The following is a 66,127-nucleotide window of genomic DNA, read 5'->3' as shown; positions in this document are numbered from 1 at the left end:
TGCAGCTAATCCTGATTTTCCTTCCCTCCCCTTCCCTCCCCCTTTTGCCACTTGCTCTCTTTCTTCTTTGTCTTACCCGGAGGCATCTTAGCCTGCCCACCCCACTCCCCTGCTCTGTAACAGGAGCTCCTCAGCTGCTTTAGTGGGAGATAGAAAGGGCATCCTGAATGTCATCTCCTCCGCCAGCTCGTCCGCTGATGTTTGCTGGAAACATGAGGAGTCTAAGTAATGGCACAACTCTGATACTCAGTGAAGATCTGCTCACCCCCAAATAAAAGTTTGCTGCTTTACGTGTCTCTGCTGCTCTGTTAACTGGGTTGTGCCACTCCTGAGTCCCAATCACTGTCATTTTGCTGAAAGTCACTAAGGAGATGTTGTCCTCGTAAGGCAGACTGTATAATCATCAGCCTTTATGCAGACAAAACAGAACATAATCTTCTCTGTCCATACCATGACTCTGAGCCATACATAGACAAAACCCTAAAGAAATTCAGTGTCTGAAAGGAGAACCAGGATTAGGAGCTGGGAAGGCTACCAGAATAGTGAATAGTTGTCTCCAAACATCAAGTCAGTGCTCACTGGTGGCCACAAAAGGCAGAGTATCAGGAATTATCAGGATCAACAAAACAGAAATCATAGTACCATGCCCACAAACCACCTGCTATCTGCAGTTTTGGCCTGTGTAATTAGGAAGGGTACACAGAAAAAATGACAAAATTGATGGGAGCACTGGAGAGACAAGCTATCCAGACAATGATCTTTCACTCTGGGAAAGGAACAACCAGGTGGGAAGATGATATGCTTACATAATATTATAAACAGTATGGAAAAAGTGAAATTGGATTTTCACCAAGCATCGAATGTACACTCATGCACAAAATACCAGCTGGACCTTTGCTCTAGGCTGAAATGGCTGTCTGCTTATTCTCAAATTTATGAGACTATCTCTGCATGACACTTTTTTTCTGCTCTGGCTTTCTCACAGCTGAGCAAGCCTTACAGATCTTCATTGTTTTTAGCTGGGACATGGACGCACAGCTGCTGTTTCATATTCTCTCAAATGGGCTGAGGTTAAGTTTTGTATAGCAGCTGGAAAAGCAAATTATCTGGGAGTAAAATTCTCTGGAGACCTGGGGAAAGGGAAGGAAGGGAGCAAAACAGAAGCCTACTGTTTAAGAAAAGCCTGCTGTAGTCAGCAGCGTTCAGAAGCAGGGGATAACAATCACAGCAAAATGGTTTTGCCCGTGCCAGAGCTCTGCAAGGCCAGACTGACACCACTGTAAGGCATACTGGAGCAGTGGGTAATGCTAAAGAGTGCTCCCAGAAACCACAGCCACAGCTTTTCCCCATCTATCCCAACAGCTGCAAGCCTGGAAAGTAAGTGATCTTCCAACACTTATCTGTTCAAGCTTGGCCACTTTTACCTCCATCTGCAGGAACAGGCTGGTCCCAATGCCTGTCATCGAAATTGCTAAAACCCCCCTTTCCTCAAGTGCTGTTTATCAGATAACAGGTAGCAATGCAAGGGAGAAGATACCTTGAAACACCATCAGAATGTCTTTAATTAGGAAGCATCCTGGTGCTATAGCACCTATCTGAGGGAGTTTTGTCAAACAAAACAAAGTGAAACCGGTGTTTATTCTGAATGGGTTTGCTGTGCAATCAGTTTCTTTTTTACTAGTGACTGGGTAGGATGTCCTTCCTCTGGAGGTTTTGAGGGAATATATGGTAATTCCTCTGAAAATAAGTAACAGATGCAGCAGATGGACAAAAGTAGTTGAATTTCTCAACACCAGGCCCTATTTGGTCATTATAAATGAGAGGAACCTAACTTCAGAAGCATCTCCAAGCAAAGCTGCTTGTCACCAAGTCTGTCACCTGTGTGACAGTGTTTAGACAGTTGCTAACACATCAAACATTGACGTGTATATAAACACTGAACAGATGTATATAAATTCTATGTTATGGAATATTTACAGTGTTTTATGAGGGTCTGGAGACCAGTCACCCAGCAAGCTGATTAGGTTGAAGCAGGCCTGAGTCATCACCACCAGTAATTACCTAGCACATGCAGAGGTGACTTCATTTCACCTTAGCTCTGATGTGTGCTCAGAGGAGCAACACATCCATGCAGATATTCCCAGTCCCTCTTGTGGCCCTGAGCACCTCCCAGTTCCTGGTCAGGACATCAGGGACCCCGATCACCTGAGGAGGAGCAGCTGAATTGACCCGTCCCCAGGCACAGGAGACACTGCTATCTGAGTAGGAACATGAGCCTGCTCTCCAGGCCATCAACCCACAGGAGGAGGTTTCCTACTAGAGCAGAAGCTGAGCAGCTCTGAGCTCTCCCCAGTCTCCCACAGCTCACTAGCAGATGTGCAAGGGGATCCCTGATAAAGAGGATGTCTGCTGTATTCCGTGAGCATTACAGGCTCCTGGTGGGGGAACAAGTAAATCACTGAGACCTGAGAAGTCCAAAGGCTTCTTAGGCTTCATATAGAGATAGTAGGGATGTGGTTATGCTTCTGTCTCTTATTATTGGCAGTGCACAGAAAATACATTGCTGTTTTCAGTATGGTTTCCCATGTGTGACTTACTTGGTTTTGCTCCAGTCACATGACATCTTTCACCAACTTGAAGTGGTTTGTGCTCTAGAAGACTTCAGCACGTGGGTGGGACATTGTGCAGAGGGTGGGTATCTGGGGAGACTGGGGTGATGAGAAGTGTCTCAGGTCTGAGAGTCTACGTGTTCCTTTGATCTTACCCAGTACAGCCATTCACACAATCACACAGAATCATAGAATGGTTTAGGTTGGAAGGGACATTTAAAGATCACCTAGCCCAACCGCCCTGCCATCGGCAGGGACATCGTACAATCTTATTTCCTTTAATGTTATGTTATGATCAGAAATAACACACAGTGGTGATGTCAGCTGCTGTTCACCATATTGTACACATATTTTCTGACAAATCGTACCTAGTGACTCAGAATGAAAAAGGCTTGTACCAGATCCCTAAATGCCTGTAACAGGGCTGGGGAAATGCTTACCAGCATACAATTACCACCGTGAATATGTCCAGCCTGTGATAACAAGAGGACCTTCCTGTACTCTGCCTGCCCTGCTGCTCCCCACCTGGTGGAACTTCTTTCTGATGTGATGTGATGCACTCTGCTGCCCCAGTGAGCTTCACAGTACTCTGACTCTGCCTGCATGTCATGCTGTTCTTCAAGGAATGAAAGCTACCAAAGCTTCTGCTGCTGAGGATGTTTCCAGATGACATACTTGAGAAGTGGTATTCTGGAATTGGTGTCCTGGAGGGATATGCTTTGTCAAGTTGCATGAAATGAACTGTCTCCAGCAATGCAGTGAGATCAAAGATTCATGTCCAGTGGTCCACTTGAGAAAAGCTGTTTTTCAGGACTTCAGGAAAATTTCTGTTTCTTAGTACGAGACATGAAGCTGCAGATACCTTCTCTGCTTAGCTTTGAGCAATTGTCCTCTTTGGATGGATAGAGGGAACCTCTACATTAAAACCACAGAAATGCTGTTTTGAAGGAACATCTGGAGGTCTTCAGTTCAGTCTCCCACTTCAAGCTGATGTTGGTCAGATTAGTCATGGCTTCGATTAGCCAAGCTTTTTGGACAGAGGCTCCACAACCTCTCTGGGGATCCTGTGTCATTTCTGCATTACCCAATAGTCAAGAATTCTCCTAATGTCTAACTGGAGACTTTCAAGCAACAACTTGTGGTCATTGCCCCTTGTTACATTGTCTGCTACTCACAAAAAAAGTTTGGCACATTGTCTTTGTAACTGCCCCTCATGTACATTAGCCCTGTTTTTCCTCAGACTAAACATGCCCTTAAATTCTCTTCATAGCACAAGTTTTCTAGACCCTTGCCCATCCTACTAGTCTTCTGCTGGACCCTCTCCCATTAGTTCACATCCCTTTTGAACTGGGGAGCCTAAAACCAGACAAACAGTTTCAGATGAGGACTCACCAGTGCCAAGCAAAAGGGAAATAGTTTCCTACAATCAGCTGACCACACTTCTAGCACCACATGGTACTTGGTTCATACTGTTTGCAGTGAGAGCGCTCACATTGATATCCACCACAACCCCAAAGTCCTTCCTCTTGGAGTGCAGTCTGTTCTTGCTAGAGGAGCAAAGGGCCTCATAGCAGTTCCCAGGGTGAAAGATTGGGGATCACCAGACTACAGTAAAAGATTCCTTTTCCTACTGCAAAACCTCCTGCCGTACAGGTACATTCTCATATTTCCAGTTCATGAACTTGATGACCCTGATCACTCATGAGAGGCAGATTCCCACTGGCCAACACACAGCAGTCTGTAGGCGCTTCCACTTCCCCTCTCGCGTCTGGTGTGCTGCCTAGTAAAAACATGCCTTCTCACTCCTTGTGTCTCAGCTAACCACAGAGATCAGGAGAAGAAAATACACATCTTCAGGGCTGGCACAAAGGGAGGCAGCTGCCTGATCTCTGTCTCAAGAAGGATCTATTTTCAGCACAATGGAATCCTTTCTCCTCCATGGGGAATGTGCGCCTTGGCGACACTGCATTGCTGTGCAAGACAGTCTGTACCCAGAGACGGCTTTCAGTCTGCCTCTTCTCTTTTAACTGTGTTGTGGTTTGCTTCTGGTCCTGGTGGAGTCCAGCCCTGTAGAGATGGAAATAGTAAAGACAGAAAATTAATGGCTGGCAGGAAAACTTGCATTCTTCTTTTCGCATTGAGGCACTTGCCCTTCTTTCAACAGATCCCTTCCTGTGCAGATTTCTCCTTGGCTGCACCTGGATACAGGAAACAGGGCAGAGTTTTCCCTGATGTAACTTACTGGGATCTACAGAGTTAAACTACAGAGAAATCTGGATCATCTACTTCAGATTAGAGACTGCTTCTTTGTAAGAAACTTTGTAAGAAACTACTATGCTAGTGTCATGCAAGTGGTACCTGGGTGGGATAGGTGACCTTTATAAATTAAAACAAATCCAAAGCAGATGTTCAGTAGCTTAGAATTCTTTTCAGGGATGCTTATGTCAGCTGACCAAACACTTCATTTTTCTTTTCTTGAGCTTTATGTCATACACTAAAACAATGAATACTGGGTTATTCTCCCAGACTTTTTTGCACTTTCTCCTGCCTTCTCTTCCAGCCTCCACAAACTTAGTCCGGTTGTCAGGGGTATTTCCCCTGTAGACATTCACTGAGAGTTCATATACTACCTGTGTTCACAACACATGCTGTTACAGCTGCCCTTGCTTTAGTTCATCATTTCCTTCAGAAAGATATTTTAAAACATCTGCTGAAAACACTGAATGAGAAGTTCTTGTTTTTCATGGGTTTTTTTAGTTAACGCAAAAGGGGAAAAAGGGAATGGATCGGAATTTAGAGTTTTCAAGTGAAAGTAGTCAATGTTTTAAGATTTTATCTTCTTCTTCTGACTGTCTGAAAGAGTTTCTCTAATACTGGTTCTTCCAGAGGAGTTGCTATAATAGCCTTGATATTCAGTTTGAATGGCACTGGACTGTTTAATGCTGAATTTAGTCCAGGCCCCTTCACCCCTGCTCATCTAAGCCACCAGGATTATTTTTGTATTACAGTTCAACTGACAGAAAAGTAACAGATGACACTTGATGTCATCTATAAATGCTGCTTCATGGTGGAAGTAGTATTATTTAATGTAAAGTATGTAAGTTTTAGATGAACTCAGTGTGCAAATTGTCTTTAGCATGAGGGCCACATCTCCATACACAACATTCTGGAGAATTTAGCTAGATTTCAGTAATCCTTCAGACTCCTGAATTATTAATACCAAGCACCTTTCAGGGATTTCACTCCAAGATACCAAGCAAAGACCACATACCCATAGTCGCATTATGCTAACTTTGGGGTTTATACTGGTACTGAGGTACTAGTACAGAGCTATTAGTGTAGACATAGGTCAATACTTCTGATGGGCACAGAAATTCAAATTAGGGATCCACAGTAGCAATAGTTTCTTCTTCTCTGAATTTAAGCCAGCATATATATTCACACTGTGGATTTGCGTATGATCACAGAAACCTTCAGCCAAAGTAGGACCTCTTCTGACACTTGATGCAGGATTAGGTGGGACAACATGTCCTGCAGCTCCACTACATGCTGGACAATCAGGTGGCATTCTCAGTCTTCCTTCTAGGATGTGACTGTCTGCAGTTTTCTGAATTCTCTTGTGTAAATCCTGTATTATTCCTCTGTATGCAAGGTTGCTTTCCGTCCTAAGGAGGTGACCACAGGCATAGCATGCTGAACTGTCAGCACTCAAGTTCTGCAGTCTCAGACCAAGGAGAATAGATTGGCAGAAAGTTTCTTCCCTGTTGACTCTGGGGGCAGGGAACCTGCTCCCTCCCGTTTCAGTGAAATAGCTCTATAGCTGCCATTTCTTTGTGTCAAGGAATGTGGTGATTCTTTCTGGTGATAGGAAAGCTGCCAGATTCACACGTTCAAGATAATGATGCTAGTTTTTCTGCGGAATGGGGTCACAAGGTCCCACCTCTCAATATTCAGGATGCCTATTTCCATGTGCCTGTTATGGCCCCATATTGAAAACAGCTTCAGTCAGAGTGGGCCAGAACCACTGATAGAACTGGATCCTGCTGGCGGGTAGTCCTACCATCCAGATTCTCCTCCAAAGATCAAGCTTCAGTGAACTGTAGAGTTCAATATTTGAGACAGTGAAGGCCAAGTCCCTGAAGTAGATGGCAAGTGGTTTGGTCTCTAAGCCAGCATAACTCTGTGGACATTATATCGAACCTACAGGCATCTCACCCTGTTTGTATGCAAAGCATGGAGTTTACTGGAGGAATGTAGATGTGCCAGTGGACTTTAGTTGCTTTACTTTAGTGTTGCAAAGAGTCTTTATCTGGAAGTCCACACATGATTTAGTTAACTTAATTAACAATACTGACAAACATGACAGAAAGACTTGAAGTCTTTGTGATTATGCAATTGCTATGGTCCGTTTAACATAAAGTGTTTTCTATGTTAAGGATAGTGTGCAACTGGGTATTGGTTAGGCAAAACCCAGGGGTCAATACTGGGTCCAATAGTGTAAAGGAAGTGTAAAGCCCTGCACCTGGGGAGGAACAACCTCATGTACCACTATATCATCCATCCCTTGATCTTCTTTCATGGTCTTCTAAACCCTGACCTCTGAGCTGCCAAGACCTCTCTGTGCCCTCCTTGGCCAGGCCTGATAGCCACTGGGCTGCTGGACACCAAGTGGCAGCCCACCACCCGGGGACTCAGCTGCAGGAGCCCCTCAGAGCAAAGCCTGCTGCCTCCACGCTGGAGCATTTGTGCTCTGGGTCCCGCTGGAGGGAGGTGCCCTGCCAGCACCCCTTGGTGCCTGCTCCCCAGAGAGGCAGGACTTCAGATGCACCCCTGCGCTCACCATTTCCCACTGCCTGGCTCTGGGCTCCTCCTGGGCAGGGTGTTTCCATCAGCCTCCCCATGTCCTGCACATGTTGCCCAGAGGCAAGCTGTGTGTTTGGTTTCCAAAAAAGTGCAGTGCTGCAGCCCTCCTTGGAATGGGCTTTGTGAGCACAGGACATTGCCTGATGCTGGATATAACATCAGATCCGTGCACCATTTTTCTAACTTTACCCACGTGTTATCCACTGAGCTCTTTTAATAACCAAAATGCCAATGGCCAGGGGAAGAGTGTGTTTAAATCTGACAGGATTTAAAGCAGATCACATGACAGTGCCCTCCTCCTAAAACTAGATCACTCTCTCTCCAGGACTGCCATCAAATCCCCCTTCCCCCCACTCTATCAGAATTTTACAGGCATGCCTGCCACCCCTAACACTCAGGTAAAGGTATCACTGTGCTTTTTGAACTGTGCAAATGTGTAAGTGTGCAAGATATTTGTGATGAAATGGAAATGCTGGACTGAGGATGTATCAGGTGCAGAGCATCTGGGATTGCATGCTGAGGTGATGTGTTTGTGCATATGTCCAATTATTTGTGTAGGTATGGCTGACTAGAGGATTCTTCTATCAGTCGTGGGTAGGAAAAGAAACTGTGGGGGCCATTCCTAGATCAGAGTTATCTTTCCTAGGTTATAGGCATGGGAACATCTGGTTAAGCTAAAAAGTTGCCAGCAAGAGAATGGAACATCTCTTGCTTGTTGGCACTGACCTGCAGATCAGAAGTCTCAGCAGGTACAACCCTTCCCATAGAACAAGGTGGTGCACAGGATCACAACAAAATTTCTTGGAGAATCTACCACTTATTTGCAATCTGAAGTGTGTATGGAGAGACACACGTGCACAAGCCTCTGTGTGTGTGTACGTGCACTCTTCCTGATATCCCTGAAGCTGCCTCACATCTCTGTCAGAGGTGCCAGCTTAAACTCCCAGGTAGAACCCAGCCTCTCACTGCTGGTGTTTGGCTGACCATCCTGCTGTGCCTGTAACCCTCATGAACTCTTATACAGCTGCACTTCTACTTTCAGGATTTTACCATCACAACTGCCAAAAGCTTTTAATAATGCTAATTTATCTTTTAACAACCTGTTTTATCCATTGTACAGCTGGGATTATCTGCAGCACAGACATACCAAGCAATCCACCCTGGGTCATACAGTGAGTCGGTGGGAAAGCCAGCAATAGAATCCATAAGTCCTGCATCCAAGTTCTCTAAGTGCCTTGACTAGTCCAGATTCCCTCCTTAACACCCTTGTGAGATTGTTTATAGGAGATGTATTCATATAGTCAGTAAGACATCAAAATTTTCTAATTATATCTAGTCATGTCAAATGACAATTATGCCCTTAGTTCAGTTTGCCAGACAATGCTTTACCAAAGAAGGTTTGCCAAAAATTTTTTGACCGAAGAAAGAGTAGGCATCTGTAGCATCTGCAGACTAGATGATATAAAATGTCCCTGTGACAAGTCTGCTCTGTCTCCACGGAAAGCTTCAAGGTAAGTGTATGGGGTCCCAGGCTTGCAGGAAGAGGATGGCGCCCTTATGTTCCACAGAATTCCTGCTGCCTGCAATGCTCATTTCCAGGAGGGCACTCAATTTCTCAGCGCAGATTTTGAATCTACTTTCAAGGCACCTGCACATTTTCACTCTGGATTTCTGTGCAACAGCAAGTAAGGAGTTGCCATTTCTGTTTTACAGTACTGACCAGCTGCCAGCCTGCAAGCTACCCATCTGGTGTCACAAGAGGTAAGAACCTGATTTATTAATTCTTAGAGGACAGAGGAAGATCCTTTTGGGTAGGATTTCTGAAAGGGCCACTGTTTCACCCTATGTTCAAACCCAGTGTAATCACAGTAGAAGGTGGTAGGGTGCCCAAGGTTTTCAAGTGACTGTGTTTGAAGTCTCTGACCGTTGATGGCAGGCCAGAAAACCCCTGAGGACATTCTTCAATTCTGCTTAACTGACCTAACAGGGATCAAGGTGTGCTGGCTTCCCATCTTTGCTACGGCAGCAGTAGAACCAGACCAAGATGAGTACAGCAGGAAAAAGTGCAAAATTCTGTATTCTACCTGAGAATGTATGAATTAATAAATCATCTGAGCATATAGAACTTCTAACAACCTTTGTAAAATGACAGAACTCTCTTAGATACCCATTTTCTAACTCTAGACAAAAAAAAATTACCTAATGAATAAAGAGGGAATGAATTTTACTAATGTAGCTACAGAATTTTCAAGTGCAGTTGGCTAAATTAGCTACCTACATGTTTAATAAAGCATCTGAAGAGACACTCTTATTTTTTTAAAGTTTTGAGTACTCACCTGTTCCCAGATTTTTTCGGTATTTATTTCAGATCTTAATACAGGATTGACAATTCCAATATCAATGCTTGAATTTTATTTGACACAAGTCAGAACTTTGAGGATGAAATTTTTTAGATATTGTACTGAAGAATGACAAATGCATGCAACAAATTAAATTATGGCAGAATATTAAAAGCTCACAAAGCCTGCCCTTTTCTTTCAGCTGGCAACTTCATTATCAAAGTTCATTAATTTCCCACTGCCTTTCTGTTACCATTATATTTAACAGGTAAAAGTCCCACAGGTTCAATGTTTTCCAAGACTGTAAGTTGCCTAAACTACAGTTTTTCAAAAATGTTACTTCATTGTTCATCATTTTAACAAAATGCCCTAAATGTATTTCTATCACTAATAGTTATGTCTTGGTGAATCTTGCTCAACGAATTCACTCTTACATTACAGACACGGTATTCTTAAAGCACCAAACCCACAGTTCTGAAAGGTCATTAAAAGTTGCTCTCTTAAATGTCTGAAGACCTAGACTACATCAATGAAAACCTATTATTTTCTAAGTTGACCTAAAAATTAAGTCTCTAGTTAACTCGTATTAGATGTTCTAAATACTCAGAGCATGAAGAGAAACCAAGGCACAGGATATAAAATTTTTTCCAGTCTTACAGAATAGACATAAATAGACATAAATGCCATATTGTTCCTCCCCATTAGAGTACTCTGCTGACGTACCTTCAGTAAAGTGTAGACATGGCCTCTGGAGACTCTGAGATGGCTGTTTTTGGGGAGGCAGCCCCTTATCTCCGAAAGTCAGAGAAGGAGAGAATTGCAGCCCAGAACAAGCCTTTTGACGCCAAGACAGCCGTCTTTGTGGCCCATCCTAAGGAATCCTTTGTGAAAGGGACAATCCAGAGCAGGGAGACAGGGAAGGTCACTGTCAAGACTGAAGGTGGAGAGGTGAGTGAAAAGCAAGGCTGAAGGACACCATTTGATTCCCACTCTCAGCTCTTAGCTGACATACATGGATCTTTTGTTTCTTTGGCAGACCCTGACCGTGAAGGATGATCAAATCTTCTCCATGAACCCTCCCAAGTATGATAAAATTGAGGACATGGCCATGATGACCCACCTCCACGAACCCGCTGTGCTGTACAACCTCAAAGAGCGTTACGCAGCCTGGATGATCTACGTAAGTACCAGCAGCAGTCTTCCTCCGGGCAGCGAGGAGGAACTGCTCTGCCAGGGTAAGCGGAAGCCAACGTGCTGTCTCCCTTCCTCACAGACCTACTCGGGTCTCTTCTGCGTCACTGTCAACCCCTACAAGTGGCTGCCGGTGTACAACCCGGAGGTGGTGTTGGCCTACCGAGGCAAGAAGCGCCAGGAGGCCCCTCCACACATCTTCTCCATCTCTGACAATGCCTATCAGTTCATGCTGACTGGTGAGTGCTTGACCTCCCTCATAGCAATCTAAACCAAAACGCCCCACTGATCTCACTGGAACATTTGACAAGCCAGCTAAAAACACCACAGAGACTGAAAACTTGATCGAGTTATGCAGGAATAAATTTCAAGTGAAACTGACCCAGAAGCATGCACAGACTCAGGACTGTGCATTATTTGCACTTTATTGTACAAAAATCTACACTCTACCACTGCAGAAATAGTACTTGACTTAGTTTGCTACTTTTTTTCACTGATAGGGAAGTAAAAGTTATTATTCCATGTAATCCACTATTTTGGACACAGGTAGGCCATTTGATTAGAACTCGAGGAGTACTGTGTGAAGGAAAAGTGGATGCATAGCTTACCTGAGGATCACATGCCTCTGTCAGCTCCATGCATCCATTTGGGATTATGGTTACTACTGTTAGGACCTGGAAGGGAACTGGGTACTCTTTCTGAAGAAACCCCAGCTTCCATTTACAGAATTACTTCTCATTCAGCTGAGTGTTACCCAGGTCAACTGCTAACACTATCTTTCATGCTGCCTCTCTCACAGATCGTGAGAACCAGTCGATCCTGATCACGTATGTACACCCCTTCTCGGGTCCCTGTGGGGCTGCCCGGTGCTGGGGGACCTCCCGCCTGACCACACGCTCTCTGCTTCTCTCTTTGGTTTCACAGCGGAGAATCCGGAGCAGGGAAGACTGTGAACACAAAGCGTGTCATCCAGTACTTTGCAACAATTGCAGCGAGTGGGGAGAAGAAGAAGGAGGAGCAGTCAGGCAAAATGCAGGTAAATTAATAGGTGCTGGTTTGAGTCAAAGCTTTCCTCTGATCCTGACATGATTTTTGGAGAGGATAACCAGCAATAATTATCATTCTGCAGGGAACGCTTGAGGATCAAATCATCAGCGCTAACCCACTGCTGGAGGCCTTTGGAAACGCCAAGACCGTGAGGAATGACAACTCCTCACGCTTTGTAAGTTGTTGCTTTGGACAAAAATGCCTCCTCATTACAACAGCAGTGATGGGCTAGTGGTGTTCTCACATAAGGAGATGGCAATGAAATGTACCGAGGCTGAAATGCTTCTTTTTCCCCTTAACAGGGCAAATTCATCAGAATCCACTTTGGGGCCACAGGCAAACTGGCTTCTGCCGACATCGAAACTTGTAAGACACTCTCCTGGCCTGATCCCATTCTTTCCTAAATTCCCAGCTCCACGTGCGTTCCCGTGCCTAACTCTTTCTACCTTCCTTGACAGATCTGCTGGAGAAGTCCAGAGTCACTTTCCAGCTCAAGGCAGAAAGAAGTTACCACATATTTTATCAGATCACCTCCAATAAGAAGCCAGAGCTAATTGGTAGGAGGCATGACAGTTTTTTGAAGGAAGATCACTGACCGACATTTAACTACATTACGAAAACAATGAAATTTAACCCATGAACCCATTTATTTTCAGAAATGCTCCTCATTACCACCAACCCATATGACTACCCTTTTGTGAGTCAAGGTGAGATCAGTGTTCCCAGCATTGATGACAAGGAGGAGCTGATGGCTACAGATGTAAGTAACTTACAAGACAGGTCAACAGGCACAAGTCATACATCACGTAACATTCAGATATTTCACTTTGCCGATTGTATTACCAGAGTGCCATTGACATCCTGGGCTTCACTGCTGATGAAAAGACCGCCATCTACAAGCTGACAGGGGCTGTCATGCACTACGGGAACCTGAAGTTCAAGCAGAAACCAAGAGAGGAGCAGGCAGAGCCAGATGGCACAGAAGGTATTCTCAAACTCAATAATTAACCCTTCTGTAGACCACTATGTATGTGGAAGACAGCAAAAGTTCTTCTTTGTTAGACTTTAGGATCCCAAGGAAAACGGTAAGCCAGAAAAATATGTCCCGTGTCTTCTTCTCAGTACATCAAGTATTTTACATCAGGATTTTTGTATCTTATGTTATGAACAACTGATAGTTTAAACTGTCCTTTATACACTTCCAGGAAGTCAGGAGCAGTAGATGTCCTTCCTTTAACATTATTATTCATATTTTTGTTGTAATATGGCTTGCAATTGTGAAACAGCTAAGTGGTTCAGCTCTAACAGGATGGGTGACCATTTTCCCATTCACCCTCATTTGTCAGATGCTCAGGGAGCTCTGTTGTGAGAGGTGTATTTGATTCCTCTCTTTTGTTGGTGCAGGACCAACAATTCATGTTTCCAGCTCTCTGAGCAATGGCTGCTCTTGCTAAAGGACAAGGCAGAACGTGGGAGGTGCCATAGGTAAAAGGATGAATCCCAGTGTGTTTTACTGAACATCAGAAACCAAAGCTCAGAAAGGGTTGTAGACTCTGGATCTGAAAGAGAACAGAGATATCCTCTTTGTGTTCCACCCTAAATATTGGGTGGTTTTGATTACCTGAATGTAGAACAGTACCTAGCTGTTGTCACTGCAGCTCCTCAGCTACGCATGTACTACAAATATTCAGACTGACAAGCTGAAGCTTTCAGTTTTGTGCCAGGAGATTTCTGAAACCATCATTACTTTCTACATGCTTCAGTGAAGATTTTAAAACATAAATTCTTTTAGAAAACCTCAATATGCATAATGATAACTTTGATGTTACCAAGATTTCTCCTATGAGAGTCTGCTGAAAGATTTCAAAGAACAGAAATCTGAACCATGCAGCCTTTAGAGAATACTCCAGGATTCAAAGTCTATGTGACACTAAATTCTTCCTTTGTCCTATTTCTTTTTAGTTGCTGACAAGGCTGCTTACCTTATGGGCCTGAATTCAGCTGACATGCTCAAGGCACTGTGCTACCCCCGAGTCAAGGTTGGGAATGAATTTGTGACCAAGGGTCAAACTGCACAGCAGGTAACAAACATGTGGTAACCTGGAACCATGTTTTGTATTAAGATCCTTTTGATTCTCCTATGCTGTGTATGGTAACTCCAGGCATTTATTTTTCTTATAGGTGCACAATGCTGTAGGTGCTCTTGCCAAGGCTGTCTATGAGAGGATGTTCCTGTGGATGGTTATTCGCATCAACCAACAGCTGGACACGAAGCAGCCCAGACAGTACTTCATTGGTGTCCTGGACATTGCTGGCTTTGAGATCTTTGATGTAAGTAACAAAGATCTGGTAAGAGCTATTTAGAGGAGACAACTGGATGTTATGATCACTCTGAGATGTTTTTAAAGAAGATGTCATATCATCACATAATTATTTGCAGCTATCTGCATTTTTTTTTGTCATAAAGAAAAGAAATGACCTTTCAAAGGACTTGTCTTATTTCAAGATGTGTAAACTCAAAAGTACAGTATGGTCCGATCAGAAAAAATCATTGGTTTAAATGATCGAGCACAAGACAGTATAAAAACATGTATATCATGACAGGCCTAAGCGTGTTTTTTTTCTCCATGTAATTTGGTCTCAGATTAAACATGAAATATAATTTATCTTCACATTTTTATCAATTAAAAAAAATTCCTTGTGGACAATTAATTTAATGCATTTCTCTGTTTCGTTACATAACCATAGAGCAGACCGAAGAAATGCGTAGACTTGACAATGAAGCCAAGATAATGGCATTCCATATTTTTAAAGGATGAGGTTTTGCAATTATTGCTGCATCTTGCAAAGATGGGTCTGTCTTATTTTATTTCTAGTTTAACAGTTTTGAGCAGCTGTGCATCAACTTCACCAATGAGAAACTGCAACAGTTCTTCAACCACCACATGTTCGTGCTGGAGCAGGAGGAGTACAAGAAGGAGGGAATTGAATGGACCTTCATTGACTTTGGGATGGACCTGGCTGCCTGCATTGAGCTCATTGAGAAGGTATCCTTCCTGTTCAAATGCATTAGATGTGTGGTAATTCTATAATTACCTGGTCTTATTTTTCAAAGGGATCTTCTATGTTCATGTCCAAATATTCAGCTTTTGTTATTCAAAATACCTTGTTCTGTAGTTAATTTTTTCTGTCAAGTGAGACAAGGAAATTTCACACAGCTTTGTGGCAGCAAGTCTGTACTGATGTTTCAAGTACCAAATGATTGTTAAACTCCCAATAAGACTGTTCTTCCAAAACAGTTTCCAGGTCAGTGTGTCCTCCTCACCTTTCAACTCTAACAGCTTGTACAGTAGAATAGCTATATCTTTGTAAAATTAACATAGAAGATGTATATAACTGTCAGCACACAGTTGCTCTTACATGTGCATCCTGTGACTGACAATGAGAAGGCAGTTGCACTGCACATGAGATGAAAAGTTCAGTGGCTGGCAGGATGATAAGTAGTCAGAATCACAGAATCACAGAACTGCTGAGGTTTGAGAGCAGTTCTGGAGATCGCTTAGTCCAACCCGCCTAGGTCAAGGCAGAATCAGCTAGAGCAGATTGCTCAGGACCAAGTCCAGTTGGAATTTGAATATCTCCAAGGGCGGAGACTTCACAGATACTCTGAGGAACTTGTTCCAACTTTTGGCCACCGTCAGAATAAATAAGTTTTTTTCTTCTAAATGGAATTCTTCTAAACAGAATGGAATTTTGTGTATTTCAATTCATGCTTGTTCTATCTTGTCCTGTCACTGGACACCACTGAGAAGCCTCTAGCTCTGTCTTCTTTATCTCCTCCTGTTAGATATTTTTACACATTGATGAGCTCCTCCAGAGTCTTCTCTTCCCAGCTGAGCAGTCCCATCTCTCTCAGCTTCTCCTTGTATGTCAGTTGTCCCAATCATTTAAATATCTTTGTGGACTGTCACCTTGGTCACTCTACTATGTTCATGTTTCTCTTGTACTGGGGAGTCAAGAACTGGACACAGCACTCCAGATGTTTCTCAGCAGAGATGAGTAGAGGGGAAGGATCACCTCCCCTGAGGTGCTGGCAACACTCTTAATGCAGCCCAGAATGACTTGGCTACCTTTGCTGCAAGGGTGTATGACTCATCAATTTGTCCAAGATATCTGTGTGTGATTTGAGTTCCTCTGGATAAGAAAGTAGTGCTCTGATTTTATAAAGCACGTTCGCAACAGAAACTAAATTAATTTCTATTAATCTTTATGATTCATTTGGTGTTAAAAAATGCAAGTATCAACATGTTTCATCTCACTTTCTAGCAGAAAATTTAATTGAATAATAATATTTTCTGATATGTATCTCAGTCTGTGTTCCACTATTGTGCCTAGGTGAAGGTCATTATTGCCTTGAAAACTAAATTACAGTCTGCTGCATTTTTTCCAGCCCATGGGCATCTTCTCCATCCTGGAAGAGGAGTGCATGTTCCCCAAGGCAACTGACACCTCTTTCAAGAACAAGCTCTATGACCAGCATCTGGGCAAGTCTGCAAACTTCCAGAAGCCCAAGCCTACCAAAGGAAAGACTGAGGCCCACTTCTCCCTGATACACTATGCTGGCACAGTGGACTACAACATCTCTGGCTGGCTTGAGAAGAACAAGGACCCCCTGAATGAAACTGTCATTGGGTTGTACCAGAAATCATCGGTGAAGACATTGGCCTTACTCTTTGCCAACTACGGCGGAGCAGAAGCAGGTTGGTTCTATGAATCCCGGATTTTCACTGATGTATGCTTAGAAAAAGGAATTGTAAAAGGCAAAAACAAAAGTATAAAACCTGTTTTATTTCTTTTTAATTTTGCAGAGGCTAGTACTGGCAAGAAAGGTGGCAAGAAGAAGGGTTCTTCCTTCCAGACTGTCTCAGCTCTTTTCCGGGTACAGTAGAGAGTTCACTATTTCTCCGAAGAGGAGGAGTACATCCACCATTTAAAATGGCTGGTCTTTTTTTGACTTAGCTGTGTTAAAAGACCTTGAAGTTCTTGGGCCATATTTTGCTAGGAATAAATCCACTGTAATCTATTTATGCTGCATTCCACTGATTGCACAACTTTTAGTTTTGTCCACTTGTCCCAGGATGACATTTCCAGATGGAAGAATGTCATACAAAAAACTTCTAAAATATACCTAAAATATATCAGATTTTCTTCAGATGTCCACCTCTGGCTTTGGAACCTTTTATTGCCCTTTAACAGCAATCTGTCCACTGGTCTGCAGGATGACCTGTTTGTTCCATTCATAACTCTAGTTTTTCTCCATGATTCAGGGATCAACCTCTTATAGTTGAAATAATACCACTCCTTGGGTTATAGATTTTTAAGATGTCAGATATTTGACAATTCTTTGTCATAACCAGGTCTTGCTGCTTCAGCTGCTCCATATACTACTGCCAGGTGAAATACTTAGTCTCTCCTGAGGTTATTTGTTAACATATTCATCCTTTATTTAGGACTCCCTTCTTGATATAGCCTAATTGCTTCTACAGATCTGCTGTCATATGATTCTTGATCACTTGACAGCCTCTAGCCAGTGCTCTGAAACAGGACATGGGCATGTGTGTATAAGCCCCAAGAAAAATAATCATAGCAGTAGTGCCTTGGCCTTGCAAGTGGGAAATTATTGCTAGCATGCATCATTCAGAAATAATGCAATAAGCCTATATTTAAAGATCATAAGAGTTTAAGAAGTAATATTATAGGAGAAATATTATTTGTTGCATTTGGGTTGCATTTCTGTTGTTTTCAAACTTTCTTCCTCTATCCCTCTTGTTTAGACACGTTAGTGTTTAGACATGTTTTAGCTTATGTTAATGTTAATGTTCTGGCTGCTTAACTTACATACTCTGAGATGTCCTCTGGAGGTACTTGCTTCCCTCCACTAATTATAGGTGATAATTATCTATATATAAGTATACCGATATTAATTACAAAGCAAGGCTGGGATTCATCTCACCTTTTCTTGTTTTACCTTACAAGACAAACCTGAAATCTAGACATGTAAAACTCAGCTTGTCATTTTTGTTCCTTTTACTTCCAGTGGGGAAAACAAGAGGGTTCTGTGTAGTGTGCTCCATGTGATGCATCGTAAACACATTCTGTAGTATGCTTCAAACTGCCTCATAGAAATACCAGTTTATCTCTCTGGGTACATCCAATGGAAGATGGATATAATTTCTAATGAAAGCATTCCACTAGAGTTGGTGAAATGTATTAATATTGTATGTTTAAGAGTACAAAATTTCCTACAGATTAATCAGAAGAACTATATAACTAAGTAATAACAGCAAAGATCTGTGGAAAGTTAGAAAAACTGGTGCAGGGGGCTTCAGTTCAGGATTCTGCAAGCTAATTTTTCTCTGATATCTCGTTATCTCATTTCAGAGGGCTTGACGCTTATAGTGGAAATTACATTTGTTAATAAAAACTTTTGTTAATGACTCTCCCAGGAGAATTTAAACAAGCTGATGACCAATCTGCGAAGCACCCACCCCCATTTTGTACGCTGCATCATCCCAAATGAAACAAAAACACCTGGTAAGAATCTCATGTATAGAAGGTTTTCAGTATGGTGCAACACTTCCCCTCTATTACAGAATATAGCATATATTTGTGTTCTGAATTGTTAGGTGCCATGGAGCATGAACTGGTGCTTCACCAGCTGCGGTGCAATGGTGTGCTGGAAGGGATCAGAATTTGCAGGAAAGGATTTCCCAACAGAGTCCTGTATGCAGATTTTAAACAGAGGTCAGACTTCTTTCCCTTATTGTATCATTTTGTCCACCTTCAGTAGCTTGTGAAATTTAAGTTTCACCTCTGGAGACTAAGGCCTTCTCTAAAGTTTATGTTTAGCACTGCTGTTATGTTCTCAACAGTTCTTTCTTGCAGTGTACCAGACAACTGGTCTCAACAACAGATGTCTTTATATTACTAGAATTAGAGAATCATTTAGGTTGGAAAAGACCCTTAAGATCATTGAGTCCAATGCAAGTCCTTCCATTTTCTCCCCCAGATACAAAGTATTAAATGCAAGTGCTATCCCAGAGGGACAGTTCATTGACAGCAAGAAGGCTTGTGAGAAACTTCTTGGATCAATTGATATAGACCATACTCAATACAAATTTGGTCACACCAAGGTACGAGAACTGTTTGCTTCAAGTACTATGCGGTTTTGGTTCGCATGATTTCAGAATGCTACTTAGATTCTTCAGAGAGTATATGAAATGATCAAATAGTGTATTTAAAAGAAATCATCTAAGTACATATTGACTCAACACTTGAATAAAATGGAAGTTCATTGCCATAGGATGATTTAATTAAGGGTTAATTAAGGATTCATAATTTAACACAAAGTTGTAGAATAAAAGAATCAAGGATTAATAAAAACAAAGGCAAAATGTCTGGCTACTATAGTTCCTCAACTGCAAGTGACTGGTAGCTTGGAGATATAAAAGAGGGTCTATCACTACATACATTCTTTGTGCTTTTGCTCTTTCTCTTAACTTCCCATATTATCTGCCAAGGGGGACAGGGTACCAGGGTACACTGAACAACAAACACATACACTGTGCCTATTTTCATATTCTTACCTAAGGTGTTCTTCAAAGCTGGGCTGGTAGGCCTCTTGGAAGAGATGAGGGATGAGAAACTGGCACAGCTCATCACTCGCACCCAGGCCAGGTGCAGGGGCTTCCTGATGAGAGTGGAGTACCAGAGAATGGTGCAGAGGAGGTAGACATTTCTTCAAATTAAGTTCACTGTATTTGGCTTATTGTGTTATTGTGATCTAAATATTTAATATTAATTCAACTTACCTTTCAGAGAGTCTGTTTACTGCATCCAGTACAACATTCGTGCATTCATGAACGTCAAGCACTGGCCCTGGATGAAGCTGTTCTTCAAGATCAAGCCCTTGCTGAAGAGTGCAGAATCTGAGAAGGAGATGGCCAACATGAAACAAGAGTTTGAGAAAACCAAGGAAGAGCTTGCAAAGTCTGAGGCAAAGAGGAAAGAGCTGGAGGAGAAAATGGTGAAACTGGTGCAGGAGAAGAATGACCTGCAGCTCCAAGTGCAGGCTGTGAGTACCATCAGTGTGCTTCATCCTAACTGTGACTATCAATCAGGCTGATATTTATGATTACATTTTGAAAAGACACATAGAAGCTACAATTAGATTCAATTCAATTGTATTTCATTAAGTGATGCTCTTAAAAATATAAGTAGCTTCAGTAAGGACCATCAGGAGGCTGTAGTCAAGACATTGCATGTGTGAGACTTTTCTGTGGAGCATGCTGAGGTCTCTAGCATTTACATTCAGTTAAAATGCATAGAGCAATCAAGAAACTTTACTTTTATTAGTATAATATTTGTTCTTCTATTAATTTTTTCCTACCTCCCCAAAACTGAGTATGCCTATACACACATGATTAGGAATTCTTAGAATAAGTTAAGAGGACATTTATTTCCTCCCTTTATTCTCCAATTAAACAAGATAACTTGTTTCTTTCTGATATAGGTGGTGGCTTGGCTGTTACAAATGTTGTAATACTGAACTAACTGAGAGGAAACAGAATTTAATATTCTCACCCTCCTAAATCACTCAGAATCATTACGTAAAATTTATGGTACATCTGCAGTGTTGTAATGTTATGGTTTCTAAATTAAATAATTCACAGAGTAAAAAAGACTGTATCCTCAAAGTAATACTATGCAGTGTATGTGACATACAGGAAAATTTACATGCCTCCCTTTTTAAAGACTCTTGACCTGAAAAAAGATGAAAAAATCGACTCAGTGCTAAAATGATAATTTTTCTTTCGTATTATTTCTGCTAGATTGAAACTTGAGAAAAAATATAACAAATAACACAGGACATCTCTTGCAATACAAAGCCTAGAGACAAATTGTCCAGCAACTCCTTTTCTTTTTAGCTGATGAGAATCTCACAGAGAAAAGCCAAAGCTGATAGATGCTGAGTATTTTGGGGTCATAATGATGAAAATCTAAATCAGAAACAGTTGTGCCAGAAAGACAGTAGCGTGAAAAAAGAGAACTACAGGAACAATGTGAGCATAACTGTGACTTTGGTATTTATATGTATCTTGGCATATGGTTATCAGTCAGGACTTCATAAATGTGGAAGATATTCCTATGATTAAAACAAAATTTATGTACTTTGTTCTGTTGTTTGATTTTATGGGATAATATTGGATTCTATATCTTGCACAAATATGTAAATACTTGGGCATTCAGGTAGATTGAAAATAATTTTATTTGGTTTTATCTCTCAAAACTGGATGTTTCAAACCCAACAATGTAAAATCAATTCTGTGATATATTTAAGTCTCTTGGAATAGAAACCAAATTGTAACTACAAAATTGCTATCCAGGACTAAATTAGGAAGGCAAGCATGTCGATATTGCCTCAAAAAACATATCTGTAAAAACAGTATTTTCCCACCAGGAAGCTGACGCTTTGGCTGATGCTGAGGAAAGATGTGACCAGCTCATCAAAACCAAAATCCAGCTGGAAGCCAAAGTTAAAGAGGTGACTGAACGGGCTGAGGATGAGGAGGAAATTAATGCCGAGCTGACAGCCAAGAAGAGGAAACTGGAAGATGAATGCTCAGAGCTGAAGAAAGATATTGATGACCTTGAGTTAACACTGGCCAAGGTTGAGAAGGAAAAGCATGCCACAGAAAACAAGGTACGAGGCAGAAGAAGTCATTCTCACTCCAGAAAAGACTTCTGCTTTGTCCCAAATATACAGTATAAAGTTTTAAAAACCAATTTTTAATCTGCACTTGCTATGTTCTTCTTAAAGGTGAAAAACCTCACAGAGGAGATGGCAGCCCTGGATGAGACCATTGTGAAGCTGACAAAAGAGAAGAAAGCCCTCCAAGAGGCCCATCAGCAGACACTGGATGACCTGCAGGCAGAAGAGGACAAAGTCAACACGCTGACCAAAGCTAAGACCAAGCTGGAGCAGCAAGTAGATGATGTAAGCACAGAGGCACACAGCAAGAGCAGGACAGGTATAGAGTTAAACCTGAATGGTGGAGCATTGGTGGTCTTGTTCTTTTTAGCTGGAAGGGTCCTTGGAGCAAGAGAAGAAACTGCGCATGGACCTTGAGAGAGCTAAGAGGAAACTTGAAGGAGACCTGAAGCTGGCCCATGACACCATAATGGACTTGGAAAATGATAAGCAGCAGCTGGATGAGAAACTGAAGAAGTAAGTGTGGCTGTGGGGCCCCTGAGTGCTGGGCTGGTGCACTTGTCTTTTTCTCTTTGAGCTCTGACACGGTTTGCTTTGCCCAAAGGAAAGACTTTGAAATCAGCCAGATCCAGAGCAAAATCGAGGATGAGCAACTTCTGGGCATGCAATTACAGAAGAAGATCAAGGAGCTGCAGGCAAGCCTCTGTCCCTTGCCCTCTCTCAGCCAGTGTCAGGTCAGGAAGGAGGAGGGCATGGGTGTGAAGGGTCTCTAATGTTCCCCAGGCTCGTATTGAGGAACTGGAGGAGGAAATTGAGGCAGAGCGAACCTCTCGGGCAAAAGCAGAGAAGCATCGGGCTGACCTCTCGAGGGAGCTAGAGGAGATCAGCGAGCGCCTGGAAGAAGCAGGAGGGGCTACAGCAGCTCAGATCGAGATGAACAAGAAGCGTGAGGCAGAATTTCAGAAGATGCGGCGTGACCTCGAAGAGGCCACGCTGCAGCACGAAGCCACGGCTGCCACCCTGCGGAAGAAGCACGCGGACAGCACAGCTGAGCTTGGGGAGCAGATCGACAACCTGCAACGAGTGAAGCAGAAGCTGGAGAAGGAGAAGAGTGAGCTGAAGATGGAGATTGACGACTTGGCCAGTAACATGGAGTCTGTCTCCAAAGCCAAGGTACGGGATTGCAGTGGAACATGCCCACAGGGCCAAAATATGGCACATAGGCTACATCTGCCAGCCACATTTTCATCACAAAGTCTGTGCTGTGAGAATAAGGCAGAGTCCAGGTGTTCATTTCCTTTCCTTGCTTGTACTGGCTCTGTAGGCAAATCTGGAGAAGATGTGCCGCACTCTGGAAGATCAGCTGAGTGAGATTAAAACTAAGGAGGAACAGAATCAGCGCATGATCAATGACCTCAATGCTCAAAGAGCTCGTCTGCAGACAGAAGCAGGTGAGATTTCTTCATTCCTGAGGAAGATCTGATGCCATGAGGATAACACAGTGTGAAAAGTTGCAACTGGCATAACCTCTACAGGCTACTCATGATTGCATGTGTTTACAGGCAAAAATTGTTATAATATTAATAATCTAGTTACTTTTTTCACTTTGCCCTTCCCAGGTGAATATTCACGCCAGGTGGATGAAAAAGATGCTCTGATTTCTCAGCTGTCCAGGGGCAAGCAAGGATTTACCCAACAAATTGAGGAACTCAAGAGACATTTAGAGGAAGAAATAAAGGTCTGGAATGACTCTACTCCAACATTCCTTCCCCAAACACATGTAGCACTGGAGTGAATACCAATAATGCACATGGCCCCTGATCGTAAGCCAGAGAGGAAAGGAAGTGTAATGATTTTGATTCTGGAGGAAGTCATCCACAAGGCTTTCATGACATTCTGACCATACTCTCTAAGACAGGATTGAGACACTTATTACAGAGACAGCAGGTTACTTTCCCCAGAGCACCTGTCACTAACACATCCTGATCCTCCAGAACACGTTGATGTTCATCATTCCCCAGCTTTGCATTTGCCTAATTAGAGTTTGATTCTAATTTCCCTGTCAGCTTCACTGTCAAGACGCATCTCAAGGCAAGTATTCAGGTTACCAATCCCAATGTCCCCACAGGCCAAGAACGCCCTGGCCCACGCCTTGCAGTCAGCTCGGCACGACTGTGACTTGCTCCGGGAACAATATGAGGAGGAGCAGGAAGCCAAGGGGGAGCTGCAGCGCGCCCTGTCCAAGGCCAACAGCGAAGTGGCCCAGTGGAGAACCAAATACGAGACGGATGCTATTCAGCGAACGGAGGAGCTGGAGGAGGCCAAGTATGTGGGACGTGGGATGTCGAATGGCTGGAGAAGGCTGAGCCTGTCAAGGGAAATTGGAGGGATATAGTGTCTTTGTGGTAGAGGGAAGAGAGGGAGAGAGAGGAAAAGTTTGCTGTGGAAAACGTGTAGATTAGAAGGAAAACGTAGCCTTTAGGGCTAGAAACGCTAAGACAGGGTGAATACACAGCAGGTGCTAGGACAAGGAGGTGATAGCCCCTTCAGGCTGCATGTAATCTTGGAACAGAAAAACCACTGTGAAAATCACTATGCTTGAAACCCCCAAAGTGGCCAACTGCTTTCTTGCGAAAATTGTCTCCCCTCTAAGTTCTAACCTGGAGCTGCACTTATCTCCTCCCAGGAAGAAGCTGGCACAGCGCCTGCAGGATGCAGAGGAACACGTTGAGGCTGTGAATGCCAAATGTGCCTCCCTGGAAAAGACAAAGCAGAGGCTGCAGAATGAAGTGGAGGACCTGATGATTGACGTGGAGCGATCTAATGCTGCCTGTGCAGCTCTGGATAAGAAGCAGAAGAACTTTGACAAGGTCTTTTGGGCTCCAGCACCGGGGCTCCTGGGCAGAGCATGTCCTCCTGATTGCCACCTCCATACTGACGCCCCGTTTCTCTTCAGATCCTGGCAGAATGGAAGCAGAAGTATGAGGAAACGCAGGCTGAGCTGGAAGCCTCCCAGAAGGAGTCTCGCTCTCTCAGCACGGAGCTGTTTAAGATGAAGAATGCCTATGAGGAGTCCTTGGACCACCTGGAAACGCTGAAGCGTGAGAACAAGAACTTGCAGCGTAAGTCCCTGGCCCTCTGCTCCTGGCAGGGCTTTCTCCCTGTCCACCACTACCGCCTGCAGGTCTGCAAAGATACTTGTCACCGTGGTGTGGCAGGGCCCTTCCCCTTCAGATCTGTGCCTGACCATGCCACTTTTCACCCTTCCTTGCAGAGGAGATTTCCGACCTCACGGAGCAGATTGCAGAGGGAGGAAAGGTGATTCATGAGCTGGAGAAGGTCAAGAAGCAGATTGAGCAGGAGAAATCTGAAATCCAGGCTGCTCTAGAGGAAGCTGAGGTACACGCCTACAATCACTGGTGTCTGCACTAAAAATACGAGCAATGGGGAAATATGGTGGAAAAATCCTTGGTCCCACTCCGTTCTGGCTGGGGAGCGCAGCCAGCTGAGATTTCCTGAAATACTATGTAATCAGCTAGAAAGCAAGCAGTAGCTTTATCGATGTTACAAATGTTTGTGTCCACATGTCCAGGCCTCCCTAGAACATGAAGAGGGGAAGATCCTGCGCCTCCAGCTTGAGCTCAACCAGGTGAAATCTGAGATTGACAGGAAGATTGCAGAGAAAGATGAGGAGATTGACCAGCTGAAGAGAAACCACCTCCGAATCGTGGAGTCCTTGCAGAGCAGCCTGGACGCTGAGATCAGGAGCAGGAACGAAGCCCTGCGGCTGAAGAAGAAGATGGAGGGAGACCTGAATGAAATGGAGATCCAGCTGAGCCATGCCAACCGCGTGGCTGCAGAGGCACAAAAGAACCTGAGAAACACGCAGGCAGTGCTCAAGGTCCGTTCAGCAAAGCTACAGAAAGAGAAGTGACATCACTAACGTTTTTGGCACCCAAGCGCACGCTGTCATAGCACCTTGCAATATCTCTTGTCTCTTTTACAGGATACCCAGATACACTTGGACGATGCTCTCAGGACACAGGAGGACCTGAAGGAGCAGGTGGCCATGGTGGAGCGCAGAGCAAACCTGCTGCAGGCTGAAATTGAGGAGCTACGGGCAGCCCTGGAGCAGACGGAGCGGTCGAGGAAAGTGGCTGAGCAGGAGCTCCTGGATGCCACTGAACGTGTGCAGCTCCTCCATACCCAGGTCAGGGCGTGGTGCAAAAGCAGTTGTGTTGACACTTGGCAGCCACAGAGGGCTGCTATATACCACAGGATAGAGCAGGAGAGTGGGCTAGAGAGGACTGTCTACTGCTGCCCACAAGGGAAGGCACACTTTGCAGCCCATCACCTGAGCCCACCACTGACATTTTGTAAACAACCATTTTAAAAAGAATCCCAGAGTTTGAATTGCAAGCTTGGAGAGCAAAGCCTTGGCTCAAGCTGTAGGTTTGGTTTTGCAGGCCTCAGAATACAAGTCTTGCTATCTCTCTTTGCACAGAACACCAGCTTGATCAACATGAAGAAGAAACTGGAAACAGACATCGCCCAAATTCAGGGTGAAATGGAGGATACGATCCAGGAAGCCCGCAATGCTGAAGAGAAGGCCAAGAAGGCCATCACAGATGTGAGCTGGGGGTTCCTTTCACTGCTAATGGTGGATGTGTTCTCCCCCAGAACGTCTCCAGCCCCAAAATGGCTTTCACCCTTTGCTCTCATCAGGCAGCCATGATGGCAGAAGAGCTGAAGAAGGAGCAGGACACCAGTGCCCACCTGGAGAGGATGAAGAAGAACCTGGACCAGACGGTGAAGGACCTGCAGCACCGTCTGGATGAGGCCGAGCAGTTGGCACTGAAGGGAGGCAAGAAGCAAATCCAGAAGCTGGAGGCCAGAGTGCGTAGGGCTTTTAGTTGTGTGTGAGTGAACGTATCACGTAAGTAACCACCAGGGAAGCTCCAAAGCCGGGCTTCTCATTGCAGGTGCGGGAGCTGGAAGGGGAGGTTGATGCCGAGCAGAAGCGCAGCGCTGAAGCTGTGAAGGGCATGCGCAAGTACGAGAGGAGGGTGAAGGAGCTGACCTACCAGGTAAGGCAGGAGGCCTCCTTGGGCTGATACGCCCTCTCACAGGAAGTAAACAGTTTTGCACTTGGTTGTCAAGGGGAATTGCTAACTCGCATGGTGGGGAAACCAATTAATTCTCCTGTTTGCCAACTGCTTTAGTCTGAGGAAGACCGGAAGAATATTCTCAGGCTGCAGGATCTGGTGGACAAGCTGCAAATGAAGGTGAAATCCTACAAGAGACAATCCGAAGAGGCTGTAAGTATCACTCTGAGTGCTTGGCAAGAAACACTTTCCGAGTGGGTAGCATGGTCATTGAGGAAATGACTACAGGAAACTTGGAAAGTTCCAGTGGACAATAACGGAGGGCTTAAAGTTCTCCGAAATGCTTATAAATTAGCCTAGCCTTTGAGAATGCAATCAGTGAGGGAATAAGAAGGCTAATGAGGAGGGCAAGTGCACGGAACATTTTTTTTGCATTAGGACAAGAAAGCAGTCTGCAAGAAGGAGTTGTTATTAACAGTACTGATAGTACAATATATTAAGAAGTTCTGAAAAGAACACATTTTCAGAATTGTGAAATTCATGTAACTATCTTTATGAAAGATGCCTGTGACCCTTGCAATCGGGAGAAGCTTGGTAGTTATGTGGAAGCAAATGGCCTGCCAAATCTCCAGAATTCTGTGCCTAGGAACACAGGAAATGTTGCGTAAGAAATCCTTCTGATTGAGCATATGCTCATCTCCTACAGGGAACTCCACATTTTGTATGCGGCCAGGGAAATTTCAGTGGATGGAGAAGGTGTTGGAAGTACCCTCTCAAGCCACATTGTGCAATGCATTTAGAATTGTGCAAGGAGCCTTTGCCTTTTTCTGGGCATGCAGCAATCAGGGATGAACCGAGGGAAGTCCTGCAGCCCCTGAATGTCTGTGCATGGCTTCTCTGCTCCTGCAAACAGTCCAGTACAGACAAGGGCTTTTGGACTCGGATAAGGAGATTTGTGAGAGGGACACGGAGGAGATCTCATGGACTCACTGGGTCCCGTACAAATTCCTAACCCCATCTCAGGATCTGCAGATGCAGTTGAACATTTAATTCCAGAGCTAAAAAAATCTGATTTCCAGCTGCCCAGTTTGTTTCCTTTCCACATTCCAGAGCACAGTTATGTTCAAACCCTGTTGTGCTCTGTCTACAATGAATCTTCTAAAAAGGAGAGGATGCGGAGGTCTGTGTGAGGCTTATGTGTAAGGAGAGGTTGCTGGGGGATGGAGGTTTGAGCCTCACCTGTCATTACCACGGTGCAGGGAGAGTGAAACCCCTGGCCTGGGCTCCTCACCACCGACTCCCTCTCCCCTCACAGGAGGAACTGTCCAATGTCAACCTCTCCAAATTCCGCAAGATCCAGCACGAGCTGGAGGAAGCCGAGGAGCGGGCTGACATTGCAGAGTCACAGGTCAACAAGCTCCGAGCAAAGAGCCGGGAGTTTCATAGGAAGATAGAAGAGGAGGAGTGATGATGTCATGATGCAACAAAGTGACGTGAAGGATGCACAAAATGTGAACCTGTCAGTCGCTTTCTTCTGTAATGAGTCTTTGTACCCACCTCAATGTCTAGAGAATAAAGACCGTAGATTCCTCTGCATACACACTATGAGCAGTGCCTTCTTTGGTTTTTTTCTAATCAAGCTTGGGATAATTTGTTGCAGAACAAGTTTTCTTACTTTTCCTAGCTGGGGGAAGGGAGAAGCTTATGCAAACCCTGGATTGAGGACCCGCCAACTTGGAGGCTGGCCATTCCTGTGGAGGCTACTGATAGTCCAGCCGGTGCTCACTTCCGTCTCCAGCAGCTCCTTGCCCTGCTCCTGCCCTCACATTCTTTTAATGCTTCTCTCATTGTCCTTTCAGCACAGCTTGCTTCCCATGTGAGAAGCAAGAGAGGGCGATCCCTTTCCTTTTTTCCTTCCCCTGCTTTTGTCTGTGATCCTGGCAGTCACAAACCCTAAACATCAGTCTCTGAGTAAGTTGCCAGAAGTCACAGCTACACTGCACCGTGAAGGACCGGCAGTTCCTTGGCAGAGACGATTTTTGGCACACAGAGCACCGTTACGACACATTGATAGTGCCCTTAAGTTGTGCCATCTTTCTTCCCCTAGATTCCCTCAGCTGCTGCCACCACCTGCTCCTAGTCTCTCTGCAGTGGAGAAAACATGGAGCCCTGTCTGGGGCCCCTCAGGGCCCATTTCTCACACACTGCATGGCACCAACTCACCTCAAAGGTCAGCCTTGTCACCTCTCACACAACAGGTTCCACGTGGCATTGCCTCAGGCAAGAGGATGGAAGAAAACTGATGGATGTACCCCTCCATTCCTTCCCCACATACCTGTACTTCACTTTTGGCCTACCTACAGGCTAAACAGACCATATAGTTTTGGAGAGGAGGGAAGGGGATGAGGGAAGAAGGGAAGGGGGAAATTGCCAAACACTTTTTCCTTCATTCAGACCCTGATCTGAACAGCACAGGCACAGTGGTCACGTACATCCGTGAAGTCTCATGTGCTCTATCAGCCGTCCCAGCTGGATTATTCTGATGCATTACTCTTTACCTCTAGTTTGGGTGAAAGACAGACGGACAGTGCCAAGGTATGTTAAAGACAAGCCCACAGATGTCTGCCTAAGCTGATGTTCTCATAGGACTGACAGCTTTCGGCTTCTAAGTAACTTCTGTGCCTTCTTTTCAGGGAGACCACACAGCCTTGGAGGATTTTCTCAGAAACCTCAAGGACTGCAGGGCTGTGTATACCATGAATCAAGAACAGGTTAGTGGTAACTGAGGGCTAATAAGTTAATCTGGAAATCCTTCTGTCAATATCAACTTACAGAGTTGCACCCACTGTTGCAGCTCTGCCCCTGTCTGCAGTGTTCACAGCCAGTCACCCCAGCTAACTGCAGGCTGCAGGAGCCCTTGATGCAGACCAAGGTGGAGTGAATGAGAATCACATCAGCAGCAACTGAGGAGTGAAGTGCAGCTGGCACTAAAAAGAAACAAGAAGTAGACTCAGGAGCAGAGGCCAGGGCACGTTTTGATGTTGAAAGCTTGGGACAGTCCACAGCTGCTTCCAGCTCTGCCACTGTACAAGCGCCAGTACTCAAAAGCAGAGGCGGGTCCTCCATGGGGCACTGAGCCTAGCAGGGCGGCAAGGATGGGACTGGGGCTGGTGTTGCACAACTTTTCCCCATGCCTGCCAGGCAGACTCCCGACCTTGTTCATCCAGCCTCATCCCCTGCAGTCTTTCTCCTTGCCTGACAGCGTGCATTGGTCTGCCACCACAGCCAGGGTCTCTTGTGGTGAGCCTTGCCTGCCCAAAGCCACCTCTGAGCTGACTGCTCCTCTTGGGTGGCTTGAGAGTCTCAGGCCACACCTGCAGGCATCCCCAAGGCTTCAGGTGGGGCTGGGTAGAGTCTAGGTAACACACAACATCCATGAGTATGCCTGATAGCTGTAATGGCTTGTACAAGCACGAACTCCTGATGTTCCCTGATATCCTCCTTTACAGACCCTGCACCATCCTTTGCCTCATATTGCCTCCACCGTGGAAGCTTGAGGATGTGTCACCAGAATGAAGGGATGCAGCCAGCAAAGCCAGGCATAGGGAAGAGAGAGAAGAAGACAGGCGTGAAGAGGAGCGAGCAGGCTGATGGCTCTGGCCACACTGGTAAGTGTGACACCTGGAGATAGTTTCTTTGCTGACTGTACTAAAGAACTGTCACAAAGGGCATCAGTGGGAAAGGACAGGCAAGTCACTGAAGAAGCAGCTCATGCGTATAAGTGTGTCTGTTGTGACCTGCTGTAGCCTTCTTTAGACTGTTTTGCAGCCGATTGTTTCTTCCTCTAGTCTCCTGTGTGTTTCACTTGCACGCAGTTACATACCCTCTGGTATCGCTCTAGCTGGCATGGATATAGTTGAAAATAAAGCAGGCAGCCGCATGCCCTAAGCTCAGGGACAGGTGCACACCCTCAGGCAGCACTTGCCATGAGCAGGGCTGGGCAGTGCTGATGGGACTGAGGCCTGGCCTCACGTCCCCAGCAAACTCACAGCTCCCTCCTGGCCCCTGCCTCCTGGGCTCTGCGGTCCCAGCAAATCACCCATCAGCCTTCACAGGAGTCAAGAGGAGGAGACAAGGCCACAGAGAACTCTGGAGGTTGCCCATGCCAGGAGGATCAGCCTGTCACTTGTCTCCCTTCGTCCTCAGTGTCAAAAGCTCAAAACAGCCTCGCTCTTGCAAGGCTCCTGCGCAGGGTCATGCCTGTTTGTGTAGATGATACGCTTCCACTAATAGCACTCGAAGACATTCCTCAGCGGGTAGGTTGCCTTCTATATCTCAGCGCAACGTGCTGCCATGCAGGAGCTGGACAACTGTGTTGTGTCCTAAGACGGCAGATGCTATTCTTACCCCAGAGAGACTTGCTGCGGCACAGCTCCTTTCTCAGCTGAAATGTTAAAAATCAGAGTCAGGCCCGAGTGTGTTCTCCCTGGAAAGAGTATAAATCAAGAGCGGCCCCTTTGAAGTGCGTGCGATGACGCTGTGCCAGCCCAGCGCCTGGGTGCTCGCCATGCCCTCCTGGGACGTGCTGTCCCAGGGGAACACAGCAGCTGCCCAGGTACTTCCAGCGGTCAGCTGGGGCTCAGTTTGGGGTGGGTGGGGGCATCACTTATCTTGTAAACCAACAAATGAAAACGGCGAGCTGGGCTGTAGCTCTGAAAGTGCAGGATTTTACAGCTGCCTCCCTTTGAGTCCTGTCTGGGTGAGGATGCAGGCAGAGGCAGGGCTTGCTCCAAGGTCCAGCAGCATTGCAGAAGGCCATGGCCCTTTGCCCAGGCTATGCTTTCACAGCACTCACTGAGAGAAGGTAGGCGGGCTGCGCACCAGAGATCCCTCAAGGGCCACTGGACTATCAGCGCTGCAGGGGAACCCCGGGCCGGGCTGGTGGCTAGCCTGTGATAGTTATGGAGGCCCAGCTCTGCCTGCAGCCTGGCTCCACTCGCCCATTGGAGAGTTCAGTAACGCCGGCATCACTGCCTGGTACGGTCACCACAGGCCATCAGGCAGAGGAAACCAAGGCCCAGAGGCATCAGCTGGGATGGTGACTCTGCTTTTTGCCTCACCATTTGGGCTGTGGTTCGGAGGACGCAGGCCCCATCAGCTTTATTCTCAGCTTGGGTCTTGTCACCTGACACTAAAGGGACGGAGAAGTTCTTTAAGGGATGCTTGGCAGAAAGGCGATGGCATTATTACCGGGGGTCGGGAGCTGGGCTGTCAGTCACAGGGCTCCATCAGGCTCCTGTCAGTCCCAGGGAGCTCAGCCAGGCAGCAGCCGCCCGGGCGCGCTGCTCCAGGCACCCACTGCCAGGGGGTGGCAGCATGGAGCCATCAAGGTGGACCCTGCTCTGGGTGGCAGCAACTAGGTCTCACTTAAAAATGGGCGCTTTTAAAGCTGCTGAAACTTCCTGGCCCACGTGTTATGATCGAATCACACCAGAAAGGTTAAAATCCAACCAGGTGGATCAGCCAGTTTCATGTGTGCACCGCTGGGACAGAATCAAGACAGGTGGAATGGGCCGAAGAAGGCCTGGAAATGTTGGGGTCAGCAATGCTGAAAGAAAAGACCTTGAGCTGACAGAAGCGGCCACTGATACTGTGTCTTTTGGGAAGTGGGTCATCCAAGCACTTTGGCAGCAGGATCAGACTTAAAAGGATCTCTGGAAAATTGGAGAAAATCTCTCTAATTTTCAGAAGGAAAGTTAATGAAGAGAAATGAAGTTCTTCATGGGGATGAAATCAGAGAAATGCATGCGGTTTATCATCTGAGCCAGGTAGACAAGGAATCAGGGGCACATGTTTATATACATTCAACAATTCCAGACAATTGCAAAAATGTTATATCCAATTATTGCAAATATTAGTATAAGTACTCTTACAGTAGTGCAGGATATGAATGCTTGCTTTCCTAAGCAATGGGTTATCTTAGTGGTAGTCTACAGTATTTTGATTAGAGCATATTTTGTAGACCTCTTCTGAAAAAAAGAAAAATCTGTCTGTGGAGTAAGGAGGAGAGGAGCTAGAATGACAACTATAAAGAGCATGACTTAGAAAAAGGTATAGATAGACCTTCATTTTTTAAGTCAAGAGACAAGAAAAGTAAGAACTGGGTGTGTGAGCATGAAAATAATTTTGTCAAATGAAAAGGTTTTTCAATGAGAGACAGAGAGGGTTATGTCATCAGGACTATAATTTGAAGCAAAAAAGGATTTGGAGTAAATATTAAGGGAACATTTGAATGAGAAAAACTGTGTGGAAGAACAGAGTATCTATAATATTGCATGATGTCTAGCCTATCCTTTAGGGATATGTTTTAGACAAACATCTCCCAAGGACTGTCTAGATATGGATGGTGTCATATACACTTTTATAGAAAAATAGCAAGTGTATCAATAGCTTTCTTGCAACTGAAACTGTGATGATCGTCATGTCTATTTTTATGTTTATATTTCACAGTCAGCTACTGATCCTGCCTGAAAAAGGTGCTATAATTTTTGAGAAGGTGTATATATCCCACTTTGCCTCATAATACCCAGCAAAACTGTGTAGACGTGTTAATAGCTGAAATACGATTTTTATCTCTTAAAAGCTTCTTTTCCAGTTGGAAAGAGTTCCCATTTTAGGGTTCTGCTTGTTTGCTTCCTTGATCAACAAGGTTAGTTTGGGGAGTACATTCTAAGGTATATAAAACCAGTGATTTTTCAAAATTGATAAATAAATAATTTGGCTTGAATTTAAGAAACACTGTAAACACTCTTTAAAGATGAGAACTCTTGTGATTTTTATGGACCTATTATAAGATGTTTTTTTCAGGATTCTTTAACTTGCAAAAAAAATCTCTCTGATGGTGCAATATGAACTATAGCAATGTGCTAGCCTAAACAAGATACATCACATATAGCTAGAACATACAGGAAAAAAATGGCATTCTCAGGTTTTCTTTCATGCTGAACTAATAGTACTATTCACTTGAGGAGGCCTTAAATTATGATAAATTACCAGGATCCAAATAGCATACCAAGGGGAGGGAAACCAGAGACTCCTTCCTCTTGGATATTTATTACCATAGCTGCAGAATGATAGCCTTTTGAATTGACACGCTGCTTGTGGGACTGGATTGCCTGTCAGCGGACCAGTGTTAACTAATCGTGGGGAAAACGCTGCTCCAAAGTGGCCATAAAGGACTATCTAGGAGAGAAAGTTTGAAATAGATACAGTGCATATGTTCCAACAGAACTTCTGCCCCACTGCAGAGAATCTCAGATCTGTGAACTCCTGGACTAGAGGGACATCTGTATCTCCTGACCTAACTATTCCAGTTATAGAATTTTTTGATAGTATTCTGTATTAAGAGAAGAAACTTCTTGACAAAGAGTTTGAGGAAATAAAATTCATTTCAGCAGCTGCATTCTCCATTAATTTACCAATGAATCTGCCATACAACCAGGAAAAGGGCCTACAAAGAAGTCCTTTCTTTCTCCCATTTCTACATTCATTAGTTCTCTTGAATTCAGAGTTTCAACACAGTTAGGACTGGGGACAACATACGTACATTGGGGCACTAAGGTGTGAAATCCAGGCTTAGCAAATATATGAGTGCAGTCAAGAGACAGCTCTGCTCTGAGACCTTGCACCCTGCAAGATACTGTCCACCTGGAGGCACTTCTCAGGGAGCAGCAGACAGTTTGAGGGACCTGAGGGACTAATTTGGAAGGAAGGCAACATACACTTGTGTTGCTTGGAAAAGAAGTGATGGAGTGAATTTGGCACTGCATCTTGACCTGCAACAGATTTGGGATACATTTTTGCAGGCCACAGTCCTGACTGAGATGTAAAACAATGTGCCCTCCTCCTTTGGACTTTTCATTCACTTCTCTTTTGGGAGATCCTTTCAGATCTTTCCAAGTACTTTGTGACAAGCCATATAGAGAGAAAGGTCTGTCCCTGGTAAATTCTAGTGGGGTGAGTAGGGAATGTCCTCAGAACAGGGGAAGTAAGCACTGTTAGAACCCCCATCTGCTAATCTCCCACATGGGCCACCAGCACCCTGACACCCTGGCTGCTGACTGTCTGGTGGCAGTCACTGTCATTGTCTTCTGCTGGAGCTGTTCTGCTTTACACAACTGATTTGCCCTTCAGGAGGAGCAGGGACTTGTATCCTTCCCTCAGCATCTCAGATGGAAATTAAAGAAACATTTAGGCTGACCACCACGGAAATCTATCTGCTAACATTACATAGGAAGCTGTGGTGGAGTCTCTGAAGTGACAGGAGCCTTAATGTTTGGGAAAACACTTCCCTTGAAAATACTACAAGAAAAATATCCTGGTGTAGTATTAATACATCCTGTAGATTAACTGTAGCATAGTTTACCTTGGCACCTGGGAGATGCTCTCTGCAGTTTGATCACTATTTTTACTTCTTCAAATATGTGATTTCATATGAAAATGTGGATCAAGTGTGAAGCAAATACAAAGAAGATACATATTTGTAACACTCAAAGATAATAACAAAGTGAATTGAACTACATACATGGATGTTTGTGTTCTGTGAGTTAGCCGCAGTAGAGGATCACAGTAACATGCCATACATTCAGAGAACAGCTCATGGGTTCAAAAAGTGTTTGGGCAAATTCATCAGTTAAAAATCCACCATGAGCTGTTAAATATCCAGACATCATGTCCTGCTCAGGTCTTCCATAAATACAAATTACTGGGAATCAGGAGAGTTTTAGAGAAGTGCCCCTCTATGTTGCCTTAGGCAAGATGCCGCTCCTTCTTGGGCATCACTTCCAAAGACAGAAAGCTGGGCTACATGGACCTTTGATCTCACCAGTACAGCTTATTTTAGGTTATGTTATAATTGCCTCAGGGGTTAATACCCTGCTCCTTCCTTACTTTCTTTTCCTTCCCCTTCCTTCTTCCTGCTACTTGTTCTTTCAGTTACCTTCCTACCCAGCGGTCTCCCATCTTTCCCACCCCACTCACCTGCTCTGTAACAGGAGCCCCTCAGCCGCTTCAGTGACTGATAGAAAGGGCATCCTGAATGTCATCTCCTTGGCCAGAATCTACTGCCCAGATCTCTTCCACTGATGTTAGCTGTGGAGACAGGAGGAGCGTGAGTAATGGTGCACCTGTGGTGCACATTTGAAAGCTGCCCATCCTCTAATGCCAGATTGTGTGTTTTATTTGCCTCTCATGTTCAGTTAACTCATTCTGAGGACTTCCAAGAATATCACTCTGTGGGAAGTTGCTTAGCAACAAATTTGTCATCAAAGTTCCCCCTAGGACAGATGCATTCACTTTCCTTGATGTGTAGTGAAGGTAAATCACAACTGCATTAAGATCTGCAGAAATTAGTTTCTGAATAGAGCAGAAGGGACAGGGGATAGCAAGGCCATTATAGCCCCTTCATGGCCAGCCTATGACATCAGCTTGTCTTCACAAGTGTTCGCATGTAAACCCAGAAATTTTTGCTTACATTTGCCATGGTAAAGAAGGATGGCCCACACTGCTTTTCAACCATTAGTCTCATTAGTTATAATCCTCAGCAGTTCTTCCTGGGAAATAATTTATTTCTTCCAGCAATGCTCTCAGCCCATTCCTTCAGCCACATTTATTAGAAATGTTAGTTTAGTGGCACATTTCCTAACAAGATGGCACATCAAAAATATGGACAGAGCACATTTTGCAAATAACATTGAAAACATGCACCTTAGGAGAGCTACACTGAATTGATAAATAACCTTTTAATATGGAAAATGTACTCTTACCATCTCCAGGGTTCAGTATCCAGCCACATCCTAGCAGAAGTGTAGGGATGAGAAGTTTTGCTACAGAGCAGTGTTCTGACATTTCTGTTTGTCCTGTGCTAACGTTCCTGTGTGCTCTCATTTTACACAGAGGGCAGCAGAAATGCTGCTACAGCAGAAGCTGAGCATTCTCTGTCAGACTGTGCACCACAGGCTAAAGAGCAAACTGATCTGACTAAGCAGGCCCTACCATAATAACAGCATGGTAAACAACAGCACTTGCAAGCTGAAAATCCTGCAAGGAGCAATCTGAGTTCTTTTTTTTTTTTTTTTTTTTTTTTTTTAAATCATGAGCAAGTCAGGGAACTTCAGACTCCATCCTGTATCCTTGTTCTTTCTAGAAGAGTCATAAGTGTAGCTCTATTCCACATGGTTTTTGTATCTCCAGGGAAAGGGTCTGTTACTCCCCCAACCTCTGCTGTTTTGAGGTGATGGTAGTTTATTTCACTTGGAAAGTGCTATATGGTAATACCCTGATTCCAGAGTAGAAATGATGCCATTTATTTTAGGGGGATATTCTTCCACTCTGTATGAGTTACAGAATCTGGCAAGAAAAAACATTAGATCAGAAAGTGGTCTTTAGTGCTAGGTCTCACATTGCCATACATGTTTTTAAGGTAGGATCAAGGCACTGAACAAAGTATTTTTTTTCTAGAATATATGGACACTGATACTAAATACTCATTTCCCAGTGGAAGTGAATTTAGGCAATCCATGCTGTAACAACATCATTTTTGAAAGATTCTTGCAAATACTAACTGATACCTAAGAGGAGGGCTTAGGCAATGGCTGTCATTCATTATTCCAGGCATAAGGCCAAACAGTTTAGCAGACACAGGGGAAATGAAAGAGATGAAGGCTGTGTCTCAGCATCATAAAAAGAAAGAGCCTGCAGAAATAAAAGCAGGAAAAGAAATCATAACACTTGCTCCTCAAGCTGAATAATTTCTTCCCTCCTGCCTCTACTCTCAGAAATGACAAGCTGTTGGGAGATCTCTGCAGAAACACCTAGTGGCCTCACCAGCAATCAACTAGGGCAAGTTCAAAATCAGCTTTCTGTCTGCAATACCTTACAAGTATCTGCATCGTACTCTAGTCTCCAGTCTGGGTTTCAGTTTGCGTTTTTTTCTCAGGATCTGGTCTATGCTGATGTATGAACATGGATTGAATTAGACCTTTTTGTCCTGAGCAACAGTTCACCTGAAAACGACAAGCACTGTTACATGCATCCAGATATTCTTTGGTAATCTCTGCAGAACAGACACTTTTCACATAACTCAGATTGCACAGTGCTCCCTATGGCTTCTGTAGAACACAAATAATCCAATCGATCTCACCAGTTGGGTCTCTCACCCTGCCTGATAAGTGAGAGTTGATTGCTCATCTCACTGTAAGCTACAATGTAGACAATATGGAAAAAGTCATGGATTTTGAATATTTAACTTCTCAGCTAAAATTCTCAGGATGATGAAGGGAATCTTCAATATGCTGCTGGAAGTACAGTTTAGCAGAAAAAGCTGTTAAAGATGATCAAAGATCTCATAGACTACTAGAGAACTATAAATGGCCTAACCCAAACGTAACAGAGCAGCCTAAGGAAAAAAAGCATACTCTCACAAATGTATCCCAGCAAAGCACCTTCTCAACCTACTGTCGCTGTTAATAATGTGTACTGCATGTGTTTGTAGACAACTGGTGACACAGCAAGGGGAATTAACTCATGAAAGAGTGAGTGTGCCTGCCTGCACGGTAGCCAAACTTCAAGGCAGGGCTGTGGACAGTGCATCCACCCAGAACACTTCCTTACCTATTAGTAAAGGACCAAGATCTAGGAGACAAGGAAAGGATGCTGGGTATGCGCATTCCTCCCATGCAGAGGAGGATGAAGAACACAGACCTCTCACTTCATAGTCAAATGCTCTATCCATGGGGCTGCTCAGCAGAAGGTAGCTAATGGTGGGACTGGCTTTGTTTTGGAGACGAGGTAACTAGGGCTTCTGTGCTTGACTCTGAACTCACTGTTCCTTGTGCTGGGTCTCACCCTTTCCACTTTGCAGTCATTCTCAGAATGACTCAGAATGCAGGAGAATGATGCCAAAAAGCTAATCCCAAATTCCAGAATCCTATATATCTTGTGAGGCAGACAATCTACTCTTTAGTTGGTACTGGGGCATTCAAAATCTTCTCTGACAACCCAAATTACCAGTCCATGTGTGGATTTCAGAATCCTTGGGTTTCCTCACAGCTCAGATGCTGCAGAAGAGGGAGACTGCAATTCTTACAAAAATTACTTGACAGATGCTCAATCTGCACATGTTAATGGAGTGAGAATGTATTGTCAGCTGCCCACTTGCCCCACTCCTTCATGGTGTAAAGTTCCTAATAACACAATCAATTTCCTGGAACAGTTCTCCTTGAAATGTCCTTGGCAAGGTAGCACAGGGGCTGCAAGATACTGAGGACAATGACAGCCCAAAGGATGTAGGAACATCTGGATGATAGCCTGTGAGATACTGGAGGACTGTTGGGTGGTTCTTTGTCTGTGGCAGTTACTTTGATTCTGTGGATCTCTTCAACCTTCCTTCCTGGATCTGATCCTAATGATGAGATATAGTGAAAGATGCTGAGGGAGCTGGTGGACTCCTATCCCTTGGAAGTGCAGATACTTGGCTGAGAAAAGCACTCATCCAGCTGTGTGGGACTGGGACAGGCTGGGTGTAGCGCTGCAGGTGTCAGCTCAATGGGCTGTAGCTATACAGACCTTGCATGTCTTTACCTTCATAAAGGCAGTACTCAGCCAAGCTGGAGCCATACCTGGACAGTCTCCCATGGTGCAGAAGGCAGACACCTGCACTTCCAAAAGGGACTTGTGGCTGTTGGCAGTTGTGGTTCTCTTGCGATAGGTGTGGCTTCTCATGTGGAGAATCATAGGGAAAACATTGATCCACAAGAGCAGATTTCCTATCCGAGTGGAAGCTGAGCAGCTCTCAGCTCTCTCCAGCCTCCTAGGGCTGTCTAATGGGGGGCAGACAACGAAGGGATCTCTTTTTAAATGGACATTATGGGCCTCACATAGGAGGCTCACAGATGAATTTCATGCTGTGCACCAGAAACAGTCCAGGTGATCTTACCTGGTCACAGCTGCAGGCTGCTGCCCTAGGCAGTCTTTGGCTCTCCTGTTTCTTCTGCATCAAGCTCATACAGGACAAGAGGAAAACTTGCCAAGCCTTCTGCCAGGGTAGCTGCCGATGACATGACATTGAAGGGACAGGGTGAGAGCAGTGCCATCTTGAAATCTCCTGCTAATTGCTTATGTGAACAAATTCTCTCCACTTTTGAAGGGGGTGAAAGTTTAATACCCTTGGTGCCAACCTTCAGGAAAAGTCACATTAAAGAGCGGGCAAGCTCAGTGCAAAGGATGAAACTGCTTACCTTTTGGAACGCACCCTCCATTTGCGTGGGGAGATGCCATGGATCAGAACATTCTGTTTTAATATCCACCAACTGGATGCACACCTGACTCGAACACACCACCTTTAACATCTGTGAAATCCATGGTGCAGCTGCTCTAGGATAACTGCATGGTTAATGAGAGTAATAAAGGTACCCAATGATACTGTGAAAGCATGAACTGTCTGATGGTGACCTTGATGCTGTTCTCCTTCAAAGACTTAGATGAGAGCTCACCAACTCAGCTGCCTTTCTGTACTGGAATTCACTGCTGCCAAGGTTAAATTTTACACCATACATACTGACTCCCAAGAAGATTCCTTCTTGAACTTTGCAGGTTAATTCCCACATGGTCCAACGGAGTTTGCTTTAGTTGTTTCTCTCTGGGCAGAAAAGAAGACCAATGGGCCTGAAATGGAGGCCAGAGGCTTTCAGCCATGCTTCTTTTCCTGTTATTGCAACTGACCAGGAGATTCTGGTCCACTTGGTTCAGGGTGGAAGGAGTAGAGGACCTAAGCAGGAGGCCTGAAGGTGTTTTCATGACAATTACATGGAGATACTGGTCCTGGAATTTCTTTCTAACTGGACAGGTTACAAGGCTGCTGCTGCTGCTCTAAGAAACAGAGTGGAGCGTGAGGTTTACATTGGGCCACAAACTCAAGAGCCTTTGACAGTGCTCCACTTTCATATTTCACCTGTGTTTATGAGTGTCCCTCTTTCTCTCCTCTCATGCTCACTGAACGCAAGGGAAGGGAAATCACGTTGTATGGACTTACAGAAAGTGGGATGGGATCTGTTTTCAGCATGGCTGGATGTCATCACTCCAGAACTTTGCCCACACTGTATGTCTGTGCAGGACCATCTCTATCCAGGGATTTATCTCATTCTGCCTCTTCTGTGCTGTGGCTTGCTTCTATTTCCAGTGGACTCCAGGCCCTGTAGGGATGAAAAGAGAAGTGACAGAAAGTCAATGGCTGGCAAGATCCTTTTCCCTCTTTGTTTTGCATCAGGACATTGCTGCATCATTCTGCAGATCCCTCTTCCCAAGGACAGGTGTCATCTTGGCTGTCCCATGCTTGGACAGAGGAAATTGGCCAGCTTTCTGTGGCCTAACTCACTGAGAACTCTGGAGCTAAATCTTTATGGAGTCTGGATCTGATAATTCAAATTACAGACTACTCTTATGCAAAAATCTGGACTGCCCAATAGACCATGTCGCAGAAAGGTGTCACTTGGGTGGAATTGATAATCTCTATGAACTAAACCAAATCCAAAACAGATGGTGTGTATCCCAGAGCTTTTTACAAGATAACTGAGTGTCTATATGACCAGGATTTTTAAATCTGTGGAATAAAATTCTTCAAGTTAGTTTGTCTGCAAATATGAATTAATATGATCTTTATCTTCCAAAAAAAAATCTGGAGGAAAGCATAAAAGTTTAGGTCTTGTTTTCTCCTGAAAGTTCCCCTGAACTTCCCATGTTGTCCTCCCAGTCTTTTTCTATTTTCTCAGTTTCGTTCTTTGTGAACAACATGCACAAAGATGCCAGTGCTGCAGTTTACAGTTTTCCCTCCCTACCACTGTTTAATGTAACCTATTAAAAACTTCAGGGGAGAAGCTATGGTTTTATACTGTATTTAGTTGGTGTGAAAGGGAAAGTAGGCCTTTGCTAAACAGCAGAGACCCAGGCCAAGGGTTGATGTAGCCAGACAATTCTGGTGGTCACAAGCACTGAGGACTGGCTGCAAGGCATTCTGTACTATTCTGCCTGATACCAGAGATTGCAGTCAGGAACAGATAGATTTAGCATTACAGATACAGTCTGGGTAGTTAAATCTACATGCTTTATCTGGCCTTCGAAGAAGCAAGCAGGTTTGTGAAGTAAGATCCCTTTACAAATACACACAAAAGACTGTCACTTCCTGTGTCCATTAATTTGGTTCTGTATTATAATTTCTATTGATTTGTCCAGTATAGCCATCAGCCTTATCGCGCTGTAGTTGCCTTGATTGCCCCGTAATGCCGTGGGACTATATTAGTCACCTGACAGTCCTGTGATATCCAAATGGATTTTTAAGTAGGACCTTCCACACCCTGTTTGGAAGCTTAGCAACTTCATCTATGAGTTCCTCTAGATTTTTGAAGATCTGTATTTGAGGACTAAGGAGACAGGTCTTTGCAATGAGTCTACTAACCTGATAACAAGGGTGTGAAATCAGCTTCATCATGGAAGAGGACTTTAGCCTAGAAGTGAGAGAGGAAATGCTGCAAATGTAGGAATTTTGTAAGGGAGAGGGGAACATAGTCAGAATCATGGAGATATGGTGCAATAGTGTGCACTACTGGAAAGTGGTCATGAAAGGATACGGACTGTTTAGGAAGAATAGACAGGGGAGATAAGGAGGATTTATGCTTTATGTTAACATGCTCCTTGATTGTGCAAAGCTCCAGTGTGTAACAGTAGGAATCCCATCAGACACAGGAGGAAAATGAGGGATGTTGTGATGGGGTCCATTATAGACACCTGACCAAGACAAAGTGGTGAAGAAGGATTTCTACAACTAGTAGAAAGGCAGAAGTCTCCTCTGCCTTAGGGAAGATTTCAGCCATGTGGTCATCTGCTGGGAGGGCAACAGCACTGCACAAGCAATGTCAGAAGTTCTTAGACTGTGCTAATGACAATATCCTAATGTAAATACAGGACAGACAATGCCCGAGTACTGGAAGCAGGGATGAATTAGTGATAAATATGATCCAAGATGGCAGCTCAGGCTGCAGCAACCACATGATGACTGAATGAAGGATCTAGTGGAAAGCTGGGGAGGTAAGCAACAGAATTAACACTCTAGACTTCGTAAGACAGAATTCATTTTATTCAGGAAACTGCTAGTTGGAACACACTTGGCAGCAGCTGTGAAAGAGAAGACTGACCAGGACAGATGGTTACAGTTTAAAGGAAAATTATTGAGACCTCATGAACAAACTACCTTGTTCTGCAGGAAGACTGGGAATTTCATCTTAGCTAAGCAGCAAACATCTTGATGAACTAAAACACAAAAGTATGTAAGAGGTGGAGGCAAAGACTGGCAACAAAATAGGAATGCAGAACATTGCTTGGGCACTTAGGGACATTAAGGACAACAGTTCTGCATGTATGATGCAGAAGGGAATTCAGAGAAAATATGTGCCTACCACTGAATGCGGGAGACCACCTAGTGAGAGATGATACAGAAAGCACTTCAGTATGCAGAACCTTTTCTGCATCGGTGTTCATAAGCACATTGTCCCCAAGCATCTGCATATTCCAATGAAGTTTGAGAAGGAAACAGATAACCAGCAGTGGGGAAGTCCTAACCTACTACTTACTGAAGCTGGAATTACTAAGAGAAGCTTGATGTATTCATATCAAGGGGCTGTGCGTGAGTCATCAAAGGATGTGGATGTAATTGCAAGGCCTATGTTTACAATTGGTGAAAAATGATGACACACAGGGAAGGTCCCATATGACTGGAAAAAGGCTAATGTAATGCCCATCTTTAAAAAAAGAGAGGAAGAAAGATCAGTGAAACTGTAAGCTGCTCAGTTTCACTTTAGTTATTTGAAAGATCACAGAATATGTCCTCTTGGCATTTATTGCTAAGGATGTGAAGGACAAGAAGATAACTGAGAGCAGCCAACATATATTTACCAGGGAAAGTAATCGTGCTTGACCAACTTGATTGGCTTCTATGGTGAAATGACTGTTGTCTTTTATCAGTTCTTTTCTGATAATTATCATGATCTGAATTCCCTGAACAGTATGAACATGGAAAAGTATTAACACAGGAATTCAGTGCTGGACATGGCAAGAGCTGGAAGAAATTCAGCTTCACAGTTTCCACCTGTCTTGAGGGCAATCTGTTTGGTATGAGCCTACTGTTCAACCAAAAGGGAAGACAAGGCCATTGTCAGTATATGTTCCCAATAACCCAATGTTTCATCTTTCTCCAAGGATCTGTGAGTGACAACTGAACATACAGGGAAATTTGGCAGGCTTATATTCCTATATGAAGAATTATTTTGTGAAGGTTGTGTGATTAAATAAGATATTAAATGCTCTACACATTACTATATTGCAGTAGACAAGAATTCAAAACCTCTGTTAATGGGCAGCTCTTCTTCCTAATCCATGCGAAAAGATTAGCCTTTTGAGATACTCAACTGTCCACGTAACTTGTGTAGTGAGCTCAGGGATGAGGTCTGGGTTTTGATTCCAGTCTGGAGCCAAAAATGTGGGTGCTGCAGTGCCAGAGCACTCTTGCAAGGGGCTGCTACAGCTCAGGACATCATCTGATGCTGTATATTACACTGGACTCCAGACACTGTTTTTCTAACCTATTCCCTGTGTTATTCACTGAAATATTTTAGTGATTGAAATGTCAATGACTAGGAAAATAATGGGTTTAGATCTGGAGGATCTGAAGAAGTTTAAGTGATTATACATGTCCTAAACTAGATCAGTTAGTCTCTTGGACTACTAGCAAATCTCCTTTTCCCATACCATCAGCATTACACAGTACTGCCTGCTATCTCTAATGCTCTGGTACAGGCAGTACTGTGTTGTTAGATTTTTCTGCAACTGTGAATGTGTAAATATGCATATTTTTATGGAACAGCAGTGCTAGACTGAGGATTTATCAGAATGCATAGTATCTGGAACTATATGTTAAGGTGATACACATGACTGTGTGTACCAGCATGGCAGGGTAAGGCATGTTGTTTTGGGGAGTTGTAGGTAGGGAGGGGCTATGGGAGCCTCTGGAACTTCAGATTTGGCAGGGGGAACTGGTTATTTATGCAGAAAATAATAGGAGCAAGCATACATCAAATGCAAGTAAAAAGTGTAAGAGAGTGAAGAGTGAAACAGCAGAGTTTCTTGGGGAACCACTTTTTAAATGAAATATACACAAAACCATGTATTGTCTATGCATGTACAAGTATATATTTTAATTTGATACCTCAAAAGGCAGCTCAGGAATCCATTCAAGAGTTCTATTTCAATGTAGTCTCCCATTACTTGGGCTCAGGCTTCCAACTCACTGTACTTCAAACTCACTATTGAGACTGAGCTACAGAGAAACGTCAGCTGTAATATATTTTGACTTTCTGCTTCTTAGAAAATACAGCTAAAGTGTCTCCTAACAACAATTATTTGCTGGTTTTTAACATACTTTTCCTGTTCCTATCAATGCACATGTTTCATCATAGATATTATCATCCCCATTACATGACTGAAAAGTTGTGGTATAAACATACCAGGGAAACTACCATGAGTCAAACAGCAAATCACCGAGAAAGTCAGCAATAGGAACCATAAGTCCCTGCATCCAAGTTCTCTAAGTGCCTTGAGTAGTCTAGATTCTCTCCTTAACACTCTTGACAAATTATTTATAGATGTATTCACATAGTCAGTAAGATATAAAAATGTTCTAATTATATCATTCAAATCAAATGACAATTATGCCCTTAGTTTGCCAGACAATGCTTTGCCAAAGAAGGTTTGCCAGAAATGTTTTGACCGAAGAAAGGGGGAGCATCTGCAGCATCCGCGGACGAGACGCTATAAAATCTCCCAGCAACAAGTCTGGCCTGTCTCCACTGAAGGCTTCAAGGTAAGTGCATGCACTTTGTGAGCTTGAAGAAAGAAGACAATGTCCTTGCAATATCCCATTTCATTTCTCCTGCCTCTGGCAACCATTTCCACAAGGGAGTGCCCATGTGAAAAAAAAATTTTCCAATATAATTTCAATGCATGTCTGAATCTGCAATCTATAATTTGTCTCTGGAATTCCATGCATCAGTAAGAAACAACTGCCGTTCCTATTTTACAGGGTTGGCTAATTTCCAGGATACAAGCCTTTCTCCAAGGGTAACACCCTGAATAATGCACTCCTAGACAACAGTCTAACACAGGACTTTTAAACAGCTGCATGAGTTCTTTTTGTATATTGTCTTATATTTCTACCAACTTTTGCTTAAGCTAGACTGTTGAAAATAGGGAAGATCTAAAGATTGAAGTAATTTGTCATCTTTAGAACACAAGGTAATACTTTTAACAAGAAAGTACTCACTTGAAGAGTCATCACTCATAATTAATGACCGGAACAGAGAGTGATTTACTCTGGCTGTAGATTCTTTTATGTGAAGACCTCAAATCTGGTCAGAATTCATCAAGGTGAGTTACTGTAGTCAATATTCAGAAGATGTTCTGTTTACTGTTACAAGGCCTACATGTTTTAGAAGACTAAGTCTCTCTCTTGAGTGGGACTAGGGTACATTTAAGTTCAAATCAAAGTGTATTTCAGTGGTTACTTCCAAGAGATATTCTGGGAGATTAGCTAGCTATTTATTAGCTAAAGAGCAAGGAGTTTTCTCACTGATACAGATTATATTATTCTTCTCAGTGATCCATAATCTTTTTTTCCCCACTAGACACCTCTGCTGTCGTGCTTTCAATAAAGTGCAGACATGGCCTCTTCAGACTCTGAGATGGCTGTTTTTGGGGAGGCGGCCCCTTACCTCCGAAAGTCAGAAAAGGAGAGAATCGAGGCCCAGAACAAGCCTTTTGATGCCAAGTCATCGGTCTTTGTGACCCATCCTAAGGAATCCTTTGTGAAAGGGACAGTCCAGAGCAGGGAGTCAGGGAAGGTCACTGTCAAGACTGAAGGTGGAGAGGTGAGTGAAAAGCAAGGCTGAAGGACACCATTTGATTCCCACTCTCAGCTCTTAGCTGACATACATGGATCTTTTGTTTCTTTGGCAGACCCTGACCGTGAAGGATGATCAAATCTTCTCCATGAACCCTCCCAAGTATGATAAAATTGAGGACATGGCCATGATGACCCACCTCCACGAACCCGCTGTGCTGTACAACCTCAAAGAGCGTTACGCAGCCTGGATGATCTACGTAAGTACCAGCAGCAGTCTTCCTCTGGGCAGCGAGGAGGAACTGCTCTGCCAGGGTAAGTGGAAGCCAACGTGCTGTCTCCCTTCCTCGCAGACCTACTCGGGTCTCTTCTGCGTCACTGTCAACCCCTACAAGTGGCTGCCGGTGTACAACCCGGAGGTGGTGTTGGCCTACCGAGGCAAGAAGCGCCAGGAGGCCCCTCCACACATCTTCTCCATCTCTGACAATGCCTATCAGTTCATGCTGACTGGTGAGCGCTTGATTTCCTTTGAATTGCTTTTGCAATGAACTATCTGTAGAGGGAAATATAGGGTATTCTCTGCAAATATAGTGCAACACTTAAAATAGTGTGTGTGTGAAATTAATGGAAGATTAATGCACTTAACTGTAATGGTTGGTGTGAGCTGAGTGTCTGTGTTCCCACTAGAATTAATAAAGACCTGGACCTAATGAAAATAATCTAGAAGGAGTGATTTCACTGGAAATAAGACACCTGTTTTCTGGTGTAGGCTTTACTGACTGTAATGGGATCTTACATATATGCATAGATTTATGTATCCTAATCACTAAATTAGTCTCAGCCAGAGAGTACAACGATATGACCCAAACCCTATAAATGATGTGTATACAGGCAATTCAAATTTGCAAACATCAGTGTTAATAAGCAAAACAGACTATCTCTTCATTGAACAGGTACATAAGCTTCACTTGATTATTATACAAATGGTATTCATGATGGAGAAGATGACAGGTTAGACTAAAGTACATATAGCCTTTAATGACCTGTGTAACTCCTACACTGATCTATGCAACTGTAAATCAATTGCACCTTATAGTGAAAAGTAAACCTCAGAAAAACAATGTCAAGAAAAAAACCAAAGCTTTTAACATTTAAATTGACTGGCTTTTAATTTTTTTTTCTGCTTTCTCTTCTTCCTTCCACCTGTTATTTTCCCCTCCCTATGTGTGCATTGAAATCAAAGATGTGCAGGATTCTAGATCTTCTTTTCCTGTTCTTTTGTAACAAACTGGGAAATAGATCCAGAATAGAAAAATGAAAAATTAACCTTGTCCATGTATGATTTCAGTAATATATAATTTCTGTATGTATAGGGGTTTTAAAAAAAGATGAAAAATACTGAAAGATGTTGGTCAGATATTTCTGTTATTCATGATGCCTCCAAATTTTCGTACGATTACTCAGGAAAATTTTAGCTTCAAAAGAATTTAAATATTGTCAAAGCCCAATCTCAATATTTTTGTAACATGTACTTACCTACTTAATAAGATGAGAAGACAATATCTTGAAAAGCCTAAGACTACGAAAGCTGCTCTGAACTGGTATCTTTACTGATCCAGTTGATAATACCTGAAGGACTTCTAGGAGCATCAAAAGTACCCACCCTGATTCCCAGGGATTTTCAACGTTTTCTGTCCTTGCATTCTCTGGAAGCTTCAGTTTATATCTTTCTCCTAGTTTTTGAGTTCTTTGTTATTCATGAGCACTAGGAAAAGCTTTCTTATCTCTGTCTTTTCACAGATCGTGAGAACCAGTCGATCCTGATCACGTATGTACACCCCTTCTCGGGTCCCTGTGGGGCTGCCCGGTGCTGGGGGACCTCCCGCCTGACCACACGCTCTCTGCTTCTCTCTTTGGTTTCACAGCGGAGAATCCGGAGCAGGGAAGACTGTGAACACAAAGCGTGTCATCCAGTACTTTGCAACAATTGCAGCGAGTGGGGAGAAGAAGAAGGAGGAGCAGACGTCAGGCAAAATGCAGGTGAGTGAGGAAGAACAGACTGAATTCTCAACATGTAATTGCCATGTCAACTAAACACTGTAACTGAATAATTATAATTCTGCAGGGAACGCTTGAGGATCAAATCATCAGCGCTAACCCACTGCTGGAGGCCTTTGGAAACGCCAAGACTGTGAGGAATGACAACTCCTCACGCTTTGTAAGTTGTTGCTTTGGACAAAAATGCCTCCTCATTACAACAGCAGTGATGGGCTAGTGGTGTTCTCACATAAGGAGATGGCAATGAAATGTACCGAGGCTGAAATGCTTCTTTTTCCCCTTAACAGGGCAAATTCATCAGAATCCACTTTGGGGCCACAGGCAAACTGGCTTCTGCCGACATTGAAACTTGTAAGACACTCTCCTGGCCTGATCGCAGTCCTTCTAACCCTTCCCAGTTCTTGTGCTAACTCTGTCCTACCGTCCTTTCCAGATCTGCTGGAGAAGTCCAGAGTCACTTTCCAACTTAAGGCAGAAAGAAGCTACCACATATTTTATCAGATCATGTCCAACAAGAAGCCGGAGCTAATTGGTAAGATCACTGTTTTGAAGGAAGATCACAGAGCAATAGCTTATTGTGTCATCTGAAAAGCGAAAGTAAGCTTGTTTTTCTCCTTTTATTGTTTTCAGACATGCTCCTCATTACCACCAACCCTTATGATTACCATTATGTGAGTCAAGGTGAGATCAGTGTTCCCAGCATTGATGACAAGGAGGAGCTGATGGCTACAGATGTAAGTAACTTACAAGACAGGTCAACAGGCACAAGTCATACATCACGTAACATTCAGATATTTCACTTTGCTGATTGTATTACCAGAGTGCCATTGACATCCTGGGCTTCACTGCTGATGAAAAGACCGCCATCTACAAGCTGACAGGGGCTGTCATGCACTACGGGAACCTGAAGTTCAAGCAAAAACAACGAGAAGAGCAGGCAGAGCCAGATGGCACAGAAGGTATCAGCAAATTCAGCAAGCTTTCCAAGAGGGATTGTCACCAAAAGGACTTAGATATATTTTAGGCTTTAAATATGTAAAATTGTAAACTAAATTGTTCGATGGATAGGTGACATCTGAGTCATATATCTCATCTGTAATTTTATTCTGTGACTACTTAATAAATAAGAGATCTGGTGTACACTCTCAGGAAGCCAGGAGGCATGGATATCAATTCCTGTAACATTATTAGTCATATTTTAGTTGGAATACACCTTTCAATCTCTGCTGTACTGTGGGGTAGTGAAGTGGTTTAGCCCTAACAGGATGGGAGACTGTGCTCCTATTCACCCTCACCTATTGAGGGGAATTCTGATGTGAGATGTCTATTTGATTAGTCTCTGTCATATCAGGGAGTACAATCCATGCCTCCAGCTCTCTGAGTGAAGAATCCTCTTACTATACAACTAGAAAGAAAGTGTGAAGTCACATAGTCATGCCTGAAAAAGGTTGAAAGCAATGAATTTTCTTGAATGACATTTGTAGAAACTCAGAAAGTGTTGTAGACCCTGAATCTTGAAGACAACAGAGAAATTAGCTTTGTAGCTTTGACTCAGATATTTTAGTGCAACTCTCTAACAGCAAACACTGCTGTTAGTTTTGAGATAGTCTCTCAAGAACCACATTTTAGGAATTGTCCAATATTTATTTCTCTCTCACTCTTTTCTGGTGTTTAGTGGCTGACAAGGCTGCCTACTTGATGGGTCTGAACTCAGCAGACCTGCTCAAGGCATTGTGCTATCCCCGAGTCAAGGTGGGAAATGAATATGTGACCAAGGGTCAAACTGTGCAGCAGGTAGGAAAAATGTGGTAACCTGGAACATGCTTTGATGGTTCCTGTTGATTCTTCTCTGCTGTGTATAGTAACATCCAAACTTTTCTCCTTGCTTTAGGTGAACAATGCAGTGGGTGCTCTGGCAAAGGCTGTCTATGAGAAGATGTTCCTGTGGATGGTTATTCGCATCAACCAACAGCTGGATACCAAACAACCCAGACAGTACTTCATTGGTGTCCTGGACATTGCTGGCTTTGAGATCTTTGATGTAAGGAATAAAGTTTTCCTAGCATTTTCATAGAACAATAATTAAGAGTAAAGGGAATTCTGAGGCACATTTTTAATAGAAGTTAGTATCTTCCTACACTTATTTGCAGGGCTTTCTGAATCATCATTTTTAATCCTGAAAAAAAAAAGAAAACTAACCTCCTAATTACACTGAATTTGAAACCTCTCTTTTCTAAATGCAAAGCCTATCTTAGAGACATAACACAGGAAAACTACATAGGAAGAAGCCTTGTATTTAAAATATCACCCATGATGAATTAGGATTACACAAGATAAAACCTTGCTATTATTGCTGAACCTTGAAAACATTGCATTTCTTCTTATGTCTGGCAGTTCAACAGCTTTGAGCAGCTGTGTATCAACTTCACCAATGAGAAACTGCAACAGTTCTTCAACCACCACATGTTCGTGCTGGAGCAGGAGGAGTACAAGAAGGAGGGAATTGAATGGACCTTCATTGACTTTGGGATGGACCTGGCTGCCTGCATTGAGCTCATTGAGAAGGTATCCTTCCTGTTTAAGACTATTATATGTTGGATCTTCCATATTTGCCAAGACACATACTTAAGAAGCATGTGAGAATATTCTGGCTTTTTCAAATATATACCCCATGAAAGTGGCAACAGGGTGGAAGTGTTCTTGGAGATCATAGTCAGATATCAGGACTTTTGGTGAGACTATTCATTTCTGTAGTATAAAATGAAGTTATATAAAAGTCTTTCATGTTCTGTAAGTACCTATGAGTAAAAAAGTTTTATGGAGAGGATAGTATTTCACAATGTCATATTTGTAATTTTTTCATCAGCAAAGGCATCTACATAAGCTCAAATGAAGCAGCAACACTGGAAAAATTTGAGCCTTAGTTAATTTTCTCTGACTTATTGTTTTGAAATGCATGAGAACAACTTTCTCTTCTGTCTCTGGCAACTTTCCAACCAAGGGATGTCTGCATTCTAATCTGTTTCTACCTCTTGTCTGTTGCAATGTCTTCCAGCCCATGGGCATCTTCTCCATCCTGGAAGAGGAGTGCATGTTCCCCAAGGCAACCGACACCTCTTTCAAGAACAAGCTCTATGACCAGCATCTGGGCAAGTCTGCAAACTTCCAGAAGCCCAAGCCTGCCAAAGGCAAGGCTGAGGCCCACTTCTCCCTGGTGCACTATGCTGGCACAGTGGACTACAACATCTCTGGCTGGCTTGAGAAGAACAAGGACCCCCTGAATGAAACTGTCATTGGGTTGTACCAGAAATCATCAGTGAAGACACTGGCCTTACTCTTTGCCACCTACGGTGGAGCAGATGCAGGTCAGCTCTGTGAAAACTGTATTTTCAGTGTGGGACAATGCTGACCCAGAATTAAAGCAGTAAACAGTAAACATCTAAAGTTGTTTTGTGTTCTGTCGTTTCCAATATGCAACATCCATATTTCAACACTTTTTTCTTTTCTTCCATTTACAGAGGCTGGTGGTGGTGGCAAAAAGGGTGGCAAGAAGAAGGGTTCTTCTTTCCAGACTGTCTCAGCTCTTTTCCGAGTACAGTATCGCATTTGTTATTTCTTTGTAATGTGAAGAAAGGGAGCTAAGAATATGAAATTGAAAGGGCTATTTTGCATTGTTAGAATAGTGGTAAAATTATTTGGAAATTCCACATCAGGTTTTCCAGGATCTATTTCAATATTGCTAATATGTTGGGTTCAAAAATACGCATTCAGTCTTTAAAGATCATGAAGATCTTTTTTTTTTTTTTGAGATGATATTATTCAGATCTTTATATTTTTATGTCTTTGGGTCAGACTAGAACTATAATTTTAGCATTCCTATGTTTCTCTGAGGTTGATATTTTGGGGAATTTAGAGTCTCCTTATAAACATTCTCCAAAGAGATATTTATCTTATTTGAAAAAACCCCAAATTTTCTAAACTTAAGTAGATTGACTTTAGAAGGCAGAACATGAGAAATCCAGAAGTTAATTACTTTGTGTGAGAGTGTGAAATCCTATATTAGTTTTCACTGGATCAATATCAACATGATAGTATTTCAGTCTGTAAAAATGGTGTTCAATATCTTCAAATAGAAGAAATATTTGGTTTCCGTGTCTTTACCTAAGTGTTCTGAAACCCAGCTAATTTTGAGAAGTCGTAAAGTCATTACCATGGGCTTGATTCATCTAACACTGGACATAGGAAACTCACATTACTGACTGGTCCCTCTAGGAGAACTTAAACAAGCTGATGACCAATCTACGGAGCACTCACCCCCATTTTGTCCGTTGCATCATCCCAAATGAAACAAAAACACCTGGTAAGATGCTCAAGCAGACAGAGAACTTGCTCTGATACAATCGTTCCCCTCTGCACTGGAAGCTGTAGTATGCATTTCTGCTCTGAATTGCTAGGTGCCATGGAACATGAACTGGTACTTCACCAGCTGCGGTGTAATGGAGTGCTGGAAGGCATCAGAATTTGCAGGAAAGGTTTCCCCAGCAGAGTTCTCTACGCTGACTTCAAGCAGAGGTAAGAGCACTGCACTCGTCAGCATCATTACAAACAATATTGGTTCATTCAGGCTGGACTCTGTTGTCAAAAATAGCTGTATGTGAGCTGACGGGGTTCAGTAGCTAGTGTGTGTTGGCTGGGACAAAAATAGCCTTATCTTCCTCTTTCTCTTTTCCCAGATACAAGGTGCTTAATGCCAGTGCTATCCCAGAGGGACAGTTCATTGATAGCAAGAAGGCTTCTGAGAAGCTTCTTGGGTCAATCGATGTGGACCACACCCAGTACAAATTTGGCCACACCAAGGTACAAACCCTCCTTGGCTCACTCACTGCAGGTCAGTGCTTTGTTCTAGGTGACAGTGATGTGCTGCAACATTCCCTTTCTCAAGGTATTCTTCAAAGCTGGGCTGCTGGGACTCCTGGAGGAGATGAGGGATGAGAAGCTGGCACAGCTCATCACTCGCACCCAGGCCAGATGCAGGGGCTTCCTGATGAGAGTCGAATACCAGAGAATGGTGCAGAGGAGGTAGACGTTCCTCATCTTCAGTTAAAGTCACTGTACTTGGGAGAAAGTGTTGGCACCCATCATACTGAAAATATTCAATGTACTTTTTAATTATGCTTCAGGGAGTCCATCTTCTGCATCCAGTACAACATTCGTGCATTCATGAACGTCAAGCACTGGCCCTGGATGAAGCTGTTCTTCAAGATCAAGCCCTTGCTGAAGAGTGCAGAATCTGAGAAGGAGATGGCCAACATGAAGGAAGAGTTTGAGAAAACCAAGGAAGAGCTTGCAAAGTCTGAGGCAAAGAGGAAGGAGCTGGAGGAGAAAATGGTGAAACTGGTGCAGGAGAAAAATGACCTGCAGCTCCAAGTGCAGGCTGTGAGTAATCACCATTAATTTATCATTCAGAAAAAGAGTCTATACATTTAGACTGGTTTTTACAAAGCAGAAGGTCAGACTATAGAAGACAAAAAGTCAGTTATTTGGTGAATTGTCCATCATATGTATGTGAAGTTGAGGAAACAAAAGTCTGTCAGTGACATGGTGAGCACACTGACAGCCAGTGCAAAGAAGCAGGGAGCTCCAAGTGAGAGTCATTACTCTTGCCTTCAGAGGAAGGAAACAGATATAGCTAGCCAACATGAGATACTCAGAGCAAAGTTTTGCCTGAACCCCTAACTCCCTCTGAGCAGGTCAGTCCTGCAGGGTGTATGTTCATCTCACCAGGATGTAGAACAATTAATTAATTTTGGACCGTAAATGCAAGCCAGAGTTGAAAGTGGTACTTGAGAACTCAGGTACCGGAAAATCCATCCACCCTTTGCTTAATAACTAGTGGTTAATCATTCACTCAGTAACTGGGAAATACAGCTTCAAATTTCTCCTTAGTCTAAGAATATATAGACACAGAGTTCCTGTTTCTGAGGAAAAGTCACACCATCTGGTGGTGGGGTTTCTTCCCTCAGTTGTTAATTACACAAAAGAACTCTGTATGCTTTAGGTTTAACTGGTATGAATCAAGGTCAAAACCAAAATTTATAATGAAGCAGAAGTTTTGGGGTTTTTTTAACATTGTAGGTTTTTACATCTCTAATCTGGATTTTCTATGGTAGTTCCACTATAAACAACATCCTGTGGTGGTAAAATTATTAATATTTACATTTGAGAGGTCTGGCTAAGAAGTTATCTTTATTAAAAGAACATTTCTTTCCACGAAAAGCCATCTTTCTGTAATGTGTTGGGGTTCCCAGTCTGGGGGGCATAATTTAGAACAGGTCAGATGGAAGTTTTATTAACTGTAAACACAGTGAGAGAACATTCAGACAACATTTCCCTCTCTGCACCCCTGTTCTATGCCAACTGATTGCAGAGACCCAACCCATATACTGTATCAGAAAAAAAGAAAGTGGTGAGGAAAACCAATCATTTCAGTGTTAACAGAGCTGGGTATCCATCCTTGGGAGGGGTGTTCTACTTGAGTAACTTAACTGCAACAATTCTAAGGAATAAAACACTATATAACATGACAATATGGAGAGACTGGGTCTTGGTGGAGCTTATAAGAGTGGCAAACCTGGTATTATCTCAACTCTGAAGTGGGGAGTTGGAAGCAATCATGGACTGTTTGTTGGCTTTATGCTGAAAGGAATATACTTTTAGTAAAGATAACTTCATAACCAGATTAATCTTAAATGTTAATCATGAAGCTTTACCAATGCTATGAACCTTGTAGACACCCAACAGTTCACAAAATAAAATATTGCTTAAAAATAGACACAAAAAAATTTCATATTCTAAAAGTCACCTTACAAAGTCATCTTAATCTACTCATTAAATTACTCATTCAATTACTTAAATTACCACGGTACTTAATTATCCAGTTATTTGAACATTCCCATAGCAAATGGGATCCGTGTGTTGCCTGTTTTCCCTGCTATATGGAGTAAAATAAATATCCTACTGGACTTATAAGATATTTGGCTTTCAAGTTCATTTGGGACAAAGGAAATTCATTATACCAAAATCCTACCAAAGGGTAAGATGATGTGGTAATCAGCTGAAACCAGCATATGCCACTCCAGATACAGTATGGAAGGATGACACACAGGTAGCTGATTTACAAGGCTAACACCCCAATTACACAAGCAGCAGTCATAATACATTTAGAGAGAGACTAATCCTTTTTCTATTAGATTATAGTTGAGATTACCAGACCCTTTACTCCCAACATAGGTTAATAAGGATTCAGTTACAAAAGGAAAGATATTAAATACTGTATATGTGAAGAGGAATTTCTCCGAGCCCTTCCTCTACTAGGTAAATGAGAAATTTTCACACCTACCATATCTGTGAGAAATTTTTAGGAGAAAGAAAAAAAGTTTAGGAATCAATATTGTTTCCAACTGAGAGCTGTATAATGCATCCCAGAAGAAAATATAGAGCAAGATTAAAGCTGCTTAAGGAGAGACCAACTTCTGGCCGCATTTTAATGCACGCTTACATAGAAAAGTTCAGAAAAGAAAACCAAGAAAATCTGTGTGTCCCCACCAGGAAGCAGATAGCTTGGCTGATGCTGAGGAAAGATGTGACCAGCTCATCAAAACCAAAATCCAGCTGGAAGCCAAAGTTAAAGAGGTGACTGAACGGGCTGAGGATGAGGAGGAAATTAATGCCGAGCTGACAGCCAAGAAGAGGAAACTGGAAGATGAATGCTCAGAGCTGAAGAAAGATATTGATGACCTTGAGTTAACACTGGCCAAGGTTGAGAAGGAAAAGCATGCCACAGAAAACAAGGTACGAGGCAGAAGAAGTCATTCTCACTCCAGAAAAGACTTCTGCTTTGTCCCAAATATACAGTATAAAGTTTTAAAAACCAATTTTTAATCTGCACTTGCTATGTTCTTCTTAAAGGTGAAAAACCTCACAGAGGAGATGGCAGCCCTGGATGAGACCATTGTGAAGCTGACAAAAGAGAAGAAAGCCCTCCAAGAGGCCCATCAGCAGACACTGGATGACCTGCAGGCAGAAGAGGACAAAGTCAACACGCTGACCAAAGCTAAGACCAAGCTGGAGCAGCAAGTAGATGATGTAAGCACAGAGGCACACAGCAAGAGCAGGACAGGTATAGAGTTAAACCTGAATGGTGGAGCATTGGTGGTCTTGTTCTTTTTAGCTGGAAGGGTCCTTGGAGCAAGAGAAGAAACTGCGCATGGACCTTGAGAGAGCTAAGAGGAAACTTGAAGGAGACCTGAAGCTGGCCCATGACACCATAATGGACTTGGAAAATGATAAGCAGCAGCTGGATGAGAAACTGAAGAAGTAAGTGTGGCGGTGGGGCCCCTGAGTGCTGGGCTGGTGCACTTGTCTTTTCTCTTTGAGCTCTGACACGGTTTGCTTTGCCCAAAGGAAAGACTTTGAAATCAGCCAGATCCAGAGCAAAATCGAGGATGAGCAACTTCTGGGCATGCAATTACAGAAGAAGATCAAGGAGCTGCAGGCAAGCCTCTGTCCCTTGCCCTCTCTCAGCCAGTGTCAGGTCAGGAAGGAGGAGGGCATGGATGTGAAGGATCTCTAATGTTCCCCAGGCTCGTATTGAGGAACTGGAGGAGGAGATTGAGGCAGAGCGAACCTCTCGGGCAAAAGCAGAGAAGCATCGGGCTGACCTCTCGAGGGAGCTAGAGGAGATCAGCGAGCGCCTGGAAGAAGCAGGAGGGGCTACAGCAGCTCAGATCGAGATGAACAAGAAGCGTGAGGCAGAATTTCAGAAGATGCGGCGTGACCTCGAAGAGGCCACGCTGCAGCACGAAGCCACGGCTGCCACCCTGCGGAAGAAGCACGCGGACAGCACAGCTGAGCTTGGGGAGCAGATCGACAACCTGCAACGAGTGAAGCAGAAGCTGGAGAAGGAGAAGAGTGAGCTGAAGATGGAGATTGATGACTTGGCCAGTAACATGGAGTCTGTCTCCAAAGCCAAGGTACGGGATTGCAGTGGACCATGCCCACAGGGCCAAAATATGGCACATAGGCTACATCTGCCAGCCACATTTTCATCACAAAGTCTGTGCTGTGAGAATAAGGCAGAGTCCAGGTGTTCATTTCCTTTCCTTGCTTGTATTGGCTCTGTAGGCAAATCTGGAGAAGATGTGCCGCACTCTGGAAGATCAGCTGAGTGAGATTAAAACTAAGGAGGAGCAGAATCAGCGCATGATCAATGACCTCAACACTCAAAGAGCTCGTCTGCAGACAGAAGCAGGTAACACACCTCCACTCCCCTCTGAAATGAGAGAACCTGTAAGTGATGATGACAATAAAAAGAGTGAAGTTTTACTCAATTTGGTCTATAATCTATAAACTGATATACAGTGTTTTAATGACACATTAGTTTAATTTTGCTTTTTAAATTACAGTCTATCTGTAAAATTTCTTAGGTGAATATTCACGCCAGGTGGAAGAAAAAGATGCTCTGATATCTCAGCTATCCAGAGGTAAACAGGCATTTACTCAGCAGATTGAGGAACTAAAGAGACATTTAGAGGAAGAAATAAAGGTAAAGCTACTTTCTGTAGGGGGTTTGACTTTGTATTCAGATTCCGCTTTCTTTCATGATATTTCCTACTCTCACATAGTATCAGAATACATTAGCCATGTCATTTTAATTTGGGAGCTCTCAAACTAGATACACAATTTTGCCACCTTCCTCTCTAGCGTGGGAAGAAAAATTGAGGAGGGCATCATTTCCTACCTGGTCTTTATTTGAATTAATGATGGTATGTAAAAAAAGGTTGAGTTATATCTATTAAAAATGTGTTTCTTATTTTTTTTTCATAATGAAAGCTGAAATTTTAGAATATATTTAAAAGGATTCAACAATTCCCAGATTTATAGCTGTCATTTAAAAAATGTAACATTCTAGATTCTCATGAATGAAATGATAGGAAGTTTCTCAGAACTTGGAACATGGAATAAATGTACTTTCTTCCTTAGGTTGACTTTAAATGTCAAATTGAAAGAATTTTCAACAACATTCCCTAAATTAACATTCTATTGTCTCACAGGCAAGTCATTGTCCCAATCCTATTTCCTCCCCAGGCCAAGAGTGCCCTGGCCCACGCCTTGCAGTCAGCTCGGCACGACTGTGACTTGCTCCGGGAACAATATGAGGAGGAGCAGGAAGCCAAGGGGGAGCTGCAGCGCGCCCTGTCCAAGGCCAACAGCGAAGTGGCCCAGTGGAGAACCAAATACGAGACGGATGCTATTCAGCGCACGGAGGAGCTGGAGGAGGCCAAGTACGTGATAATAGGATGTGAAGAAACCAAGGGGGCCTGAAAATTCAAAGGCAATATTGGAAGAGAGACACCAAGATATTCTGAGGAATAAGTTCGGGATTTGCTTTGGGGAAAAGTAACAGAAAGTGACGATCTTTATCAAATAGAAGGTTTAGTGGTTTTAATAATGACAAAGGCTAATAACAGCATTAATGAAGCCCTTCAGTGTTTGTGTCTGCAGACTGCAAAATGCTTAAGCATGCTCTTATAAAAAACACATCGGAAATGTGTCCTAATGTGAGGTTTGCTTATCTCCTCCCAGGAAGAAGCTGGCACAGCGCCTGCAGGATGCAGAGGAACACGTTGAGGCTGTGAATGCCAAATGTGCCTCCCTGGAAAAGACAAAGCAGAGGCTGCAGAATGAAGTGGAGGACCTGATGATTGACGTGGAGCGATCTAATGCTGCCTGTGCAGCTCTGGATAAGAAGCAGAAGAACTTTGACAAGGTCTTTTGGGCTCCAGCACCGGGGCTCCTGGGCAGAGCATGTCCTCCTGATTGCCACCTCCATACTGACGCCCCGTTTCTCTTCAGATCCTGGCAGAATGGAAGCAGAAGTATGAGGAAACGCAGGCTGAGCTGGAAGCCTCCCAGAAGGAGTCTCGCTCTCTCAGCACGGAGCTGTTTAAGATGAAGAATGCCTATGAGGAGTCCTTGGACCACCTGGAAACGCTGAAGCGTGAGAACAAGAACTTGCAGCGTAAGTCCCTGGCCCTCTGCTCCTGGCAGGGCTTTCTCCCTGTCCACCACTACCGCCTGCAGGTCTGCAAAGATACTTGTCACCGTGGTGTGGCAGGGCCCTTCCCCTTCAGATCTGTGCCTGACCATGCCACTTTTCACCCTTCCTTGCAGAGGAGATTTCCGACCTCACGGAGCAGATTGCAGAGGGAGGAAAGGTGATTCATGAGCTGGAGAAGGTCAAGAAGCAGATTGAGCAGGAGAAATCTGAAATCCAGGCTGCTCTAGAGGAAGCTGAGGTACACGCCTACAATCACTGGTGTCTGCACTAAAAATACGAGCAATGGGGAAATATGGTGGAAAAATCCTTGGTCCCACTCCGTTCTGGCTGGGGAGCGCAGCCAGCTGAGATTTCCTGAAATACTATGTAATCAGCTAGAAAGCAAGCAGTAGCTTTATCGATGTTACAAATGTTTGTGTCCACATGTCCAGGCCTCCCTAGAACATGAAGAGGGGAAGATCCTGCGCCTCCAGCTTGAGCTCAACCAGGTGAAATCTGAGATTGACAGGAAGATTGCAGAGAAAGATGAGGAGATTGACCAGCTGAAGAGAAACCACCTCCGAATCGTGGAGTCCTTGCAGAGCAGCCTGGACGCTGAGATCAGGAGCAGGAACGAAGCCCTGCGGCTGAAGAAGAAGATGGAGGGAGACCTGAATGAAATGGAGATCCAGCTGAGCCATGCCAACCGCGTGGCTGCAGAGGCACAAAAGAACCTGAGAAACACGCAGGCAGTGCTCAAGGTCCGTTCAGCAAAGCTACAGAAAGAGAAGTGACATCACTAACGTTTTTGGCACCCAAGCGCACGCTGTCATAGCACCTTGCAATATCTCTTGTCTCTTTTACAGGATACCCAGATACACTTGGACGATGCTCTCAGGACACAGGAGGACCTGAAGGAGCAGGTGGCCATGGTGGAGCGCAGAGCAAACCTGCTGCAGGCTGAAATTGAGGAGCTACGGGCAGCCCTGGAGCAGACGGAGCGGTCGAGGAAAGTGGCTGAGCAGGAGCTCCTGGATGCCACTGAACGTGTGCAGCTCCTCCATACCCAGGTCAGGGCGTGGTGCAAAAGCAGTTGTGTTGACACTTGGCAGCCACAGAGGGCTGCTATATACCACAGGATAGAGCAGGAGAGTGGGCTAGAGAGGACTGTCTACTGCTGCCCACAAGGGAAGGCACACTTTGCAGCCCATCACCTGAGCCCACCACTGACATTTTGTAAACAACCATTTTAAAAAGAATCCCAGAGTTTGAATTGCAAGCTTGGAGAGTAAAGCCTTGGCTCAAGCTGTAGGTTTGGTTTTGCAGGCCTCAGAATACAAGTCTTGCTATCTCTCTTTGCACAGAACACCAGCTTGATCAACACGAAGAAGAAGCTGGAAACAGACATCGCCCAAATTCAGGGTGAAATGGAGGATACGATCCAGGAAGCCCGCAATGCTGAAGAGAAGGCCAAGAAGGCCATCACAGATGTGAGCTGGGGGTTCCTTTCACTGCTTAAGATTACTGCCTTCTCCCCAGAATGTCTCCAGCCCCAAAATGGCTTTCACCCTTTGCTCTCATCAGGCAGCCATGATGGCAGAAGAGCTGAAGAAGGAGCAGGACACCAGTGCCCACCTGGAGAGGATGAAGAAGAACCTGGACCAGACGGTGAAGGACCTGCAGCACCGTCTGGATGAGGCCGAGCAGTTGGCACTGAAGGGAGGCAAGAAGCAAATCCAGAAGCTGGAGGCCAGAGTGCGTAGGGCTTTTAGTTGTGTGTGAGTGAACGTGTCACGTAAGTAACCACCAGGGAAGCTCCAAAGCCGGGCTTCTCATTGCAGGTGCGGGAGCTGGAAGGGGAGGTTGATGCCGAGCAGAAGCGCAGCAGTGAAGCCGTGAAGGGCATGCGCAAGTACGAGAGGAGAGTGAAGGAGCTGACCTACCAGGTAAGGCAGGAGGCCTCCTTGGGCTGATACGCCCTCTCACAAGAAGTAAACAGTTTTGCACTTGGTTGTCAAGGGGAATTGCTAACTCGCATGGTGGGGAAACCAATTAATTCTCCTGTTTGCCAACTGCTTTAGTCTGAGGAAGACCGGAAGAATATTCTCAGGCTGCAGGATCTGGTGGACAAGCTGCAAATGAAGGTGAAATCCTACAAGAGACAATCCGAAGAGGCTGTAAGTATCACTCTGAGTGCTTGGCAAGAAACACTTTCCGAGTGGGTAGCGTGGTCATTGAGGAAATGACTACAGGAAACTTGGAAAGTTCCAGTGGACAATAACGGAGGGCTTAAAGTTCTCCGAAATGCTTATAAATTAGCCTAGCCTTTGAGAATGCAATCAGTGAGGGAATAAGAAGGCTAATGAGGAGGGCAAGTGCACGGAACATTTTTTTTGCATTAGGACAAGAAAGCAGTCTGCAAGAAGGAGTTGTTATTAACAGTACTGATAGTACAATATATTAAGAAGTTCTGAAAAGAACACATTTTCAGAATTGTGAAATTCATGTAACTATCTTTATGAAAGATGCCTGTGACCCTTGCAATCGGGAGAAGCTTGGTAGTTATGTGGAAGCAAATGGCCTGCCAAATCTCCAGAATTCTGTGCCTAGGAACACAGGAAATGTTGCGTAAGAAATCCTTCTGATTGAGCATATGCTCATCTCCTACAGGGAACTCCACATTTTGTATGCGGCCAGGGAAATTTCAGTGGATGGAGAAGGTGTTGGAAGTACCCTCTCAAGCCACATTGTGCAATGCATTTAGAATTGTGCAAGGAGCCTTTGCCTTTTTCTGGGCATGCAGCAATCAGGGATGAACCGAGGGAAGTCCTGCAGCCCCTGAATGTCTGTGCATGGCTTCTCTGCTCCTGCAAACAGTCCAGTACAGACAAGGGCTTTTGGACTCGGATAAGGAGATTTGTGAGAGGGACACGGAGGAGATCTCATGGACTCACTGGGTCCCGTACAAATTCCTAACCCCATCTCAGGATCTGCAGATGCAGTTGAACATTTAATTCCAGAGCTAACAAAATCTGATTTCCAGCTGCCCAGTTTGTTTCCTTTCCACATTCCAGAGCACAGTTATGTTCAAACCCTGTTGTGCTCTGTCTACAATGAATCTTCTAAAAAGGAGAGGATGCGGAGGTCTGTGTGAGGCTTATGTGTAAGGAGAGGTTGCTGGGGGATGGAGGTTTGAGCCTCACCTGTCATTACCACGGTGCAGGGAGAGTGAAACCCCTGGCCTGGGCTCCTCACCACCGACTCCCTCTCCCCTCACAGGAGGAACTGTCCAATGTCAACCTCTCCAAATTCCGCAAGATCCAGCACGAGCTGGAGGAAGCCGAGGAGCGGGCTGACATTGCAGAGTCACAGGTCAACAAGCTCCGAGCAAAGAGCCGGGAGTTTCATAGGAAGATAGAAGAGGAGGAGTGATGATGTCATGATGCAACAAAGTGACGTGAAGGATGCACAAAATGTGAACCTGTCAGTCGCTTTCTTCTGTAATGAGTCTTTGTACCCACCTCAATGTCTAGAGAATAAAGACCGTAGATTCCTCTGCATACACACTATGAGCAGTGCCTTCTTTGGTTTTTTTCTAATCAAGCTTGGGATAATTTGTTGCAGAACAAGTTTTCTTACTTTTCCTAGCTGGGGGAAGGGAGAAGCTTATGCAAACCCTGGATTGAGGACCCGCCAACTTGGAGGCTGGCCATTCCTGTGGAGGCTACTGATAGTCCAGCCGGTGCTCACTTCCGTCTCCAGCAGCTCCTTGCCCTGCTCCTGCCCTCACATTCTTTTAATGCTTCTCTCATTGTCCTTTCAGCACAGCTTGCTTCCCATGTGAGAAGCAAGAGAGGGCGATCCCTTTCCTTTTTTCCTTCCCCTGCTTTTGTCTGTGATCCTGGCAGTCACAAACCCTAAACATCAGTCTCTGAGTAAGTTGCCAGAAGTCACAGCTACACTGCACCGTGAAGGACCGGCAGTTCCTTGGCAGAGACGATTTTTGGCACACAGAGCACCGTTACGACACATTGATAGTGCCCTTAAGTTGTGCCATCTTTCTTCCCCTAGATTCCCTCAGCTGCTGCCACCACCTGCTCCTAGTCTCTCTGCAGTGGAGAAAACATGGAGCCCTGTCTGGGGCCCCTCAGGGCCCATTTCTCACACACTGCATGGCACCAACTCACCTCAAAGGTCAGCCTTGTCACCTCTCACACAACAGGTTCCACGTGGCATTGCCTCAGGCAAGAGGATGGAAGAAAACTGATGGATGTACCCCTCCATTCCTTCCCCACATACCTGTACTTCACTTTTGGCCTACCTACAGGCTAAACAGACCATATAGTTTTGGAGAGGAGGGAAGGGGATGAGGGAAGAAGGGAAGGGAGAAATTGCCAAACACTTTTTCCTTCATTCAGACCCTGATCTGAACAGCACAGGCACAGTGGTCACGTACATCCGTGAAGTCTCATGTGCTCTATCAGCCGTCCCAGCTGGATTATTCTGATGCATTACTCTTTACCTCTAGTTTGGGTGAAAGACAGACGGACAGTGCCAAGGTATGTTAAAGACAAGCCCACAGATGTCTGCCTAAGCTGATGTTCTCATAGGACTGACAGCTTTCGGCTTCTAAGTAACTTCTGTGCCTTCTTTTCAGGGAGACCACACAGCCTTGGAGGATTTTCTCAGAAACCTCAAGGACTGCAGGGCTGTGTATACCATGAATCAAGAACAGGTTAGTGGTAACTGAGGGCTAATAAGTTAATCTGGAAATCCTTCTGTCAATATCAACTTACAGAGTTGCACCCACTGTTGCAGCTCTGCCCCTGTCTGCAGTGTTCACAGCCAGTCACCCCAGCTAACTGCAGGCTGCAGGAGCCCTTGATGCAGACCAAGGTGGAGTGAATGAGAATCACATCAGCAGCAACTGAGGAGTGAAGTGCAGCTGGCACTAAAAAGAAACAAGAAGTAGACTCAGGAGCAGAGGCCAGGGCACGTTTTGATGTTGAAAGCTTGGGACAGTCCACAGCTGCTTCCAGCTCTGCCACTGTACAAGCGCCAGTACTCAAAAGCAGAGGCGGGTCCTCCATGGGGCACTGAGCCTAGCAGGGCGGCAAGGATGGGACTGGGGCTGGTGTTGCACAACTTTTCCCCATGCCTGCCAGGCAGACTCCCGACCTTGTTCATCCAGCCTCATCCCCTGCAGTCTTTCTCCTTGCCTGACAGCGTGCATTGGTCTGCCACCACAGCCAGGGTCTCTTGTGGTGAGCCTTGCCTGCCCAAAGCCACCTCTGAGCTGACTGCTCCTCTTGGGTGGCTTGAGAGTCTCAGGCCACACCTGCAGGCATCCCCAAGGCTTCAGGTGGGGCTGGGTAGAGTCTAGGTAACACACAACATCCATGAGTATGCCTGATAGCTGTAATGGCTTGTACAAGCACGAACTCCTGATGTTCCCTGATATCCTCCTTTACAGACCCTGCACCATCCTTTGCCTCATATTGCCTCCACCGTGGAAGCTTGAGGATGTGTCACCAGAATGAAGGGATGCAGCCAGCAAAGCCAGGCATAGGGAAGAGAGAGAAGAAGACAGGCGTGAAGAGGAGCGAGCAGGCTGATGGCTCTGGCCACACTGGTAAGTGTGACACCTGGAGATAGTTTCTTTGCTGACTGTACTAAAGAACTGTCACAAAGGGCATCAGTGGGAAAGGACAGGCAAGTCACTGAAGAAGCAGCTCATGCGTATAAGTGTGTCTGTTGTGACCTGCTGTAGCCTTCTTTAGACTGTTTTGCAGCCGATTGTTTCTTCCTCTAGTCTCCTGTGTGTTTCACTTGCACGCAGTTACATACCCTCTGGTATCGCTCTAGCTGGCATGGATATAGTTGAAAATAAAGCAGGCAGCCGCATGCCCTAAGCTCAGGGACAGGTGCACACCCTCAGGCAGCACTTGCCATGAGCAGGGCTGGGCAGTGCTGATGGGACTGAGGCCTGGCCTCACGTCCCCAGCAAACTCACAGCTCCCTCCTGGCCCCTGCCTCCTGGGCTCTG

The 66,127-nt window shown here is 44.2% G+C and overlaps 2 protein-coding genes across 3 annotated transcripts; both read left to right on the top strand.

The window, feature by feature from the left end:
* Positions 1–10,540: 10,540 nt before the first annotated feature.
* LOC141933129 (myosin heavy chain, skeletal muscle, adult-like) lies at positions 10,541–28,525 on the top strand. Of its 2 annotated transcripts, none has more exons than XM_074847518.1 (38): positions 10,541–10,759; positions 10,848–10,991; positions 11,085–11,241; positions 11,802–11,829; positions 11,927–12,038; positions 12,132–12,224; positions 12,352–12,415; positions 12,508–12,606; positions 12,706–12,809; positions 12,896–13,034; positions 14,012–14,130; positions 14,231–14,380; positions 14,926–15,096; positions 16,500–16,809; positions 16,918–16,988; positions 18,556–18,643; positions 18,736–18,853; positions 19,119–19,242; positions 19,701–19,837; positions 19,928–20,183; positions 21,570–21,812; positions 21,930–22,106; positions 22,192–22,337; positions 22,426–22,516; positions 22,605–22,994; positions 23,146–23,272; positions 23,441–23,559; positions 23,950–24,146; positions 24,508–24,691; positions 24,778–24,943; positions 25,096–25,220; positions 25,414–25,722; positions 25,828–26,031; positions 26,326–26,451; positions 26,547–26,717; positions 26,804–26,908; positions 27,044–27,139; positions 28,242–28,525. In XM_074847518.1, the coding sequence occupies exons 1-38, from the start codon at positions 10,553–10,555 to the stop codon at positions 28,392–28,394; spliced, it is 5,820 nt and encodes a 1,939-aa protein (XP_074703619.1). In that variant the 5' UTR covers positions 10,541–10,552; the 3' UTR covers positions 28,395–28,525. The 2 variants fall into 2 exon arrangements, with proteins under 2 accessions (XP_074703619.1, XP_074703620.1); XM_074847519.1 differs by having other exon boundaries at positions 16,500–16,813; positions 16,925–16,988.
* Positions 28,526–46,746: 18,221 nt separating this feature from the next.
* LOC141933128 (myosin heavy chain, skeletal muscle, adult-like) lies at positions 46,747–63,644 on the top strand. The gene is made up of 38 exons (XM_074847517.1): positions 46,747–46,953; positions 47,042–47,185; positions 47,279–47,435; positions 48,726–48,753; positions 48,851–48,965; positions 49,051–49,143; positions 49,271–49,334; positions 49,417–49,515; positions 49,614–49,717; positions 49,804–49,942; positions 50,659–50,777; positions 50,875–51,024; positions 51,378–51,548; positions 52,039–52,348; positions 52,502–52,575; positions 53,256–53,343; positions 53,438–53,555; positions 53,717–53,840; positions 53,926–54,062; positions 54,164–54,419; positions 56,592–56,834; positions 56,952–57,128; positions 57,214–57,359; positions 57,447–57,537; positions 57,626–58,015; positions 58,167–58,293; positions 58,469–58,587; positions 59,130–59,326; positions 59,628–59,811; positions 59,898–60,063; positions 60,216–60,340; positions 60,534–60,842; positions 60,948–61,151; positions 61,446–61,571; positions 61,666–61,836; positions 61,923–62,027; positions 62,163–62,258; positions 63,361–63,644. Exons 1-38 carry the CDS (start codon positions 46,747–46,749, stop codon positions 63,511–63,513), a joined length of 5,826 nt encoding a protein of 1,941 aa, XP_074703618.1. The 3' UTR covers positions 63,514–63,644.
* Positions 63,645–66,127: the final 2,483 nt, after the last annotated feature.

Source organism: Strix aluco, chromosome 21 (genome assembly GCF_031877795.1).
Source record: "Strix aluco isolate bStrAlu1 chromosome 21, bStrAlu1.hap1, whole genome shotgun sequence".
NCBI classification, from domain to species: Eukaryota; Metazoa; Chordata; class Aves; order Strigiformes; family Strigidae; genus Strix; species Strix aluco.
This window is presented reverse-complemented; position numbering and strand designations above follow the sequence as displayed.

Excerpts from the sequence above, each read along its gene's own strand:
- LOC141933129 (XM_074847518.1), top strand. The coding sequence starts at position 10,553 with ATGGCCTCTGGAGACTCTGAGATGGCTGTTTTTGGGGAGGCAGCCCCT. Across the intron at positions 18,854-19,118 it reads TATGCAGATTTTAAACAGAG|ATACAAAGTATTAAATGCAA; the intron begins GTCAGACTTCTT and ends TTTCTCCCCCAG. Across the intron at positions 26,452-26,546 it reads CCAAGAAGGCCATCACAGAT|GCAGCCATGATGGCAGAAGA; the intron begins GTGAGCTGGGGG and ends TGCTCTCATCAG.
- LOC141933128 (XM_074847517.1), top strand. The coding sequence starts at position 46,747 with ATGGCCTCTTCAGACTCTGAGATGGCTGTTTTTGGGGAGGCGGCCCCT. Across the intron at positions 49,943-50,658 it reads AGAGCCAGATGGCACAGAAG|TGGCTGACAAGGCTGCCTAC; the intron begins GTATCAGCAAAT and ends TCTGGTGTTTAG. Across the intron at positions 60,843-60,947 it reads ACACGCAGGCAGTGCTCAAG|GATACCCAGATACACTTGGA; the intron begins GTCCGTTCAGCA and ends TCTCTTTTACAG.